This window comes from Triticum aestivum, chromosome 5D (genome assembly GCF_018294505.1).
Source record: "Triticum aestivum cultivar Chinese Spring chromosome 5D, IWGSC CS RefSeq v2.1, whole genome shotgun sequence".
Lineage (NCBI taxonomy): Eukaryota > Viridiplantae > Streptophyta > Magnoliopsida > Poales > Poaceae > Triticum > Triticum aestivum.
In genome coordinates this window covers 443,382,477-443,454,565 of record NC_057808.1, presented here as the reverse complement: position 1 = coordinate 443,454,565, position 72,089 = coordinate 443,382,477, and the positions used below count along the sequence as shown (strand labels likewise).

Below are 72,089 nucleotides of genomic sequence, written 5' to 3'. Positions count from 1 at the left end.
ATCAAAACACCACATACTGATATGTAAGGTCTGACAGAATCCACCTCCACTGATAGGATGGACAAGCTCTTCATTGAGCATAGAACATAATATTAGTACCAAAAGTGTACTCCAAGATGATACTTATTTATGCGCACAAATGAAAAAGGCAGATTACAAAAGTTTACGTGAATAATATACAGTACCTCAATAGGTGTGGAGACAAACACCATTTTGAACCATCTAAAAGGATCACGAATTGCACCCAAGGTCTCCAGTTTAGGCGCAGAGACTATAGTTATTTGCGAAGGTACTATACTAGAATCAAGGAGCAACCTTTGAAGTGAAGGGGCATCTTCGATGATGAGGTCATGTCCAAAAAAACAAATTCCCATGATTACAAGGTGGGGCGACTTTATTTTGAGACAACGGGTATGAATTTCCATTGCAAAAACAAGCAGCAAGCGCTCCAGGGCAGGGCAGCTGGAGTGGATGATGTTGTGCAGTGCGGCCTCCGACAGATCAACCACCACAAGCGCAAGTTTTTTTAGCAGTGGGAGTCGAAGCATTTGTACCAGATTGTCTGCTAGATGGCACCGGGTAAAGGTGGCGGTGTGGAGAGAGAGGAGGAAAACCACGTGATGGACATCGGTGGTGAGGGCACAGATACATCGGTTCGTGGTATGTTACATACATAGTCATGGTAGAACTCAAGCTGCTGGAGTTTATCGAACTGACGGGATGTCAGCCAGGCGGCCACCATGCAGGGTATGTCCAGCAGGTAGCATGTCGGGATGCAGATGCGTTGAATGGAGCCCCCGTGGGAGGAGATGATGGCTCCGGGGAGTTCGGAATCATCATCGACAGATAGCTGACGACAGTCGAGATTAAGAGGCGTGGTGCGCCACAGAGTGCGCCACCGAGATGCGAGGACTTGTGTGCGGCAGCCATCCTTGGTGGGGAGAAGGGACATGATCGCCCCAAGGATTCCATCCGGGAGATCGCTGATGCGGTCCGCCGGAGATTCTGCTGGTTCCTCAGGTCCAGGGGGCGCTTCTGGCCGCATAGCCGGGTCCAAGATCTACATCCGGCAACGGCGCTGGTTGGAGCCTCATCTGTGTACATACCAATCTGAAAGAAAAAATGGCATAACATGTAGGACATTTGAAATCAATTCTCAAGATCTGGCCACGAATTACTAGCACGCAAGATAACCCTAGTCGGATTATTAGCAACAATCATTTGTACAGAACAAACAATTAATCACTAACTCTATACGGATAACATTCAAACAATCAATACACTACATGCATCTAACGGATCTTAATTACTCTGATTTCATGTACTGAGAGAACACAACCATAGGATTTGTATTCCAGAAAAATTATAGAGGGGCGGGGTGGGGGGGATTAACCAGAGAAAACACTTGATATGTTTGCCGCACAAATGGGTATATAGATGACTAACCGATTTTCCGTCGGAGTCGCAGTTGTTGCCGGAGTTGCTGTTGACCTCCGGCTCCGGCTGGGGGGTCACGACGGTGCCGATGAATTCAAGGTCGTGCTGCTGCCCGCGTGAGACCTCGTCGGCGGCAACGAAAACCTCTGTGGCCAGCTTCACGCGTTGTGCGGGTGCTTCACCAGCCCCGGTGTCGCCACTCCCTCCGATGGTGCGCTTCGGCGGCATCGTCATACACTCCAGAGTCCAGACGTCGGTGATCACTGTGGACCGGGGGTGCGGCCGCCTATTATGGCCGGAGCCACGGGCGCGCAATTAATACGGACCAGTGGGAGCGAGGCAGGCTGCGGTCAAAAGTTGTCTCGCCTCTCGGTGAGCCTGCGCGCTGGACGTCTGCCATTCTTACCATCATTTCACACAGCTACTCGCACGCCTCCCCGTCAATTCACACACCTACACGCACGCCTCCCCGTCTTCCTGCGCGGCGAACTACTCGCATGCGTCGCGTCAACTCACGCCTGCTCGCACGGCACACGGGGCGTGTGGCAGCACGTATATTTTTTGGTTTATTTTCTGCCGCTTTACTGCTTCACTAAACTGTTTGCGTTGAAGAGATGCACAAATCCTGCGTTGAACATCTCGCACGCTTCCCGGTGAACCTGTGCACCGAACAAGTTTTGGATTTACTAGAATTTTAAAACCAGACATCTCAATGTTTTTCCGGCAATCAACAGTGCCCTAGTGTCTGAAACTCATTCCCATTTCTTGCATGGGACCTAAGAATGCACCCAAGGACACAGATTTGATTTTTCAACCAATTTATATGCACTGGAGCATGTGCATGTAGTTCAAATTAATTATGCACATAAATGCATTGAAAACTCAGTTAATGCATAAAAATGTCCAAACGAACCCCGAAAAATCACAAAAATTGACACAACACTCCTGTTGTTCTATGTTGACATGAGAAAAAAAATTGGAAGCAATAAGAGGCAATGGATATCGTTTCGGCCCAAAGGTGGGACGTTCCCTACCGAAACCATCATGCTTGTTGTGAGAAGCTCTGGTTTGTGAAAAGCATATACCCAAACCTGCCCCAAATGGGACAAAAAATTTACCACGGCATGTTGATGCCGCTCCATGATAGCATGCCAAGTTTCATGAATTTCAGACGAGTTTTGGATTTAATAGAATTTAAAAACCAGGCATCTCAATGTTTTGCCGGCAATCAACGGTGCCCTGGTGTTTGAAATTCATTCCCATTTCTTGTATGGGACCTAAGCCTGCACCCAAGGACACAGATTTGATTTTCAACCAATTTATATGCACTGGAGCATGTGCATGTAGTTCAAATTTGAATTATGCACATAAATGCATTGAAAACTCAGTTAATGCATAAAAATGTCCAAACGAACCCCAAAAAATAACACAACACTCCTGTTGTTCTATGTTGACACGAGAAAATTTTTGAAAGCAATAAGAGGCAATGGATATCGTTTCGTCCCCAAAGGTGGGGCATTCCCTACCGAAACCATTATGCTTGTTGTGAGAAGCTCTGGTTTGTGAGAAGCATATACCCAAACCTGCTCCAAATGGGACAAAAAATTTACCACAGCATGTTGATGCCGCTCCATGATAGCATACCAAGTTTCATGAATTTCAGACGAGTTTTGGATTACTAGAATTTAAAAACCAGGCATCTCAATGTTTTGCCGGCAATCAACGGTGCCCTGGTGTTTGAAATCCATTCCCATTTCTTGCATGGGACCTAAGCATGCACCCAAGGACACAGATTTGTTTTTTCAACCAATTTATATGCACTCGAGCATGTGCATATAGTTCAAATTTGAATTATGCACATAAATGCATTGAAAACTCAGTTAATGCATAAAAATTTCCAAACGAACCCTGAAAAATCACAAAAAATAAAACAACACTCATGTTGTTCTATGTTGACACAAGAAAAATTTTGAAAGCAATAAGAGGCAATGGATATCGTTTCGTCCCCAAAGGTGGGGCGTTCCCTACCGAAACCATCATGCTTGTTGTGAGAAGCTCTGGTTTGTGAGAAGCATATACCCAAACCTGCCTCAAATGGGACAAAAAATTTACCACGACATGTTGATGCCGCTCCATGATAGCATGCCAAGTTTCATGAATTTCAGACGAGTTTTGGATTTACTAGAATTTAAAAACCAGGTATCTCAATGTTTGCGGCCGAGTGACGGTGGTAGGGTGTTTGACATTCATTCCCTTACTTGCATGGGACCTAAGCATGCACCCAAGGACAAAGATTTGATTTTTCAACCAATTTATATGCACTAGAGCATGTGCATGTAGTTCAAATTTGAATTATGCACATAAATGCATTGAAAACTCACTTAATGCATAAAAATGTCCAAACGAACCTTGAATAATTCCAATTATTTTATGACACATATATAGTTGCATGATCACTGCAGATAAAAGCTCTAGCAATTCAAACACCGTCCATGGTCGCTGTGACCCCATTATGTAATTCAAATCAAGACGAAAAATCAAGTAGATCCCACACAGTTTATTATAACCAACCGTGTGAGATGCAGCACAAAATATCTTGGAGCACCGTTGGAGTATAGTACGCATACGGCTTACGCGAGAAGGTGCGACGGCTACAATCCACATCCCGCTCTGAATAAGGGACCGTGTCTGATGACACTTTGCGCGCCAGTTTTTTGGCTGAAGCGATTCCAAATTTTCGGCTTCCGCGGAAATATCTACCTCCCCGCCCCCTCACCCTTACCAAAAGCCACATTTCCCCTGTTTCCGCCTTCCTTTCCAAGTTGAAACCTTCACTCCCTTCTTGCAGCACCGCCGCCTCCTCGCCGGCGACCCTCCTTCACGCTGCTCGGCCTCGCCTATCCAGGCAGGTAGTCCACTGTAACGCCCCGGATCCGATGCGCCAGGTGTCTTCCAGTTTTTCGTCGTTGTTGCCATGTCATTTGCTTGCGTGTTGCATTTTGCCATGTCATCATCTGCATTTCATCTGCATATTTTTCGAAACTTGCATCCGGCCTTTTTTCCCCGTTGTCCGTTTCGCGATCCGACACTCACACGCGCCCATCGCCCCTATCAGACCTTGTTTCGTGAGCGGGAGAAAACGTTCTTAGAATGGGCCGAGATGTGTTGAGTGGCCTTGGTATAGCACCGGTAGACCGGCCGTCAAATTTCGTTCCATTTGGAGGTCGTTTGATGCCCCAACGGTTAACCGCGTAGCCCGAAACCCCTCTCTCTTTGCAGCCCAACACCCCTTCACCACAGCCCACTAGCCCATCCTAACCCCCTCTGTCGGGGATATACCCCGCAGTATGACCCGGCTGGAGATATAACCCGGCTGGGATTGGGTGTTTCATTGATGACCCGGTAGACTATCAGCCGGCAGGAATAGTTAAGTAGGTTAAGCTCGCGGGAACAGTTGAGCATTGTAACCCGGCAGACATAGTCATGTAACCCGGCAGACACAGCCATGTAACCCGGCACATGTTAAGCCAGACGGTAAGCCAGGTGGTAAGCCAAATCGTAAGCCAGACGGTAAGCCAGATGGTAAGCCAGATGGTAAGTCGGATCGTAAGCTAGATTGTAAGAAGCCCAAGACGTTAAGAAGCCCATGGTGAGACGTCAAAATTGTTGGGGAACGTAGCAATAATTCAAAATTTTCCTACGTGTCACCAAGATCAATCTAGGAGATGCTAGAAACGAGAGAGAGGGAGTGCATCTTCATACCCTTGAAGACCGCTAAGCGGAAGCGTTACAAGAACGCGGTTGATGGAGTCGTACTCGCGGCGATTCAAATCGCGGAAGATCCGATCTAGCGCCGAACGGACGGCGCCTCCGCGTTCAACACACGTACAGCCCGGGGATGTCTCCTCCTTCTTGATCCAGCAAGGGGAGAGGAGAAGTTGAGGGAGAAGTCCAGCAGCACGACGGCGTGGTGGCAATGGAGCTCGTGGTTCTCCGGCAGAGCTTCGCTAAGCACTACGGAGGAGGAGGAGGAGGAGGAGGTGTATGAGGAGGGAGGGCCGCGCCAGGGAAGAGGTGCCGCTGCCCTCCCACCCCTCCACTATATATAGGGGCAAGGGGAGAGGGGGAGGCGCCCTAGGGTTTCCCCTAGGGGGCGGCGGCCAAGCAGATTGGATCTCCCTAGGGAAAATCCTAGGGAGACTTGCCCCCCAAGCCAAGCAGGTGGAGGCTTGCCTCCCAAGACAGCTGGAGGCACCCCACCTTCCCAAGTAACGTGGGAAAGGGTGTGGGGGGCGCACCACCCCTTAGTGGGCTGGTTTGCCCCTTCCCCTTTGGCCCATGAGGCCCTCCAACACTTGTCGGGGCTCCCGAAACACCTTTCGGTCATGCTGGCCATAGCCTGGTACCCCGGAACACTTCCGCACTCCAATACCCTTCGTCCAACATATCGATCTTCACCGCCGGACCATTCTGGAACTCCTCGTGACGTCCGGGATCCTATCCGGGACTCCGAACAACCTTCGGTAACCACATATAATTTCTCATAACAACTCTAGCGTCACCGAACCTTAAGTGTGTAGACCCTACGGGTTCGGGAACCATGCAGACATGACCGAGACATCTCTCCGGCCAATAACCAACAGCGGGATCTGGATACCCATGTTGGCTCCCACATGTTCCATGATGATCTCATCGGATGAACCACGATGTCGAGGATTCAATCAATCCCGTATGCAATTCCCTTTGTCAATCGGTATGTTACTTGCCCGAGATTCGATCATCGGTATCCCAATACCTCGTTCAATCTCGTTACCGGAAAGTCACTTTACTCGTTCTGTAATGCATGATCCCGTGACTAACTACTTAGTCACATTGAGCTCATTATGATGATACATTACCGAGTGGGCCCAGAGATACCTCTCCGTCATACGGAGTGACAAATCCCAGTCTCGAGTCGTGCCAACCCAACAGACACTTTCGGAGATACCTGTAGTGCACCTTTATAGCCACCCAGTTACGTTGTGACGTTTTGTACACCCAAAGCATTCCTACGGTATCCAGGAGTTGCACAGTCTCATGGTCTAAGGAAACGATACTTGACATTAGAAAAGCTCTTAGCAAACGAACTACACGATCTTGTGCTATGCTTAGGATTGGGTCTTGTCCATCACATCATTCTCCTAATGATGTGATCCTGTTATCAATGACATCCAATGTCCATGGTCAGGAAACCATAACCATCTATTGATCAACGAGCTAGTCAACTAGAGGCTTACTAGGGACTGTTGTGGTCTATGTATTCACACATGTATTACGGTTTCCAGTTAATACAATTATAGCATGAACAATAGACAATTATCATGAACAAGGAAATACAATAATAACCATTTTATCATTGCCTCTAGGGCATATTTCCAACAGTCTCCCACTTGCACTAGAGTCAATAATCTAGTTCACATCACTATGTGATTGTAATGAATCCAACACCCATGGGGTTTGTTCATATCTCGCTTGTGAGAGAGGTTATTAGTCAATGGGTCTGAACCTTTCAGATCCGTGTGTGCATTACAAATCTCTATGTCATCTTGTAGATGCAGCTACCACGCGCTACTTGGAGCTATTCCAAATAACTGCTCTACTATACGAATCCGGTTTACTACTCAGAGTCATCCGGATTAGTGTCAAAGTTTGCATCGACGTAACCCTTTACGACGAACTCTTTTACCACCTCCATAATCGAGAAAATTCCTTAGTCCACTAGTTACTAAGGATAAGTTCGACCGCTGTCATGTGATCCATTCCTGGATCACTATTGTACCCCTTGACTAACTCATGGCAAGGCACACTTCAGGTGCGGTACACGGCATAGCATACTGTAGAGTCTACATCTAAAGCATAGGGGACGACCTTTGTCCTTTCTCTCTCTTCTGCCGTGGTCAGGTCTTGAGTCTTACTCAATACTCACACCTTGTAACACAGCCAAGAACTCCTTCTTTGCTGATCTATTTTGAACTCCTTCAAAATCTTGTCACGGTACGTATTCATTTGAAAGTACTATTAAGCGTTTTTATCTATCCTTATAGATCTTGATGCTCATGTTCAAGTAGCTTAATCTAGGTTTTCCATTAAAAAACACTTTTCAAATATCCCTATATGCTTTCCAGAAATTCTACATCATTTCTGATCAACAATATGTCAACAACATATACTCATCAGTAATTCTATAGTGCTTCCACTCACTTCTTTGGAAATACAAGTTTCTCATAAACTTTGTATAAACCCAAAATCTTTGATCATCTCATCAAAGCGTACATTCCAACTCCAAGATGCTTACTCCAGTCCTTAGAAGGATTGCTGGAGCTTTGCATACTTGTTAGCATCTTTCAGGATTGACAAAACCTCCTGGTTGTATCATATACAACCTTTCCTCAAGAAAATCGTCGAGGAAACAATGTTTTGACATCCCATCTGCAAGATTTCATAAATAATGCAGTAGCTGCTAATATAATTCCAACAGACTCTTAGCATCGCTACGAGTGAGAAAGTCTCATCGTAGTCAACTCCTTGAACTTGTCGGAAAACATCTTAACGACAAGTCGAGCTTTCTTAATGGTGACACTTACCATTATTGTCCGTCTTCCTTTTAAAATCCATCTGTACCCAACAGCCTTACGACTATCAAGTAGTTCTTTCAAAGTCTACCTTTGTTTTCATACATGGATCCTCTCGGATTTTATGGCCTCGAGCCATTCGTCGGAATCCGGGCTCACCATCGCTTCTCCATAGCTCGTAGGTTCATTGTTGTCTAGCAACATGACTTCCAAGACAGGATTACGTACCACTCTGAAGTAGTACGCATCCTTGTCGACCTACGAGGTTTGGTAGTGACTTGATCCGAAGTTTCATGATCACTATCATAAGCTTCCACTTCAATTGGTGTAGGTGCCACAGGAACAACTTCCTGTGCCCTGCTACACACTAGTTGAAGTGATGGTTCAATAACCTCATCAAGTCTCCACCATCCTCCCACTCAATTCTTTCGAGAGAAACTTTTCCTCGAGAAAGGACCTATTTCTAGAAACAATCACTTTGCTTCCGGATCTGAAATAGGAGGTATACCCAACTGTTTTGAGTGTTCTATGAAGATGCATTTATCCGCTTTGGGTTCGAGCTTATCAGCCTGAAACCTTTTTCACATAAGCGTCGTAGCCCCAAACTTTTAAGAAACGACAGCTTAGGTTTCTCTAAACCATAGTTCATACGGTGTCGTCTCAACAGAATTGCGTGGTGCCCTATTTAAAGTGAATGCGGTTGTCTCTAATGCCTAACCCATAAACGATAGTGGTAATTCGATAAGACACATCGTGGTATGCACCATATCCAATAGGGTGCAGTTATGATGTTCGGACACACCATCACACTATGGTGTTTCAGGCGGTATTAGTTGTGAAACAATTTCCACAATGTCTTAATTGTGTGCCAAACTCGTAACTCAGATATCATCTCTATGATCATATCATAGACATTTTATCCTCTTGTCACGACGATCTTCAACTTCACTCTGAAATTACTTGAACCTTTCAATAATTCAGACTTGTGTTTCATCAAGTAAATATACTTAGCATCTACTCAAATCATCTGTGAAGTAAGAACATAACGATATCCACTGCGTGCCTCAGCACTCATTGGACTGCACACATCAAATGTATTACTTCCAACAAGTTGCTCTCTTGTTCCATCTTACTGAAAACGAGGCCTTTCAGTCATCTTGCCCATGTGGTATGATTTGCATGTCTCAAGTGATTCAAAATCAAGTGAGTCCAAACGATCCATCTGTATGGAGTTTCTTCATGCATATCTACCAATAGACATGGTTCGCATGTCTCAATCTTTTCAAAAACGAGTGAGTCCAAAGATCCATCAACATGGAGCTTCTTCATGCGTTTTATACCAGTATGACTCAAATGGCAGTGCCACAAGTATGTGGTACTATCATTACTATTTATATCTTTTGGCATGAACATGTGTATCACTAGATCGAGATTCAATGAACCATTCATTTTAGGTGCAAGACCATTGAAGGTATTACTCAAATAAACAGAGTAACCATTATTCTCCTTAAATGAATTACCGTATTGCGATAAACATAATCCAATCATGTCTATGCTCAACACAAACACCAAATAACGATTATTTAGGTTTAACACCAATCTCGATGGTAGAGGGAGTGTGCGATGTTTGATCACATCAACCTTGGAAACACTTCCAACACATATCGTCATCTCACCTTTAGCTAGTCTCCGTTTACTCCATAGCCTTTTATTTCGAGTCTCCAACACTTAGCAACCGAACCGGTATCTAATACCCTGGTGCTACTAGGAGTACTAGTAAAATACACATTAATATAACGTATATCCAATATACTTCTGTCAACCTTGCCTGCCTTCTCATCTACCAAGTATCTAGGGTAGTTCTGCTTCAGTGACCGTTCCCCTCATTACAGAAGCACTTAGTCTCGGGTTTGGGTTCAACCTTGGGTTTCTTCACTAGAGCAGCAACTGATTTGCCATTTCATGAAGTATCCCTTCTTTCCCTTTCCCTTCTTGAAACTAGTGGTTTTACTAACCATCAACAATTGATGCTCCTACTTGATTTCTACTTTCGCGGTGTCAAACATCGCGAGTTGCTCAAGGATCATCATGTCTATCCCTGATATGTTATAGTTCATCACGAAGCTCTAATAGCTTGGTGGCAGTGACTATGGAGAACCATCACTATCTCATCTGGAAGATTAACTCCCACTCGATTCAAGCGATTGTAGTACTCAGACAATCTGAGCACATGCTCAACGATTGAGCTTTTCTCCCTTAGTTTGCAGGCTTAAGAAACTTGTCGGAGGTCTCACACCTCTTGACGTGGGCACGAGCTTAAAATCCCAATTTCAGCTCTTGGAACATCTCATATGTTCCGCGACGTTTCAAAATGTCTTCGGTGCCTCAATTCTAAACCGTTTAACATTACGCACTGAACTATCACGTAGTCATCAAAACATGTATGTCAGATGTTCGCAACATCCACAAACGACGCTCGAGGTTCAGCACACCGAGCGGTGCATTAAGGACATAAGCCTTCTGTGCAGGAATGAGGACAATCCTCAGTTTACGGACCCAGTCCGCATAATTGCTACTATCAACTTTCAACTAAATTTTCTCTAGGAACATATCTTAGTAGAACTAAAGCGTAAGCTACGACATAATTTGCAAAGACCTTTTGACTATGTTCATGATAATTAAGTTCATCTAATCAAATTATTTAATGAACTCCCACTCAGATAGACATCCCTCTAGTCATCTAAGTGATATATGATCCGAGTCAACTAGGTCGTGTCCGATCATCACGTGAGACGGACTAGTCATCGTCGGTGAACATCTTCATGTTGATCATATCTTCTATACGACTCATGTTCGACCTTTCGGTCTCTTGTGTTCCGAGGCCATGTCTGTACATGCTAGGCTCGTCAAGTCAACCTAAGTGTTTCGCATGTGTAAATCTGGCTTACACCCGTTGTATGCGAACGTTAGAATCTATCACACCCGATCATCACGTGGTGCTTCGAAACAACGAACCTTCGCAACGGTGCACAGTTAGGGGGAACACATCTCTTGAAATTTTAGTGAGGGATCATCTTATTTATGCTACCGTCGTTCTAAGCAAATAAGATGTAAACATGACAAACATCACATGCAAATCATAAAGTGACATGATATGGCCAATATCATCTTGCGCCTTTTGATCTCCATCTTCGAGGTGCGGCATGATCACCTTCGTCACCGGCATGACACCATGATCTCCATCATCGTGTCTTCATGAAGTTGTCTCGCCAACTATTACTTCTACTACTATGGCTAACGGTTAGCAATAAAGTAAAGTAATTACATGGCGTTTTTCATTGACACGCAGGTCATACAATAAATTAAGACAACTCCTATGGCTCCTGCCGGTTGTCATACTCATCGACATGCAAGTCGTGATTCCTATTACAAGAACATGGTCAATCTCATACATCACATATATATAATTCATCACATCCTTTTGGCCATATCACATCACATAGCATACCCTGCAAAAACAAGTTAGACGTCCTCTAATTGTTGTTGCATGTTTTACGTGGCTGCTATGGGTTTCTAGCAAGAACGTTTCTTACCTACGCAAAAGCCACAACGGTGATATGCCAATTGCTATTTACCCTTCATAAGGACCCTCTTCATCGAATCCGATCCGACTAAAGTGGGAGAGACAGACACCCGCTAGCCACCTTATGCATCAAGTGTATGTCAGTCGGTGGAACCTGTCTCACGTAAGAGTACGTGTAAGGTCGGTCCGGGCCGCTTCATCCCACAATGCCGCCGAATCAAGATAAGACTAGTAACGGCAAGCAAGTTGAACAAATCATCGCCCACAACTACTTTGTGTTCTACTCGTGCATAGAATCTACGCATAGACCTAGCTCATGATGCCACTGTTGGGGAACGTAGCAATAATTCAAAATTTTCCTACGTGTCACCAAGATCAATCTAGGAGATGCTAGCAACGAGAGAGAGGGAGTGCATCTTCATACCCTTGAAGATCGCTAAGCGGAAGCGTTACAAGAACACGGTTGATGGAGTCGTACTCGCGGCGATTCAAATCGCGGAAGATCCGATCTAGCGCCGAACGGACGGCGCCTCCGCGTTCAACACACGTACAGCCCGGGGACGTCTCCTCCTTATTGATCCAGCAAGGGGAGAGGAGAAGTTGAGGGAGAACTCCAGCAGCACGACGGCGTGGTGGCAATGGAGCTCGTGGTTCTCCGGCAGAGCTTCGCTAAGCACTACGGAGGAGGAGGAGGAGGTGTATGAGGAGGGAGGGCTGCGCCAGGGAAGAGGTGCGGCTGCCCTCCCACCCCTCCACTATATATAGGGGCAAGGGGAGAGGGGGAGGCGCCCTAGGGTTTCCCCTAGGGGGCGGCGGCCAAGCAGATTGGATCTCCCTAGGGAAAATCCTAGGGAGACTTGCCCCCCAAGCCAAGATGGTGGAGGCTTGCCTCCCAAGCCAGGTGGAGGCGCCCCACCTTCCCAAGTAACGTGGGAAAGGGTGTGGGGGGCGCACCACCCCTTAGTGGGCTGGTTTGCCCCTTCCCCTTTGGCCCATGAGGCCCTCCAACACTTGTCGGGGCTCCCGAAACACCTTTCGGTCATGCTGGCCATAGCCTGGTACCTCCGGAACACTTACGGACTCCAATACCCTTCGTCCAATATATCGATCTTCACCGCCAGACCATTCCGGAACTCCTCGTGACGTCCGGGATCCTATCCGGGACTCCGAACAACCTTCGGTAACCACATATAATTTCTCATAACAACTCTAGCGTCACCGAACCTTAAGTGTGTAGACCCTACGGGTTCGGGAACCATGCAGACATGACCGAGACATCTCTCCGGCCAATAACCAACAGCGGGATCTGGATACCCATGTTGGCTCCCACATGTTCCACGATGATCTCATCGGATGAACCACGATGTCGAGGATTCAATCAATCCCGTATGCAATTCCCTTTGTCAATCGGTATGTTACTTGCCCGAGATTTGATCATCGGTATCCCAATACCTCGTTCAATCTCGTTACCGGCAAGTCACTTTACTCGTTCTGTAATGCATGATCCCGTGACTAACTACTTAGTCACATTGATCTCATTATGATGATACATTACCGAGTGGGCCCAGAGATACCTCTCCGTCATACGGAGTGACAAATCCCAGTCTCGATTCGTGCCAACCCAACAGACACTTTCGGAGATACCTGTAGTGCACCTTTATAGCCACCCCGTTACGTTGTGACATTTTGTACACCCAAAGCATTCCTACGGTATCCGGGAGTTGCACAATCTGGAAACAATACTTGACATTAGAAAAGCTCTTAGCAAACGAACTACACGATCTTGTGCTATGCTTAGGATTGGGTCTTGTCCATCACATCATTCTCCTAATGATGTGATCCCTTTATCAATGACATCCAATGTCCATGGTCAGGAAACCATAACCATCTATTGATCAACGAGCTAGTCAACTAGAGGCTTACTAGGGACATGTTGTGGTCTATGTATTCACACATGTATTACGGTTTCTAGTTAATACAATTATAGCATGAACAATAGACAATTATTATGAACAAGGAAATACAATAATAACCATTTTATCATTGCCTCTAGGGCATATTTCCAACAAAAATAAGGTTAAATCTTAAGTCCGAGTTGGACTCTACATGTAACCCGCCCCTTCAGCTTATATAAGGAGGGGCGGGGCACCCCAAAAGGGACAAGAAACAATCTCTAGGGCTAGACACCGAGAGCCGTTCCCGGCGACTCTCCCGTGATCATAATGAGACCTAGCCTCAAACGGCATGTAGGGTTGTTACCGGATGATGTTTCCCGGGGCCCGAAGCTGTCTAAATCCTTGTCTTGTGTTGCGTCTATCGATTCTGCTCAACCTCTCTCAAGCTACTACAAAGATGCGTTGGCCTCACGACTAAGTCCTCATACTAGGACATCTGCCGTGAGAATTCTACGACAAGTGGCGCCCACCGTGGGGCTCGCGCACGGTGGTGTTGAGTTCTTGGAGGGATCTCTCCGAGGGATCGAGAAGCTTGCAATTTTCCGGAGGAAGAATATCCAGATCGAACGGATCTACATCAGCTTGAGGATCGTCAGTCCAAGTTTATAATCTGTGATTTCTAAAAGTTTAAGAGGTTTTAGGGTTACACGGCGGATTACAAATCGAGCTGCCATCGTCGCCGAGAGCGACTTAAAATTCTTCTTTACATAACTACCATGGCAAGGAAAATAGATGAGATTCCAAATTGAGCCGGACTCGGACTCGCTGGTCGCGCCTCTGCCTTTGAGCCGCCAAGGATACTGCCGTCCTTCGACCCGGAAGAAGATTCTCCCGAGCTCAGACTCCTCTGTTGACCGCTCTATTGACCTGAACAGCAGCGATGGGTTATCCGCTACCATGACGGCCGGGTCAAACCTGTCTGGGCCGACCTGCCAATCCTCCACCGCTACGGCTCTGCCACGGCCGATGCGCCGTTCCGCCGCCGCGGTCTCAAACCTCCGCCTCGGCCACGACCGCGCTAAGGTGCCTTGGCCTCTGCCACCGAGCTGGTCCGTTTCGAGCTGCCGCCTACCTCTTTCGCCATGGAGAGCCGCCTCTGCTGCTGGCCTTCTGCCGCCGTGTTTTTGCCTCGACACGGCTATTTACTGTCGCCGCTGCAAGCCGTCCTTGTTGAATCGCCTGGGTCCTCCGCCTCTGAGCGCCTCCTCCGGCGCGCCTCACTGGAGAGCCTCGACAGCGCTCTCTCGGCCGGCCTCGATCCGCCCAGCAGATTCGTTTCAATTTCTGAGGAGTTTGGTGATCCAAATGTTATATCAGCCGCCCGTTGACTTACCATGATCCGCCGCTTGTGGCCTCGATCGAATCGCCAGCAAGCTGCTGCTCCGGCACCATCGTAAATCGCCGCCTCCGAGGCCGTTTCCATTGAGTTGCGCTGCTGCCCCGATGTATTGCGCCCGCCGGCTCTGCCGTGAACCGCCCACGCCGGCCGCCCGCAGATTTCTCGCGCCGCGGCGACTTTGCCCCCGCGAGCCCTCATTGGCTTGAGCAGCCGTCGCCTCCGTGGTTTGCCTTGCCTCGCCCTGCACGGATTCGTTCCGACTTGCGGTCTGCCTGCGTCAAGACGCCGCTCACTTCTGCCCGCGCGTGGCCTCTCAGCCGCCGGCCGCTACGGCCGTCGTTGCAAGCCGGTGTCACTTCGGCGCTGCTTCCAAGTTGTCGCTCCAAGGACCGTTTCTACCGCTCCGTCTCAACCCGCCGACTTTCGTCGTTGCCGGTTCGCGCCCATCTCCGCACCGGGTCTCTGGGCGCTGGGTTTCATCATCCGCCCAGCTTGCCTGCGCCGCGGCCGTCCCTCGAGCCAGCCACTGTCGGTTTACCTCGCTGCCGCATCACATCTCTGCCGAGTCACCTTACTGCCCCCGCGGCCTGCTGAGTCGCCGGCCCTGCTGAGTCGCCGCTCCTGAGCCGGCCTACCGCTCCTCCTTTTGTTGCGCCATAGCTCGTCTCCGCTCCATCTCCGCCTCCCGCAGTTTCCGAGCGCTCCACAGCTCCATAGGCCTCGGCCTCGAGCCGCCGTCGCAGGGTCGTCCTTGTTTCCGGGTCGCCACTCTGCCAGAGGATATCCAAATCGACGCCGCCGCCTTGCTCCGTCTCCGCAGAGCCGCCGGTCGCCGTCATCACTTTCGTGGCCAGTTCTGCCCTCCGCCTCTGCCGCGCGTGGCCGTAGCCTCGTGCTGAGCCGCCTTCGAGGTCCGGTTGCTCTGTTCCTCCACACCAAGGCCGCTGCTGGCTTGCCTCACGCTGGAGTTGCCGGAGAGCCGGCCTGATGCCATCTCCGTGTGACTCGCCACTGCGAGCCGCCGCTGGAGAGCCGCCTCGCGCCTCCGCCAATTGCCGTCCCCACGGCCGAATGCCAAGTCATGGTCGAGCCACCCCATGGGTCCAGCACCTCGCCGGTGGTCTCGCCTCGCCTTGTCAAGTTGCCACGGTTCTTCCTCTCCGCCTTGCCATCTTGAAATCGCCTTGACCAGCGCCTTTAAGCCACCGCCGCCTTGGGCTGACTCTCCCGCCTTGGAGCTGCTTCGCCTCCCGAGACGCCGGTCCGCACCACCAACGAGCCGTACTGAGCCGCCTCCGAGGAACGCTGCTGGTGTCTGAGTCGTTGCCTCCATCTCGACAAGACGTGGGGATTCGGTTGAGAGTAGTAGCAAACCAGGAAGTTTACTGTGTCGTGGAACCAGCACAGTAGTATATTGAGGGCCATAACAAGGTCAAAGCAATGGAGGGAGAGTGCCAACGTGATCTCTATTACATCTCCTGGGGTTAATGCTACAGTTTTCTGAACCCAAAAAATGCAACGACTGTGATCAGCAGTATGATTCCTATCTATACTGTCCAAGTTGCTAATTTACACAAAATATGACCGATCCATGCCAGTACTATCGACAATGGAGCAGATGATAGCCATCCGGTTCCAATAAATATTGATGGAAAATCATATGAAGATCCGGACCTCAATGGTATTTCTGGTACGGCTATTAAAGGAGAGAAGGAAAGAACAGAGGACCGGCTGTCCATGTAAAGTTGGACTAAAGTCAAAGAAGCCAGCTGATCAAAGGAGCTACATCACACATTTGATATACTTTGGATCCACAGTATCCATGGTCAAAAAACATCAAGTTACAACAGAGGGTCACGTGGATGTTATGCTACATCACATCAGCAGAGCTCAACGTGCATATACTATTCAGTATTATATGGCACCAACATCCGCGTTCATCTGACAAAAACAAAATCAGGTGTTTTTTTCTTCCTATATATTTTATCAGTACATTTTAATTCCTATGAGCACCATTACACTGCCCTATTGGTGTTTTTATATACAGGTAGACTGCGGGTATAGAGCACGCACTGGCAACGTTCTACAACGACGTTTTCCTCCGTGTCATATTACCCGATGAACGGACGGCCGGTTCATGCGTCCGCACCGGTTTACACAGCGGAGGACAGGTTGTTCGTCCGCACCGGTTTACAACGTCGCGGCCGATTCATTTATCTGTTCCCACGGCCGACCCGGCCGTGATTGATTTGAGCTTCACCATGGTGATCATCAACTCTGCGGTGGATAATCACTAGCCTGGCATATCAGGTGGAATCCATCCAGTATATTTTATATTGCATATTATTTTCTTTAAAAGAGCAATTACTTTGGCTTGCAAGTTCTCCCATGCAGGACTCAAACCGGTCTATATCACGGTCAACTACGGAGAATCTTAAGCCAACTCCTTGAGTCGTCTTAAGACTCGAGGGCTACAATGGCAGGACTCGGGAATTCCGGGTCATTGGAGGGAATGATAACCCGGTTCCGGAGGACACCGCCATATTGATGAAAATTTAAAGGCCGTCAGAAGATTGTCGGTTCAAAATAAAGATTCCGGCTTAAAATCTGCTTCAAGAGACATCTCTCTCCCGCAAAGCTTTGAAGCTCTCAAATCCGGTTCAAACATCCGGCTCAAGGAAAATTAAAGGTTGCCAAAAAGAACTTGATGCCATGATGCGCGGTTCAAACATGGGTATCCTGCTTTACGTCTTATCTTATTATGGTCACTTGGGGGCTTCTTGCTCATCGAGCATAGCTGTCGGTACCCTTTTGATCGGCGCGATGGAAAAAATTTATATGATCACTGGGGGGCTTCCTGTTCAAACATAGGTCGTATTCGAACCAAAGAGAACATAGTTGTCGGTACCCTTTTGATCGGCACACTGCCGAGCTCACTGAGGGGTTTCTTGATCATATTCGAATCATAGTTCAACCCCCTTTGGGAACCGACGTGGATCGTATTCGAATCAGCATCGTTAAACAACTCTCAAGGTCATTTGGGGGCTTCCTGTTCAAACATAGGTCGTATTCGAACCAAAGAGAACATAGCTGTCGGTACCCTCTTGATCGGCAACGCCAAAGCCACTGGGGGCTATATCATCGTATTCGAATCTTAGCTTAACCCCTTTGGGACGGTTTTCTGATCGTATTCGAATCAAAAGCCTCGATTTTTCTTTCTTTTTGGCTTAAGTTTTTTTAAAACAATCTTTGGTTTTATCTTGAGACCTTTTTGTTCATATTTGAAGCATATATGTGGTTTCGATTAACCCGGCTTGACTTTGGATGATAAGTCGCCATATATGACAATCATAAACATTTGGAAGTTTTTGGCTTCTAAAAATTGGGTTATCACCCTTACTGCATAGGTATCTTAAACCGGTAGTATGATTCAATATCACAGGAACTGGTTTTCCAAACCGGATTATACTATTATTCAAATCTTTAATAGCCAACATGGCTGGATTTCTATTATGGTTATCAATAGCCAATATTTTGATGGAGGTCTTCAAAGTCGCTTTAGCGCAATGATTATTATTTTATTAATGGACATGATTTATTTTCACAATGGAGGGAATAGTCCCGAGTCGCTGCAGGCTTACGACCTGGCACTTGGGGGCTACGTTATTCAAATTGAGATCACATCAAATATGCAAGTCCCATGTCACTGCCAGCATGCACCATGGCACTTGGGGGCTAATGTAAAGTCATTTTTGACCAACTTATTGAAGACCCGACTCATCCCATTGTAATGAGACGGCCCTTGGGGGGCTACCAAGCTCATGTCAAAAATTCAAGGTACACAAGCCTCAGTTTATTATATTGAAAGGTCCACTACTCAGTTGGTAGAGTACAAAGCTCTTAACCTTATGGACGTGGGTTCAAGCCCCATGGTGGAGATTACATCATATGATGTTATCATTAATGAATTATATACAAAGTCCCAGCTCAGTATTATCTTACTGAGCCGGCCCTTGGGGGCTACACGTTGCTGCTCAAGTTTACATGATCATATTTACAAAGTCCCTGCTCATTATATCATAATGACCCGGCACTTGGGGGCTACAAGTGATATGAATATAATGGAGTTCTACATCTTTAAGCCGGTTGAAGGTCACATGAGTATTTCAAGACCTATATTTTTAAAACATTGGGAGCTGAGTCAAATGAATTATTCTTCAGTCTTTCTCTGTGAGAAACCAACGTCAACAAATTGATTATGAAGTTGGCTTATTAACCCGGATTTTCTAGAAGAAGGGAATACCAAGGAATTAAGGATGATCAGGTGCCGGCTTACAAGAGCTTTTTAACCCGGAGCATAATCTATCAAAATTGTTCTTGTGTTATTTTACAGGATCAGTTTAACATGGATGAATCCAAATTAAACTGGGGGCTAATGTCGGGGATATACCCTGCAGTATGACCCGGCTGGAGATATAACCCGGCTGGGATTGGGTGTTTCATTGATGACCCGGCAGACTATAAGCCGGCAGGAATAGTTAAGTAGGTTAAGCTCGCAGGAACAGTTGAGCATTGTAACCCGGCAGACATAGTCATGTAACCCGGCAGACACAGTCATGTAACCTGGCACATGTTAAGCCAGACGGTAAGCCAGGTGGTAAGCCAGATCGTAAGCCAGACGGTAAGCTAGATGGTAAGCCAGATGGTAAGTTGGATCGTAAGCTAGATTGTATGAAGCCCAAGACGTTAAGAAGCCCATGGTGAGACGTCAAAATAAGGTTAAATCTTAAGTCCGAGTTGGACTCTACATGTAACCCACCCCTTCAGCTTATATAAGGAGGGGCGGGGCACCCCAAAAGGGACAAGAAACAATCTCTAGGGCTAGACACCGAGAGCCGGTTCCCAGCGACTCTCCCGTGATCATAATGAGACCTAGCCTCAAACAACATGTAGGGTTGTTACCGGATGATGTTTCCCGGGGCCCGAAGCTGTCTAAATCCTTGTCTTGTGTTGCGTCTATCGATTCCGCTCAACCCCTCTCAAGCTACTACAAAGATGCGTTGGCCTCACGACTAAGTCCTCATACTAGGACATCTGCCGTCACAATTCCACGACACCCTCCATGCTCTCGGTCGTTCGATCACGATCGTGTGGGCGAAAACCGCACCCCATTTGGACTCTCCTAGCTCCCTCTACCTATAAATATGTGCATCCCTCCGAAATTCGTGGTCTAACCCTAGTCATCTTCCTCCTCGCGCCGCCGGACATGTCCATCCGCGCCGGACATGTCCGCCGGCCACGTCGCTCCGACCAACAGAGTCGCGCCACGTCACCTCCGCCAGATCCCTCCTCCACTCGCGGGTGCCACGTCACCGACACCGCCGCCGGTCAATGCCCTCCACCGCGCCGGCCTGCTCGGGCCCGAGGCCGGCCCCTGCGGCCCGGTCGCCGCGCGCCGTCGCCCGTCTCCTCCCGCCGCGGGCCCGCGCCCGCTCCTCCGCCCGGCGCGCCCCGCCGCCCTTCGCCGGCGCCGCCCCTCGTCGTCCCGCTCCAGCGCCGCCCCGTCCCCGCCTCTACCTCGCCGCCTGGCTGCCGCGCCGGCGGGCGCCGCCGCCGCGCTGGTGAGGAGCGCCGCCGCCTCCGCCCTTCGTCGCCCCACGCCTCCTCGCGGCCGTATCCAGTCGGGGAGAGGCCCCGCCGCCGGCCCCCGTCGCTGGAGCAACCTCGTCGGTGCCCCGCGTCCTCTCCGGCCACCTTCTTCCCCGGCTCCGGCGGGATCCACCGCCCCCGTTGACTTTTCCCCCTCGAGGTCGATTTCTTCGAAGTCCCGAAAATATTTACATTCTGGTGCCCTGTTTAACATGCCATAACTCTCTGACCGTAGATTCGTTTTGCATGCATAATATGTCAAAATGTTCATCATGAGATACTCTTCATTTCATTCCATTGTGCTATGCTTGTTTGAGTCCAGCTTGATGTCCTTATCATCGTTGCAAGACTGCTACATGATGTTGTTCTGCTGTAGTTTAACAGAACTTGCTCATTTGTCATTTTTGTATCTTTTTGTGTGATTTTCTTTTGAGCATGATGTCTACATATGTTATGAGCTACAACATGCCGTCTTTGCTGTGGTGCAATCCACTCTTCATGATATGCCATGTGTAGGTTGTTACAAGCTTGCAAAGTAGCCTCCGTGATGTTGCTGATTTCTGTGACTTAAGTCATTTCTGCTAAGTCTGTAGCTGTAAAATTGTGATGCCATGTAAACCTGCTGTCACCATGAGTTCTATGCATAATCTGGAGATGTTCACTAAGGATGTTGTGTTATACATGTTATGCTCTATCCATCCAGACCCTTGTTTGTATTTATAGCCTGCTGTAGCTTGCCGTTATCATGCTCTCAAATTGTTAAATAATGTTGTTGTCAGCCTGTTAACATGAAGTTTGTTATTGCCATGTGTTTTGCTAGTGATCTATGCACCCTATGACTATGATATTGCTATGCTTAGCTTCATAATTATGTCTTCTTACTGTTGATTGACTTCACATGCCATGAAATGCTCTGTGGTGAGTGGTTCAAGCTCTCCAACATGCCATGCTTTCATGGACGCTACCATGTTTTCATAATTATGTCTGAATCTGTCATATCATTTGTCATGTTTTCATGGACGCTACCATGTTTTCTATTGATCTTTGGAATTAGTTCAGTAAGGGAGTTTTGTTGTTTGTCTTTAGTATTAGCATGCCATGCTTAACTTTACCATGATAGCTTGCTGTAACTTGCTGTTTGATAGCTCTTAACATTGCAACCTGATGTTATTTCTGTCAAGTCTGTAAAACTGTTATTATTTGCAATCTTGCCATGTCCTTTGGAGAATGGTCTAGTGGTTTCTAGAGATAGCTCAGTGTTCATGTTTTGTCATGCTTTACCTGTACATCACGTCTATGCCTTTTGTTTTCATGTTTGGGTGCTGTAGCATATTGTTTTGATGCTTGCAAGATGCCTAGTTGCTGTTTTGGACAGATTGTTGTTATATCTTGTTTTGAGTGTATGTGTTGCACCGTTGCTCCGTTTTGAGCTTGCTTTATATTGAACTTGCTTAGAATTGCATGTAGTTTCACATTATCATGTTGAATCAATGTTTTGAGAGTGTTTGCTTGATGTTTGAATGCATTTTTCATCAATGCCATGTTTATCTTGTTTTGATCATATCTTCTAGGGCGTAGCTCCGAACTAAATGAACTTTATATGTAACCTAACTAGAATTTCGCGTAGATCATCTTGGTGCATATTAACTTTCTGTTTAACAACTTGAACATAAGGTTTATTCAGATCTGGACCAAATTTCGAAACTTGCATATGAGGACTTACCGGATTTGTTATATGTTGTTTCCGGCCTTATTTAAACTTGCTTTGATGTGTTGTTCTTGTATGCATCATCTCTTGCCATGAGTAGCTTCATGTAGCCTTGTCATGCATCATACTTGGTTGAGCATCATGTCTTGTTTATGTGTTGGGTGTTTACCGTGTTGTTTGCTTCTTTCCGGTTGTGCTCCTTCTCGTTAGTTCCTGTTTCGTTGCGATCGTGAGGATTCGTTCGTCTTCGTGGCTTCATCTTCTTCATGGATTCGTTCTTCTTCCTAGCGGGATTTCAGGCAAGATGACCGTCACCTTGGATCTCATTATATCATTGCTATGCTAGTTGCTTCGTTCTATCGCTATGCGGCGCTACCTATCACCTGTTTATCAAGCCTCCCAAATTGCCATGTCAGCCTCTAACCTTTGTCACCCTTCCTAGCAAACCGTTGTTTGGCTATGTTACCGCTTTGCTCAGCCCCTCTTATAGCGTTGCTAGTTGCAGGTGAAGATGAAGTTTGTTCCATGTTGAGACATGGATTTTGTTGGGATATCACAATATCTCTTATACTTAATTAATGCATCTATATACTTGGTAAAGGGTGGAAGGCTCGGCCTTATGCCTGGTGTTTTGTTCCACTCTTGCCGCCCTAGTTTCCGTCATACCGGTGTTATGTTCCTTGATTTTGCGTTCCTTACGCGGTTGGGTGTTATGGGGACCCCTTGACGGTTCGCTTTGAATAAAACTCCTCCAGCAAGGCCCAACCTTGGTTTTACCATTTGCCTATCACCTATTTCTTTTCCCTAGGGAGTCGCTCTCCCGAGGGTCATCTTTATTTAACCCCCCCGGGCCAGTGCTTCTCTAAGTGTTGGTCCGAACCGAGCAGCCTGCGGGGCCACCTCGGGGAAACTCGAGGCATGGTTTTACTCGTAGCTTGACTTATTCGGTGTGCCCTGAGAACGAGATATGTGCAGCTCCTATCGGGATTTGTCGGCACATTCGGGCGGCTTTGCTGGTCTTGTTTTACCACTGTCGAAATGTCTTGTAAACCGGGATTCCGAGACTGGTCGGGTCTTCCCGGGAGAAGGAATATCCTTCGTTGACCGTGAGAGCTTATAATGGGCTAAGTTGGGACACCCCTGCAGGGTATTATCTTTCGAAAGCCGTGCCCGCGGTTATGTGGCAGATGGGAATTTGTTAATATCCGGTTGTAGAGAACTTGACACTTGACTTAACTAAAACGCATCAACCGCGTGTGTAGCCGTGATGGTCTCTTCTCGGCGGAGTCCGGGAAGTGAACACGGTTTCTGGGTTATGTTTGACGTAAGTAGGAGTTCAGGATCACTTCTTGATCATTGCTAGTTTCACGACCGTTCCATTGCTTCTCTTTTCGCTCTTATTTGCGTATGTTAGCCACCATACTTGCTTAGTCGCTGGTGCAACCTCACCACCTTACCCCTTTCCTACCCATTAAGCTTTGCTAGTCTTGATACCCATGGTAATGGGATTGCTGAGTCCTCGTGGCTCACAGATTACTACAACAACAGTTGCAGGTATAGGTTTTGCGATGATCTTGACGCGAGAGCGATGTTACTTGTTTTGGAGTTCTTCTTCTGCTTCTTCTTCGATCAGGGGATAGGTTCCAGGTCGGTAGCCTGGGCTAGCAGGGTGGATGTCGTTTGAGCTTCTGTTTGTGTTTCATCCATAGTCGGATGTTGATATTATGGTTGATGTATTGATGTATTCTTGCGGCATTTGTATGCCTTGTATGTATCCCCATATATTATGTAATGTTGATGTAATGATATCCACCTTGCAAAAGCGTGTCAATATGCGGTTCTATCCTTGGTGGGACCTTCGAGTCTCTTTAGGATAGTATCGCATATTGGGCATGACATCCACACCCGACCCCCATCCTCCTCCTCCTTCCACATCCCACATGCCCTGACCGCCGGTGCGAGCGCGACACCTTCCACTCAAATCACTGACCCCCTCCACCAAATAAGCGCCGGCCTAAGCCATGGTGCATGCAGTATAGCCAGGACCTCAAGGAGCATTTGGCAGCGGAGAAGCAAATCGTGGCCGCACGCGCGGATGAGGTCACGATGGCTGCCATTCGTGTCGACCCCCAGATCTTGGAGGAGCACCTTGCCGTCAAGGCCACCGTTGACACCTCACGCACCGACACCGCTACGCGGTTGGCTGCTTTAAACGACAGTTCGTGGCGTTTTCTCGAGGCCACCGTCGGTGCCTTCGACGAAGACTACGAGGTGTTTTCTCAGCGTGCACATGCTTACCTCATCTCGAGAGCCAGCGGGTTGGTGCCCGGAGCGGCTCGGGCAACTCACCACTACAACGAGGGCACCCACGATGCGGAGGCCTCGCCCTCTTCCATGTCCAAGGAGCCAATCGTCATCGATATCTCTGACAATGAGGAGTAGCTTGTCTTATTAGCTCACTATAAGGACCCATGTTCAGTTTGCTAGCTACTGCCTTTCCTTAACAAATTCTAGTGAATTGTGCTATCTAATTTTACCATGCAATCTTCTGCTATAGTGTATATGTTCTATATGTCGTACAATGTGGTGTTCAATTAACTGCTTGGTTCAATTCTGCAAATGTGATGTTCAATTCTTCAGGGTGCAATATTTCCAAGTTGTTAAGCATGCTTGGTTTGGTTAACTGTCTCATCTTCTATAGGAGTATGTTATATTGTTCAATTGGTGTTTAGTTAATTGCTTGGTTCATTTGTTGTGGCTTGGTTCACTTGTTGTGGTGTTTAGTTAACTGTTTGGTTCAATTCTGCAATGCAATGTTCAATTGTTGTGGCTGCATTCTGTTATTGTATACCATGTGAGGAATAAATCAAATTTGGTTGTACTAAATACATGAGAAACAAATACAATTGCTATATTTCCAAGTTGTTAAGCATGCTTTGTTTGGTTAACTGTTTGATCTTCTATTAGGAGTATGTTATATTGTGCAATGTGGTGCTCAGTTAACGTTTGGTTCATTTGTTGCGGTGTTTAGTTAACTTCTTGGTTCAGTTCTGCAATGCGATGTTCAATTGATGTGGCTGCATTCTCTTATTGTATACCATGTGAGGAATAAATCGAATTTGGCTGCACTTAATACATGAGAAACATATACAAGTGCTATATTTCCTAGTTCTTAATCATGCTTGGTTTGGATAAATGGGTTTTCCATGTGGCTTGAATTAATCTCATGAATCTGCAATGTGCTTATTTTTCATCAACATATTTTACTGATAGCATGCGAACCCTTACTTAACCTGATGACTAACTACCTTATATGTGTTGCAGGGAAACAATGGGAAGCACTGAGGTTTACAAGATGGTACTAACTATTATACCTTGTCTTTTTGTATTCCTTTGCCCCATTTCCAATATAGAGAAGATATTTATGCACATCCTTCTTTTCAGGCTTCACTGATGATTACCTCTCAAACCACCTCTGTGGTCAGGTGGCGAGGAAAATTTTCATACAACACCCACGGTTCAATATTGAAGTGTTCCTGAAGAGGTCGAAGGATGGACGGTCAATCATCCACAGGCACTGGCCTAAAGTTGCAAAGACCTTCAACATGAATGAAGGCTCAATATTCGCCTTCCGCTTCAGCAGTTTTCCAGATGAGATGCATCTCTCTATGTACCGTCTATGATGCTAATTTCGAAAGGTTCTAGATGTTGCATGTGAAACTTGCTGCTGGTGCGGTTGTGTAATGGGGTGGCTGAGTGCTGAAGCTATATCATGTTGTACTACGATGTATTTCAATTATGAAATCATGCTTCCTTAATATGGAAATGGAGTATATTATGTGCTTAATATGAATGTCAATTAGATTAGTACATGGGTTTTTAATAATAGGGCAATTAGCCTGCTAATTGGCCAATTAGCTTGCTAATTGGGTTTCCCTATTGCAAACGATTAATGAGAAAACACTGTGGGCGATGACCTCAAGCAACGCACACAGTTTCTACGAATAAACCGTGTCGGATCAATGAACAATCACACACGACATTCTCTTGAAAACTGTTTGTGTTACGCCACCTTGCGCAAACGTTTTCCTTGGAGTTACTGTGTGGGATGTATATACGAACGGAAACGTTTAGCGGTGACTGACTGTGTGGGATGTACTTACGACCGGAAATGATTTCGCCTGTATAACTGTATTTTTTCAGCACTACTGTACGTATTTCTGTATTTGAGTGCTCGCCGGTCGCACACGACCTCATTTTGCCGAGCGTGTGTGCTAGGACGGCATATCCCCGACGGTTTCTCGGTCCTGTGGGAATGACCCCCTATCACCCACACTCACTTGGCGACGGTTCCGAATGCCGTCGCGGAAAGGGGTTAAAAACCGTTTGTTTAGGACCGACGTGTACCAGTGTGTATGGCAATAGCATATATTCAATTATTGATGCATTGCTAACTTTATCCTCACACACGGTCTTTTCCATATCGTTTGTTTTTGTAATAGGTTGCTGATGACATGACCTTGGGGACCTATCAAGTTCGGTCAGCATACGAGTTAAAGCATAGGAAGGGAATCAATAAATACACACCTGAAGACTTCACCCAAAGAGGCAAGAGGACGGTCAGCACCTCGCGGATGGCGACTCTGGATGACTATGTGGATGACATGGAGGAACCGGAGCCGGAGCCGGAGCGGGTTGCTCTTCCTAGGAAGGCGAAGAAGATAGCCAGCAGGAGGGGGAGGAGCCAAAAAGCGCACAAGGAACTAGTCGTCGTGCTCTATTGTTATGTAACTCGCCTACTGGGCGTTTTGCTTTTGTCGAATTTGTTATGTCGTTGAACTTGAAGTGGTGTAGCTCTTAGTAATGTTGAACTTGAAGTGATTGTATGTCTTAGTTATGTTGAACTTGAAGTGATGGTCACTCTAAGAAATGTTGTCTTTGTTGAAGTTGAAGAGGTGTTAAAAATGTCATAATGATGATCATTACTGTTTATTCTGTGATGCAAGTATATGTGCCTGAAAATGTGCCTTCAAATGTGCCTGAAATGACCCAGTTTGAGGGACAAAAAAACACTAAGTGTTGGTCTGGCGCCTAGCAGGGAGGCGCCACACTGTATAGTGCAACGCCTAGCGCGGAGGCGTTGCAGCTTACAGTGTGGCGCCTCCAGGCTAGGCGCCACACCAACACTTAGCGATTTTTTGGCCCCAAACTGAGTGCAAACGTTCTGTTACTCTCTGGATAGCTCTAACCCAGGCGTGCAACGCCTCAGAGCTCGGAGCCACACGGTGCAGTGCAACGCCTAGCTCTAAGGCATTGCACGCCTGTATAGAGCTATCCAGAGAGCAACAGAAATTTTGCCAGTTACAGGCTGGTGTGGCGCCTAGCCTGGAGGCGCCACTCCAAGCAGTGCAACGCCTCTGAGCTAGGCGTTGCACTGCTTGGTGTGGTGCCTCCAGGCTAGGCGTCACACCAACACTTAGCGATTTTTTGCCCCCAAAGTGGGTGCAAACTTTCTGTTGCTCCCTTGTGTAGCTCCTTGTTGGCTTGTGCTTGCATCATTTTTCTTGGACCTTTTCCTTGGTTTCGTACATTTTCTTTTGTTGTGGCCATGACCTTTGCATTCCCCACAATGGGAGCTCTCACGAGGCTCTTAGAATTGGTCGTTGCCCGCTTCGCGGCGGCCACCATGGCCCCATCCGTCCATGTCGCCTCTAAGACGCTTTGTCTTACGTCTACCCCGTTTAACAACCTTCAACTCCGGATCCGGCCATAGTTGAACTCCATGGTACTCCGGCCATTGTGATTGGTCAAAGTATGGGTGAAAGCGGGGGGCCCATGTTTTCTTGACCGTCATGATTGAGAACTCCGATTCCCTCACGGTGAGGGGGTGATTGATGTCCACATTCCTAACGCGACCGGCGGTATACAAGTGTGAGCATGGGAGATGAAGCAACAATGGCCTCCCGCAAGAGCAATCACAACGTGTTAACGACACCTTGAAAGCCCGACCTCCATGTTGGCGGCCATCGTTTGTGGTTCGTCCTGGCTCTTTCACTTCGTACTTCCACTCTTCGTTGTCATATAGTATAGCTTCTTGTGAGTCCGTCTTCCATGATTAAAATTCCAACCATTCATCTACCTTGGGTGGGAACTTGTACTTGTACTTGCACTTGTTCTCACCCGCTATCTGTGCATCCGTTTCCATTGAGTACTTTAGAAAGTACGCATTCATCTTGTCAAATGTGTATTGAACTATTGCTGTCACGGGTAATCCACGTGCACCTTTGAGCACCTTATTGAAGCATTCGGCCATATTGCTTGTCATTTGACCGTATCTTCGGCCATCTTCATCAAAAGCATGTGCCCACTTGTTCCGGTATTCAATGTGCATATTGAGAAAGTCTTGAATCCCGGGATCAATTTTTTGTGTGCGAGCAATTTGTTGTACAAAGTGGCGAACCGCTTGTCGGAGAAAGCGAGACAACAATCTTGAAGATCATCGGCCAACTCCTTAAGGCCACATGCCCTATAGAAGTTTGAACAAAAGTGCTTCATGCACCATCGATGGTGCAACGGAGCATGCCTGGGAATGTCGATCTCGACCGCGTTAAGAATTCCTTGATGTCGATCTGATATGACACAAATTTCCCTCTGAGCGGGTAACACCTTCGTCCTCAAAAGACGCAAAACCACTCCCAGTTGTCATTGTTCTCCACCTCAAGCAAAGCAAATGCCAATGGCAACACCCAGTTATTGGCATCACTTGCTATCACAACCAACAAGGTGCCCTTGTATTGTCTGGTCAAGAACGTGCCATCAATGGCGATGACCGGCCTACAGTGTTCGAAAGCCCTCACGCATTGCTCGAACCCCAAAATGCACGGCCAAATACTCGGACTTTCCTTCCTTCATGAACCGTTATTTTTTCCCCATGAGGCTCGACCACATGAACCATGCCCGGTTTGTGGCGACCATGGCTAACAACAACCTAGGGATTCGGTTGTATGCTTCCTCCCAAGTACCATATACAACATCTTAAATGCGACTTGCTTCGCCTTCCATGCCTTGCCGTACTTCACCTTGTAATGAAAGATGGCCTTCACAAGGTCAATGACATGTTGGATGCTCATTGTTGGAAGTGTGGATATTGAGTTGGAGAGCCTGTAAGCGATGAACTCGGAAGTGAGTTATCTGTGGTCTTGGGACACAACCTTGCCATCCACCCTTTTGCCTCGGCAAATGTGAGTTGGCACACAACTCACTACGTGCCAAGTGGGACCTCCTTTCCATGGTCTTGCACGCACAATCCACGGACATATTTCATCTTAACATGCACATGCAACCGTGTAGCGCACATTGACGTCCGAGTTCACCACCTTGTGTGGATGATAATGCGTAACCGAGTAGTTGTCGAGCCACATCTTCAATTCCAAGAAGGTTTCGAACTTAGACCCTTTAGCAATACCGTTCTTGTCATCTTCCAAATCACGGTGAGAGCTTGGCCTAACCCCCAGAGATATACCTTGGCCACCATCTACCACGGCTTCATCCGCGAGACTAACATCCTTGAACAATGTAGTCCGATGATCCCGACCGAATACCTTATCGAAAGCTTCGGCCTCCTTCATCGTGAAACCCTCCTCATCAACTTGTTCATCGGGACCTTCGTCATCCGAATCCGATGCATAGCCACGGGAATAAGGGATGGAATGGTCCATTGTCTCTTGCAAATGATATTTGTCGAGATCACCCACATTGTTGTCATGGAGATCAACTTCATTGTCATCGCCCGCATACTCATCATTCTCCTCTTGCAAAGCTTCATTTTGGTTCTTTGGAAACGTGCTCAATGTTGGCCTCACTTCTTGGGTCAAAAAGAGGTTCAACAATTTCATCTCGGTTCAAGGGTGGGGGGATACTAGGAACCAAAGGGGAGGGGTTCCAGTTCAAGTCCAAATGCAAACTTGAATCAACCTTCTTCGTTGCAAATAACTCAAGAGCCTTGTCTAGTGATTCGGCCACCGTCTCCTTGTATGCAACCCAACGTTGCTCCGAGTTGACACGCAATGTCTTCCAACGGACGTGCATTCCAAAACCAACATTATGCCTTCCCTCCAACTCAACGATATCACTAGGGTCCATCCAATTCAAATCTTTCCTCACTCATTGCAAGAGCTCCGCATAGCTAGGACTACTATTAAACACCATGTCAAGCTCATCCGGGTCCGGTTCAATATTGCCTTTCAAGAAGGTGTCTTTGTCCCCATGATAAACAAACACACATGTTCTTCCCATCCCTATAAGCATTGAAACAACACAACGTAACATTGCTTCCATGAGTACTAATCCAAGGATTAACACGGAATACAAACCCTAAAATATATATGAAACAACAACCCTAACCCTAACCCTAACCCTAACCCTAGCACCAACATAAGAACACCCATAAGAATAACCCTAACATACTAACAAGCCTAATCGTAGGAAATTGGCAAACAAACATCTCACATCTCCATGCAAATCTCTAGATCCATACAAAACTAGGGTTTCCCCAAACTAGCAACAAATGAGCAATTTGTTAACATTACTTGGATCAAAACAAGGGGATCGGAGAAGATTACCTTGAGGGAGGGTTTGAGTTCGAAATCCACAGACAAAATCTTCAAATTTGGAAGATTTGGGGAAGGATTTGAGAGGGGGAGAGGGGGCAAATCTCGGGTGGGATGCTATGGGGGGTTGGGGTGTGTGTGGGGGAGTGGGGGAAAGGGGGTCCAGCCAACTAGTAACAGACAGTGCAGCGCCTAAGGGCTAGGCGCTGCACATTACATGTGTGGCGCCTAGCTCGGAGGCGCTGCACTGCTGGGTGCGGGCCCAGGGGCTGCCACGGTGGACAGAGGTGCAACGCCCTAGAGCTAGGCGTTGCACCGTAGGGTGTGGCGCCAGCGTGTCGGGCGCCACTCAAAAAGGTCAGCCATGTGAATTAGTTTTGTGTGCAGTTCATTTCATGAATTGATTGCGTCCACGGGTCAAAATTGTCAAATTTGCCGAGAAAATGGGGATTTGGGGTCAGTTTCGTTGGGTGTTTCCGCCTGGCATCAGGTGACTCATGAGCCGTCGTGTCTCCGGTTCTAGTCTAAGAAATATTGGAACAATGTCTAAAAAAATATTGGAACATAATCGGCTGAATGTTGCGTACAAGAAGAATAGTTTGGCATGGTGAGCATTCATATTCATTATATAGGGCAAGCATATTTTTAATACACGATGAACCTTTATTGAAAAACATGATGAATAGTTGTTTATACACGGCTGGCATGATTTAATACAAGACAAACATTTTTGTATTACACGAAGAACACTTCTAAAATACACAATGAATGATTTTTTTACTAATACAAGAAGAACATTTTTTTCAATACAACACATTTTTGTAAATTACATGGTAAAGATTTTTAAATACAGGGTGCACTTTTTTGAAAATACACAATTGAAATTTTCAATACACAGTGAAAATTTGTTAAATACATGATTAACATTTGTGAATACACAATTAACATTTTTTACACGTGATCAACATTATTAAATACACAATGAATATTTTCTAAAACATGATGAACATTTTTAATACATGATAAAAAATACGATCAAAACTATAGAAATATACGATGAACTATTTTCTAAGTGGACGATGAACATTCTTTTATACATGATGAACATTCTTTTATACACGATAAATATTTTTAAATATGAAGTAAACATTTTGAACACACGGTCAACATTTTTAAAAATACATGATTCAAAAATTCAATACACAATGAACGCGTTTTAAATACACCGTTAACATTTGTTAATACACAATGAATATTTTGTGTACACGATCAACATTATTATAATACATGATGACTATTTTCTAGAATGGGGGGGTACATTTTAGATACATGGTAAACATTTTTAAAATACATGACGATCTATTTTCTAAATAGACGATGACATTCTTTTATAGATGATAAGCATTTTTAATACACTATGAATATTTCTGAATTGCACGATGAACAGAAGTATAAAATAAAAATAAAGAAGCAAAAATAGGAAAAAATGAAATAAAAAACAAAAAGAAAAAAAAAGGTGAAAAAAAGGAAAAGGAAAAATAAAATCAAAATATAAAACTAAACTAAAAAAGGCACATGAACTACCAACACCCCTTAGAAAACCGAGAAAAGAACAAAATTCAAAAAACCTAGGAGACAATACTGACAAGAAAAACAAAGTTTGTCCAGTAGGGAGTATGAACCGCAAGAGAAAAATCGCTTGCTCGGCTACTGGACTATGGCTGATATCAATTGTGCTCGAGGCGAGCCCGTAATAGGACTCTACTACTCCCGCGAGAGTCTTTAGGTTTCCCAAAAAGGAAAGGTGATGTAGATAGCAGCAAAGCTTTCCCTTGGTTAAGAATAAGGTTTATCAAACTAGTAGGAGCTTCAAAACTACCAAGATAAACAGCACCTGCACACAAACAAAATAAAAAGTTGCACCCAGCGCGGAAAAAGGGTTGTCAATCCCCTTCTCCTTGCTAGTTAGACAAATATATATAGATAATTTTAGTAAAGTAAAACGCAAATTAAAAGAGTAAGAGCAAATAGATAATAAATTTTAGTAAAGTAAACCGGCAAAATAAAAGAGTAAATAATGGAAAAGAAATTTTTGTGGTAAGAAAATTGATGGAGAATGGACCCGGGAGTCATAGGCTCACTAGTGGTATGTCTCTCAAAAGTAGGCAAATGGAATGGTAGACAAATTATTGATGGACAATTGACAGAAAAGCATCATTCATAACTATGATCATTCATGGCATAATCTCATATAGGCGTTACGCCCGTGATAAGTAGACCATTATCCAACTGCAGCTACTACTGTTACTCCACCCCGAAACCTCTATCCAACATGCATCTTAAGGTATTAAGTTTACTAGAAAAAGAGCAACGCAATAAGCAAGATGCCATAGTGTAGATAGAAATAAATCTAGCAATAAGATATATATATATATATATATATATATATATATATATATATATATATATATATATATATATATATATATAGATCCCCGTCGTTTTACCCTTAGTGACAACAATACAAATACGTGTCTTGTCCCCATTCTGTCACTGGGATATAAAACACCGCAATATTGAACTCACTACTGTGCACCACTCCCTCTGAAGAACTACTCATCAATCTTGGCTAGAGAAAGACAAATAGATCGGAAAGCATAAGCAGCTACCTAATTATACAGCAAAGAAACTTTGAAAGATTCAATAATATTCAATGAACAATCTAATCATCAATCCATAATTCATCGGATCCCAACGAACACACCAAAGAATTACATCGGACTGATTCCAATCGTACAAGGGAGAAGGGGACACATGGTATTGAAGATTCAAAAAGAGAGAGAGAACCATCTAGCTACTACTATGGACCCCTAGGTCCTCAAGGAACTACTCACATATCATCATGGAGGCAACAAAGGTTGATGAAGATGACCCCTCCAATGGCTTCCCCCTCCGGTAGAGCTCCGGAACAGGGCTCCAGATGGGATCTCTTCGGAACAGAGGCTCGTGGCAACGAAAGCACTTTTGTAGGTACGATGGAAGGTTTCTCTATTTACAGGAATTTATGGCAGCGGGAATAGGTCAAGACGGTTCCCGTGGGCCCCACAAGTTCAGGTGGCACGGCCACCCCCTGGCCGCGCCACCTATCCTTGTGGCTAGCTTGTGGCCCCTCTCGACGTCTTCTGAAGCATACATTATTTCTTGTTGCTTTGTAGATATTGTTTTCCTGCGAAACAAAAAACAAGTAGAAAACAGGAATGACACTCGGAACTAAATTAATAGGTTAGTCCAAAAAATAATAGAAAATGATGTAAAATGATAATAAAATTATATAGAAATGGTAATATAGCAACATGAAATGAGTAAAAGTTATAGATATGTTTGAGACGTATCAGCATCCCAAGCTTAATTCCTACTCGTCCTTGAGTAGGTAAATGATAAACAAAGATAATTTTTGATGTTGAATGCTACCTAGCCTGATCTTGATCAAATGATGTAACAATGGTGTGAACTCAAGACAAAAGTGATTCAAAGAAATAATACATAATTGATAATAAGAAAGTAACATCAAAATGTGTAAAAAAAATACTATTGCTTTTCATGGATTAATGCTTTCATGTAATACCAATTAATACTCATGATGTCATATACATGTTCCCAATCACTCAAGGCTTTATCATATTAAAACAACTTCTCATAACACAACCAAGAGTTTCAGTCAAGCAACCGAATACATGACGGGCCCTTTTCAATTACTTGGCACTTCACTTAATGCCCAATTCACAAGCCTTGGTCCTAGCACTTAGGATGGCAAAGAGAATAATGATGGGGATTTAATTGAGAAGACAAAAATTATAAGGATGTCTCACATCAATGCAACTTGATCCTTAGGCGCGAGGAAGTCGTACAACCGATATCAATATGATGAGTAGGGATTGCTATGCAACAGATGCACTAGAGTTATAAGTGTACAAAATCTCTCTAAATGCAACTAAGTGGGTGTGCATCCAACTTGCTCGCTCACATCCTAGAGAATTTTGAGGAAGCTCATCACAGGAATATGCAAAGTCAAGTTCTCATAATGTGAGAATCCCACTAGAATAAGAAATGAATAACATGAAGACTCTTTATATGAAGAACATGGTGTTACTTTGAACCACAAGTGTGATAAAAGATAGTACAGTGCATCCCCTCTCTCTTTTTCTCTCAATTTTTATGGGCTCTTTTGGCCTCTCTTTTTATATATATTCTCATTGGTAGGGGCACACTCTAGAATGCGTCACACTTTTATTCACTTACAATTCTGACAAATGAAAAAAATGACTACAAATGACTGCCTCTAGCAGTGTACCAGGATGTGCAATGACTAGCGTAACATGTATCAATGATGAACGGTGGTCTAGCCACAAATATCATGTCAGCTCTATGATCATGCAAATCAAAATGATAGTGAATGCTCAAGTCATATGATGAATAATAACAATGGAAGTTGCATGGCAATATATCTCGGAATGGCTATGGAAATGCCATAATAGGTAGGTATGGTGTCTGTTTTGAAAACATATAACGAGGCTTATGTTTGAGAGAGTGTATCATCCCACTAGGTTGGATGCACCGGCGAAGTATGCACCATGTCTTAATATGAGAGTTGGCAATGCACAGTATCGAAGAGGCTATCAAAATATGGATAGGTGGAAATGCATAAAGACCGCAACTCGTAAACCAAAACATCTCACTAATACTTCATAATCTACACCGGGTAACCACAAGACCGATCACTCCAAGGGATGAGTTTGATGATATGAAGTCCGCTAGGCTTCCCGGCCCATTCAACAAGGCGGTTACTTACAATGTTCTTCAACTTAGACCCCTCATAGTCAGTTTCACTTAAACGACCACAAGTATTAACAAGTATGACCTTATGACACCTTTCCACTACTTCACGCAAGTCCTTAAGGCTACACAAAAATAATTACCAATTCACTATCTCAAAATCATTGAAAGGAATACAATTATCAAGTTCAATTGATCTACAAGTTCATGCAAGTTTTTATTATACCACTCATATATACCTATTATTTTTAAACCAACCATACATTTCATGCAAATTGTCAATTCCTATTCAACTATCTAAAAAGATTTAAGTGAGGCAAGAGAATTCTAATATTTTCTATAAAAACATAATTTATCACCGTTCTCTAACAAGTATATGTGAAGTACTAGAGCAAATTCTATAAACGTCTCCACTCAAATAGATATAAGTGAAGATCAAATGAGCATTCTACAAATATGAGATGAATATGTGTCTCTCATAATAGGTGTGATCATAACACAATGATTGTCGAACCAGAAAAAACAAATGACGATCCAAGCAAAACACATATCATGTGAACAAATAAAAAAGTAGGTCCAACCGAGTAATACCTGTAATTTTTGAAGACGAAAAAGGGGCGCCTACCGGGGCATCCCCAAGCTTAGACGCTTGAATATTACCTTAGGGTGCCTTGGGCATCCCCAAGCTTAGGCTATTTGCGGCTCCTTGTTCTCTTCATATCGTTGTCTCACCTCGGTCTTAAAAACTTCATCGACATAAAACTTAACAGAACTCGGGAGATATGTTAGTTCATATAAAGTAAATCATTCACTCATGTATTGTCAATACAAGATGCATATTTATTTCCGAACAATGTCTATTGTATCCTATCGTTTTCACAATTTGTATCCCCCAATATAGGTCATGGAAACTTTAAAACAAGCAGATAAAGAAAACATAACAACAATCTGTCAAAAATAGAACACTACGTAAAGATCTAATTTTTACACATACTTCTGTAGGTCCATAAATTCTGAAAAATTAGGACATCACAAAGAATTTGTATTATAGTACTGTGTACATTTTTTAGAAATTGATCACTTTCTAGTACATAATGAAAATTCAGAAGTGGATGCAAAAGTTTATGTTTCACATAACCTAATAAACAAGCATTTGCAACATCCCAATGTCTTAGATTGACACAAAAAAAGATACAAACATGATTACTACAATAGCAATAATTATGTAGGCTCAACAAAACAAAAGAAAAAAATTAAAGATAAATATTGAGTTGCCTCCTAACAAGCACTATTGTTTAATGCCATCTAGCTAGGCATAATGCATGCATCAAGTTTTATCATCATTCAATCCTTTAGCAACTCTTTTTAGTGAAGATTTCTTTCAATTCCACATGGCTCCTTACGCTTCCCATTAATATCTTTATCAATATTACGATCTACAGAAAAAGAGCTTCTAGAATTCTCAAAATGAACAAAGAAAATATCAAGAGTTTCAAGCTTTCTATTACAAGTCGTTAAATGATAACTCATACGCTGCAAACTAGAAATAATAATTTTACATAGTTCTCCATTTTTACTCAAATCGGTTAAATTCTTTTGGATAACACTCAATTTCTCAAGAATTTGAATCCCTTCTTGGGTAAACGGGGATCCTATCATAGTAGGAGGTACCCCAACTATTCCTTCTAACATCTCATAAGCTTTTATAACATCATTTTCAATGAAATTCCCTTTTGCAGTATAATCCAACATATTCCTATTTGGTATAAATAAACCAACGTAGAAATTTCTAAGAAGAATTTTCATGTCATTTTAATAGTGGAATCGTTGTGAGATTTAATTATTCTAAACCAAGCATCTTTTAGACTCTCTCCTTATCTTTGTTTAAAATGAAGAACCTCTAATTCAGGTGACATAGGAGGGTAAGGAGGACAAGCCATAATAACTAGAAAAACAAGAATAGCAACACAAGTATTTATTGTGTTTTGGAAGTTTTTGGCAAGCAAAGCAAAAGGTAAAAACAGCTAGGCAAGAAATAATACAAGCAAATAAAGAGTTTGTGTGAAGACACTTGATTTGGTAAAAGAAGACTCCCGGCAACGACGCTAAAAATTTCTTTACTACTCCCGCAGGAGTCTTTGGTTTCCCCAAAGAGAAAGGGTGATGTAGATAGTAACAAAATTTTCCCTTAATTAAGAAATATAAGGTATATTGAATCAGTCGGGGCTTCTAAACTACTCCCTCCGTCCCATAGTATAAGAGCGTATTTGACACTAGTGTCAAAAGCGCTCTTATATTATGGGACAAAGGGAGTACAAGGTAAACAACACATGCACACAAACAAACAAAAAATACTTGCACCCAACACGGCAACTTAGGGGGTGTTTGGATTGTGGCCAAAGTACACCCTACTAAAATTTTGGTCATGACCCAAAGATTGTCCTTTGTTTGAATTGTTGCTAATTTTTTGGCATGCCATGAACTCTAGCCAACTCTTATTCATTTTTACTGTCAATTTTGGCCAAATCATAGGCAACCAAAACCTCAACCAAAATTTTGGCTGGCCCAATGCTATTGTACACCCCCGTCGAACGTATTGTCTCGCTTCCTTTCCTTTTCACTCTGTACATGAACTTCGCAGTTGCGGAAAGTAAGTAATGGGAAAATGAGGCGATCCGGTTGGAACAAGAAAAGAAGAAAGGCATCCATCCCCCTTGAAAAATGTCTTTCACGAGGACAAAAGTCACCGAGGAAGGATAAACCCGCCACGCCATCTTCCCAATTGTTTATCCAGCGCGCCGGCCCCGTCACCGGTGGCGACCCACCCCGTCCCGCCGCGTCGCCCAATAGCCACCGGCCACCCAGCCAAATCGCCACCGCCCGCCGACCGAGCCGACGTGTTCCGCGGCCGACCTCACCGCGCAGCCTCCCCTTCCTCCTCCTCCCCCACGCCGCCCGCCTCCTCGCCCGCCGCGCGCCGCCCCTGCCCCGCGCCGCCGCCCGGCTCCGCCCGCTCCGGATGTCGGCCTCCAATCACTCCAGCGCCGGCGCCAGCTCCCCCTCCGCCCCCTCGGCGCCCCCGCCCCCCGCGGTGAGTCTGATGCGGCTTCCTCCTCCTCACGCGTCCGTCCGTATGATATCTGGCCCTGCCGCCGTTAGGCGCCCGGCTGCCGGCGTCGCTGGTGTCGGAGCTGAGATTCTGGGGCCGTACAATAATCGCCGTCGATGGATGGAACCATCTAGCGCGTTGACTTAGCAACTGGTGGATGGGAAGGGATGCCTGCCTTAGCAACTGTGAGCCACGAGGCATCCTCTACTGGTTTGCAACCATGGTGCTCTGTCTCCCTAGCACAATTATCTACCGTGCGTGTGGCGGATGTGGCGTCGATTCAGGATCGAAATTAGTGGATGATAGCTTTGGTTTCATGAGATAATAATACTCGTTGCTCCAGCCCTCTAGCTGGTTTAAACGCATGTTGCTGGCCGAATACACGCCTAACCACCGCTAACCGTCCCTTATGCAGGTGCCCAAGTCGAGGATCCCTTTCTGCCCAGCTTGTGGAAGTCCGACGAAATTGGCCGTACCAGACGGGGATGAGAAGATGAGGGCTGTCTGTTCTTCTTGTGGGAGAGTGCACTACGAGAACCCCAAAATGGTATGAACTGAAGAACAAAGTATGAATCATCTTCAGAGTTCAGACAATATGTGCATATGCATTTTGAACCGAGATAGTGTGATTTGCTTGCTTCTAATGCCAACTGCTTCTGAACTCCACTGCACAGACCTGATATCTTTTTATATCTTTGTTATGTCACTGTTCAACGACGCAAAATTATATGGCGAATAACATTTGTAGGTGTGTGTTAGCTTTTACCCATTCGTTTTTCACTAATCTGTGTCATCTTTGTAGGTTGTGGGTTGCCTTGTGGAGCACGATAACAAGGTCCTCCTTTGCAGAAGAAAGATTGAACCGGCTTATGGCCTTTGGTAAGCTGCTTTTGACAAGTCCATTTTATTGGCTATAATCAGGCTTTCTGGTGTTCTGTTTACCGTACTGGCGAGCTGCATGGGTGTACTATGTTTTAGAGTAACACCTTGCCTGTAGATGTAGTATCAAAATCAATTTTCATCCGTAGGAAGTATGTAAAGAATTGTTTGCTTGTACTATTTGTGCTGTGAAACTGCATAGATCTTTATAGGGGAGTACCTAGAACTCATCTATATGAGATATAATTTGGTCTCATTCACCTAGAAAACAAGAACAGATACAACCCACATCAGCACACACGCATCTTATAGCATCACATCCAAATGGCTATAAAAGGTGAATGAGACCAAATTATGTCTCATCTAGATGAGTTCTAGCAAAACTGATCTTTATATGTTTCAACAATGGTGTTTATTTTGTTGTTACTTCTCCTCAGTTCAGGATTGCTCCTTTCCTGTTTAACAGACCTCTTATTTCTCTCTCTCTCTCTCTCTCTCTCTCTCTCTCTCTCTCTCTAATGCACTACTTTTTATTTCCAATTGCTTTCTGCCACATTCTTTGATCTGCATTTGCAAAGCATGGACGGATTTTCCTTTTTTTGTAAGAACATAGTCATTTGGGGGCTGGTCTGTCATTCTAATCAAGGTTACATCAACAGGACTCTTCCTGCTGGTTATTTGGAAGTCGGAGAGTCTGCGGCGGAAGGAGCCTCAAGGGAAACGTTGGAAGAAGCTTGTGCAGATGTAGAGATAGTCTCACCTTTTGCTCAGTTGGATATTCCGCTAATTGGCCAAGTGAGTGAAAAGTAGCCTAATCGGACAACTCGTGCTTAACTTCATACACTACTAAGTGGATTCTTCTTGTGTATTGTGATGACATGCAGTAGAGTTACATTATTTTCCGAGCAAGAATGAAGACCCCCAGTTTCTCACCTGGATCCGAGTCGCTAGAATGTGAACTTTTTGCTCTGGATGATATACCATTTGATTCTCTAGCATTTTCTTCAATCATCGTCACTTTGAGAATGGTACGCCCCCTCCTCCAGTTCAAGCATTGTGTTTTCTAGCAAGTTATAGTTTTCAGTCTTTTGACATCATAAGCTTCTTACATCTGTACATGCTGTTGCAGTATATTGAAGATGTCAAGGCTGGAAACATCAAATTCCATTATTGCACAATAAACAAGAGGTACAACTCGCTTCATCGTGGCCTGTGTTTGTTGTCAAGATCAATAGCCCTCGACCTGTTAATTCTCATTGTCATGATCTATGAACTCGAACATTTGCTAGTTTGCTATTTGCTCTACGCATAATCCACCTTCCAGCTTTCCACGATATCACGCGTGCAGCACTTTTAGTTGTAGTTGTTCCACAATCAACTGCTAATAGATTATTGCAGTTATTGTACTTAGTTACTTATGACATGCCATCTTTTTTTTTCTCTGTCTCAAAAATATGTTGTAGCATAAGTGCATAACTTGTCCTACCTCAATTTGCAGGATCGGGGCCGGCCCTTCGGATCTCCGTAGCTTTGATATCGACAACCATTTAGCCGTGTGAGCTTGGGAAGGTTCGAGACCCGTCGTGGTACATAATGTGATTGCTCTTGTTAAACACCAGCCGCGAGACATCGGCACAGCAATCACATTGGTCGTCGATAGAGCTGGTCATGGGTGAGGGGGCCTTTGGTCATCGCATGGCATCTGGCCACATTTGTGGTAGATTGTTTAAGCTGCTGCTGGAATTGTAAATGTGTGCGTTTCTCGAAGTCCCTTTTCAGCCCTTTTTCCTTTTCCTTTTCAAAGGATGTCTTGGGTGATTCAATAGATGGTGCATTTAGATTTTTGTCAGCTTACCCAAAAGATTTGTGTCGTGAGTGTCATGGCAATTTGAAACAAAATTCTGTAATTGTTTTTCCGACTGTTCCTGCGAACTCTTCAGTTACTACGTGTGGGAAATATACTGTGATGCCATGTAACATTGTACCATGCCCCCGAAAAAATATGTTTGGATGTTTCAAAAAATTCTCAATGTTCACAGGACAATATGTCTACTATCTTTCAGATCATCTATGTGTTTCAAATTTGTATTTGTACTTTTTTACTAAGGATTGTAGACACATGCCTTGTGAACATTCACCATTTTTTTGGACACTTCAATTTGATTTTTGAATCATGATATCATGTGATATCTCCACACAATGCAAGTGTTAGATTGCCATCCAGGCTTATTCATGCCCATGTTCTTTTGCCACCATGATCGACACCTATACCAACCACCCATCAGGTATAAGGCAACTGGGAAAAGGAATAAGCACACGACAAAGTTGCCAAGCACGATCCCTTCCCAGTTCATGACAAAGTTGCAACTAAAAGGAATAAGCACACGACAAAGTTGCCAAGCACGATCCCTTCCCAGTTCATGACAAAGTTGCAACTATGATTTTTTTTTGCTTGCACAATGGGAGCATGGAAGCAAACAATTCAGGTTCCGTGAAAAAGATTGTCAATAGACTGTATCTTTGTGATCTAAAATATCCACAACCAAGTGTGGATTACGCATGGCACAACTGGCAAAGGAGACACAAAATACTCCAGCAAAAAGCAACTCTTATAGCCCAGCAGGGTGAAAGAAACAAATTTAGGCATGTGAGAACTATGGGCATCATCATATAACCAAAAGAAATTTTACGTCCCTGGCACGGCCAGGAAGAACAAGTGTAGATGAACAGCACATAGGGGATTACAATTATTATGTAAAGGGGCTATCCCAGGACAACACCCCAGCAGAATGCACACGAAAATTACAGGACGGTTAACTCAGCGAAGGAGGACCGGAAGGTTTCTGGGAATGCGACTGGCGATGGCGGTGGGCGTCACTCAAAGATCCTCCGGGCCGTTGATGTCCTGGAGACACCAGAGAAGGCCATGTGTCAGTCAGACCATGCATAACAATCATGACATAGCCCACACAGTTTCAGATTGGGTAGGTGTTGGGATGTGAAATGAAGGCTTACCTTGTTCTCGAGCACAGCTCCGTCTGGGATCTCCAACTTGACTCCAGCCTTGGCTGCGATGGTCACGTTGCCCTGCAGATGGGATGAGCAGATTTGATTAGCATTAGGTCCATTTGTACACAGTAACTAACCGCAGCAAAGGGAGAATGATGACTACGAAGTTCACCTTGAGCACGACTCCAGAGCCAAACGAGACATCACCAGAGACCTTCAAGCTGTCGAGCTCAACGATGCTGGGGATCGACTTGAAACGGGCAAGGAAGTTGGCAACCTACAATTTGTCAAAAAAAAAAAAAAGCGAGTCACAACCACATTCCAGCTTCTTTCACGATTCACGTGTTTCTTCAATGCAATTTCTTTATCGACTAATTGACAAAATTCTTATGATTAAGATGGCTTACCTTTTTGAACTCAGGACCAAGCTCAATTGAAGGGTTTGATGGCTTCACTCTGGCTGGGTTGCGGATGACGTAGCCATCGACCAAGGTATAGAGATCAGACTGTGGGACAGAAAAATGAGGTCAGCTGTTGTCTCATCATGGTACCAAACCAGAAAACACCAAGGGGATTTCAGATATACCTGCACAAGCAACAAATCAGATGTAGCCTTCACGGGCAGAAACCTTGAGCGGGGAACGTTGATGCCGATTGCTTTCTCAAAGAACTAGAAGGAAGGATAAGCATTAGAGCACATCACGAACAAAAAGTGGGCAGCCCAACACAACATTTTGAGATAAGTTTGCCTATACCCTGATCGCTGCTCCAGCTGCGGTTTCTAGCTGCAGGACTTTCACGCCATCAACTTCCTGCAAGAACTAGCTGCTTAGATAAAAGCAAATGAACAGAATGGAACTGAGATTCACGCCAAGGATGACGGATGTACCTTAGGGTTGGGAATGATTTCCATCTTAAGTGCTTCAGCATCTACAAGCCTCTTGATCGCCTTCAAGTTCACCCACCTGATGCCAGAAGCTGTTAGGAAGGAACAGAGAGTTCTTAATCAAAGGAAGGCATGGCTTAGATTCTTACAGGTTGTTGGTGTTAAATATCTTGAACTTCTCAATCGACTTGAATTCATTCACCTGAACAAATACACAAAGGAAGAGTATTCATCAGCTATTTAGCCTCATAATACTCTCATGACTTAGAACAACACAGTTCAGGGAGAGGGTACTTACATGCTCATCAGGGACTTGGGCAATCTCCAAGAGCTGCATGTAACAGAGATAAATTATGAGTGATTCATTCATGTCATGTAGGTTCAAAATTAACGTTGCAACTTACAAATTACACTACATCCATTACTTTCGATGTATGCTTATCAGCAAAGATAATTAAAAGCTACAGTAATATGCAAGCAAGGAGGAAATTACTAGTGTACCTGGACCCTTCCTTCGTATGAGATGAGGGTACCACCTTTAACATCAGCCAATGTTTTTGGAGTAACTTCCATGCAGTACTCATTCTGGTTAGTGATCAGGTGGTTTAATATCTCTGTGATGGTTAAGAATCCCATTTATGGCACAAAGTAACACTAAAAAGGTGAAAAGGATCAAATTGGAAATTAATAAATCAGGTCATATTTGGATACTGATGTCAACAATAGCACCCAAGTTGTCTGAGTTCGCCACGAAGACATACTCCTTTCCCTGAGAGAAGATTGGCAAAATAGTAAGCACAATAATATGAAGGTGTTTGGATTCTGTAAGCAAAGTTAAGAGTCCCTACAGATGATGTGCAAGTTGTAACTGGTTTGATTTATTTAAATCACAAGAAGCATACACTACATAGATTTTTTGTAAACTTCAAAAGAAAACATGCTATGAAGATGTGGATCGCAAGGGCAAACTAATCCATGTCAAAAAAACAAATCTGGATAAGATTGTAGTATGCAACCAATCAACCTGTCAAACTAATCCGTTCGCCTAGATAGAAGGTTAAGCCATTTGTGCTCACCTGTGACAGCAAGGTATCGAGTTTTCCACTGTTGTTCAAAGAGGGGAACACATCACCGTGGCCTGGGGGGTACCTTCACATTCAAAAACCACAATATTGGACTTCAAAAAATTATTTGGATGGTCAAGTCTGACAAAGTTGAATCAATAAAGCATAAAGGCAAAGCTAGTATTTGAAATATCATATAATGAAATGATCATCCATTGGTATTCCAAGAATAAGACAAGAATAGTTAGAGAAAACTAACCAGCCATCCTTCCCTGTCTGCCCTTTGCTTGGAAGTGGCAAGAAGTCTTCAGTAACAATGCGAGGGTATTGGCTCTGAGAGAAACATGTGTCAGTTAATTGAAGCCGCAAGTAGTGGGGTAAAATGTGATACAATTGAATATAACAGATGAGGTACTACTAATTTCATACCTGGTTGAAAGTGTGAATTTCAATGTTGGAGTTGGAGTACTTCTCAACAATCTACAAAACAGAGGTCATTATGCAAGTATGTTAGTCCAAATTTAGAAAGTTGTCTTTTCAATAGAAAATAAACAGGGGAGGTGGGATATCAACCTTCTGTGTGTCATCATGAGTGTTGAAAGAGTTCATTAGAAGCAAAGGAACACTGCATCCATACTTCTTGTTCAGGGACTGCATACAGGTGAAACTTGTCAGACACAAACCATTACACACTACATCAAGTCAGTGCACAGAAGATATTAGTAGAAACTAAGAATACCTCAATCTGAATCACAATAAGGTCAAGAAATGTAAACCCATTGCGAACTTCAATGACGGACCTGCATGCAGTGAGCTATGTTATTACGTGCTGAAGGTGGTAGAACTTTAAAATGAAGCGGCAAAATACAGGTCCCTATATTTCCAATATTGGCATGCTGCATCAAACATACACCTAAATAAATACCTAAGTAAATCATGTTCTGTACATAGTCTACCACAACGCCACGTTCAAATGATCAATGTTTCACTGGCCAACAGAGTCTAGAAAATAAGTGGATGGTCATATTCAGCAGTGCAGGCTGGCAGCAGTCACTTATGTCAAATTGCAGCAAGTATACGTAAATGGAAAGATAAAGAGAACTGATAGCCTTAATGTTTGATAACATTGATCAGAGAACCAGATTAATCAAACTATTTTTTTGGATCAAAGGAGCTACCACTCACAATTTCATTTCTCCATGAAACTGGTACTAGTTTAACTGGACTACGTCAGAGTAATAAAGATGTCACAACAGGAATGAACAATGAGTACAGTCAATAGCAATTTTATGACTAATTTCACTGATATGCTTGGAAGCAGCCGAGTTCACATATAAGTACTGGAGCCAGAGCTAATCAAGAGAAAGAATAGAACATACAGAGTATAGAAGGTGACATGAAGAATATTAATAGGTATTAATAGGGAGTATAGAAAGTTGCCCACATTAATATTGTTCATGTCCTTCCAGATCATGAACTTTGGAGGATTCCACAGACAGAACTATAATAAGCATAATAGCAGGTGGATCTAAAAGTGACAGGTGCAAATAAACTTAACAGAAATACAGGCAACCATACTATGCCACAAGCCCATAGTAATAAAAATGTCACAACAAGAATGAACATGAGTAGGCAATAGCAATTGTATGACTAATTCATTAATGCACTTGGAAGCAGACAGGTCGACCTATATGTATTAGAGCCACAGCAAATCAAGAGAAGGGACATAAACGTACGGAGCCTTGAAAGTGACAAGAAGAATATTATATATTTCATGCCCTTCCAGATCATGAAGTTTGGAGGATTCCACAAACATAAGTACAATAAGTATAATAGCAGGTGGATCTAAGTGACAAGTGGAAATAAAATTAACAGAAATACGGGTGACCATACTACGCCACGAGCCCATAGTAACTGATGATAAAGTTATAGCATTGCATTTGACCAAACATTTGGAGGCCCAGAAAAAGGTATGCTAAAACCACTGCCCAACCAGAAAACTAACGAACAATAGTGACTCATTACCACCATAATCAGGATTGCACACATGAAGAAACCAATGACAACGCAATTGAGCAAACATTTGAATGTGAGAAACTATGTGCTAAAACCACGGCCCAAGCGGGACACTAACGAACAACAGTAACTCGTGACCATCATAAGCAGCAGGATCACATGAAGAAACCAGCATATCCAAGCGCGATCCACACATATGCATGCTGCGAGACTACAGTGTTGGGGCGAATCTAACTGAAAGTAGCACGATCCACACATATGCAAGGTGAATCAAGTGATCGGGAGCAGTGAAGAGGATGGGTGGGGTGGGGTGCTCACTTGGGGCCGGTGCAGCCCATGGTGGTGCCGAGGCCTCCGTTGAGCTTGAGCACCACGAGCTTGTCGAGCAGGGCCTTCATGGCGTCGAGATCTGCAGCACACACAGGATCCAGCGTTGAGCGTCCACACACACTGACTGAACATTCGAATCGACCAGAGGAAGAAGCATCTGAGACGAGATGGTACCTTCGGGAGGGGGCGCGAGGGTGTCGTAGGGCACCACCACCTCATCGGTGGGGGTCTGGATCTTGCTCCACTCGATCTGCTCCGCCTCGCCGCTGCAGGACACACCACCCAGCACAGCCGTCAGAAACCACCCGTGAGCAAGTAGCAGATCGTCGGAGACAAGCGTAACCATGGAGGCGGGGCAGATTCGCATTATTACCTGAGGTAACGCGAGACGAGGCTGATGAACCCGGCCTTCTCGTTCTCGCTGCGTCGTCACCGACAAAACAAACCAGAAAAAAACAGTTGAGCGGAAGCGGACTCGGCGCCTACTGGCCGCTAGATCCGGCGGAGGGAAGGGGTCGGGCGGGGCACCTGATCTCGCCGAGCTTGGCGACGGCGTCGCGGAGGTTGTCGATCTTGGAGTCGGCGGCGACGGCGGCGGCGGCCATCGCGATCCGGGCGGAGAGGAGGGACGCTGCTGCCTCGGGGGAAGAGGAGAGGAGAGGACGGGAGCAGATGTCAGATGACTGGAAGGGAGAGGTGGCGCTGTGGTGAGATGCGTGTGAGGCGACGCGGCTCCGTTTTCTTATAGGGGTCGCGCCGCGGTCTCCGTCACGGCATGGACGGAATGCGCAACGGAATGTGCCTGCGGAGTGACGGCGCCGGGGCACGTGGCGGGCGCGGAGGGGGCCGGCCGTCGGCTAACGGAAGAGGGTGGAGGGCGTGCGGCGTCGAGATCGGGGAATGTGACGGCGCGCGCGGGCGAGGTTTGTTACGGGCGACAGCCTGGCATTTCTTGCGGGGGCGGGCGGCCGTGCTCTCATTACTGCTCGCTTTCGGCAACTAACCGGTGTGGTTTTCCTAAAAAAAAAAAAAAAACTAATCGGTGTGGTTAGGCTCAGCTCTTTCAAATTCGAATAATACCATTGGCACCGCCATAACTTTTGAAAAACAACCAACCAAACAAAAGTTTTCGCTCCATACATATGCATTTGATTATCATTATTTTGGTATTTTTAAGAAAACTTGAGAATATTATATTCGAAAAACTTGTTTTAAAGGGCTCCCAGCTTATCCATGTGTTTGAAAATATTCTCTCGTCGAGTTAAGCCGTTGGCACCAATGCTGTAGCCAGGATCTGCCTACACCCCAGGCCACCCTTAAAGCTACAACGGCTAATGTAGCTACATGCAACGAAGCATTTGCTCGCTACTCCCCCAAGGGCCACGCCCCGGCAGCTTGGTGCATGCCTACCCCTATCCTATGACATGTGCATTTCGCGGTGTAGATTCATGTTTAAAGCACTGACGGGTTTCAACCATGTATGCGATGGGAGAGAACACAACTTGAATTGCCTTTTGGACCTTGTGCCATATGCGTATCTGACAATTTAAATTCATGATTTGGCTGAGAAAATGAAATTTGTTGAATCAATATGTATTATTGCTGGTGTGTCCTCACGATTGAGCATTTTCTTTGACTAGTAAAATATGTTTTCTTTGGAAACCTTGTAGTAGAGTATCGCACAATCCTTTAACTTCCATAAGTATACTTATTTAAACTGCTACGTTTGCACGTCTAGTGTTTCACTAAGACACTGAGGTAAGGGAGTCCCCTGCACCTTCCCCATTTGTCCGCCCGAACCGGACACGATCTAGACAAAAAAAGCCACACAACAAGGGTTCTACAGAACTTCCCCGCATGTACCGGCCCGGCTTTTCGGTCTCCCCCATTTTCATTCGAATCTATACTACTTAATTTTCCGATTTGTTAATCACTAAAATTCTTTTATTTGTTATATGAGGTCAAACATTGTTAGAAACAAAATAATGTGATTTTCTAATCCTACATGAATATGTTAGACATTTCTAATCCGTTCCAAAATACATGAGGTTCTATGTTACGTCTCTAAGCTTGACCATTTTATAAAGAAAGCCGCCAATATCTACAACATCGTGGATGTAAATGGAGCTAATTTGGTGTTGCAGATGTTGGTATATTTTGTACGAACTTGGTCAAACTTTTAAAAGTCTGACTTTAAGTATTTTACAGAAGGAGTACCAAAAAAGTTTAAATTCTAAAAAAGAAGTTTGGTTCTGGTTATACTTCTTTTGAGGGTAGGTTCTGGTTATACTTAAAACGTGCGTCGCAAGAAATGTTTGTACTACCTCATCGACTACTTCTTCCACCCTCCAAATGTGAATCCTTGGTAGTTAGGCCCAACGCGCACTTCTTTATATTAATTCAAGATTTTCTCATGGTGGTTGCGCACAACACATGTGCATGCATGTGTTCACCAACCTATGTATGCCCCGCGCGCGCAATTCTTTATGCCCATCGGGTTGTCGGTGCATTTGCAACGAGTTATTAAAAGGCCTTGCAAATCGCTTAAACGCCGGAGTACTTTTTGATGTTCTCTGTTGTGTGATCAAACGATCGCCGTGACGGAGCGCGAGTGTCACCTCAAACAGCCCCACACACGCCCTCCGACGGCAGAAAGGGAATGTTCTGCTCTCTAGTCGGCAGAGCACACGGTCACATCGCAAAGGTCCGGTTCGAATTCGACGGTGAGAGGAGAGCTCCTGTGCGTCGAGCAGGCAGCAGATTAAGCATGCATGTACACTCACCTGCATCCTCCTCTGCTGTCACCGGCAGCAGAAGGGCTCCGCTCGTCTGGCTGCACACACCGCGCCGGAGCACTCTCCTCCTCGGCCGCCGGCGTCCCCCTATGCAATGCCCACCTCCGGCGCCGACGCCGACGCCGACGCCGACGCCTGGCCGGACCACGGCCGAAGCCGGCCCGTCACTGGGAGCAGCAGTCCAGCAGCTCATCCTGCTCATGTGCCCACGGAATGTCTTCTAGTACTAGTTTCCTTTTTCCTCACCGACATTTATATACGTGTGACAAGTGTAACGTGTCGTGTGTGCGTCAACATGGACAAGTAACTGCAGCTGCTTTCTGATGCGTCCATGCGCGGCACACGTGAGCCCGTCGGCACGGCGGCACAGCTGAACGGGAGTGCGTACGAGTAGCGTGTCCGTCGCGAAAAAGAAAAAGGAAAAGCACGAGTGGCTTGTTTCGGAAGCGGAAGGAAGCGACCGTGCGTTTCTCTGCTCACCGGGCTATGCGCGCGCTAATGGCCGGCGGAAAGTGTGCTTTCTGCTGGCCGAACCTGCCGATGTGGTTGAGTGGACGGCATCTTATCACTTGTACGTACTTCCGAGAAAGATTAGATTCCCGTTGTATGTTTGGGGAAAACAATGGACAAAAGGTGCCTGGTGCTACATCTTACGTGTCGATCGTGTTTCTACTTTCTCTGGGTGCTGTCAAGTTGGCGTCGTTCTGGTTCCAAGATTCAATTCACCATGGCTTCTAGCGCCTTCGTCCTGCGTGCCCAAACGACATGTAGCTTGGAGCTCATGCATACGTGTATATGGACGGTGTTTGAGCACCGTGCCCTTATCGAAGGCGTTGATGTTTAAAAACTCTTTCGTTGTTCTTGTGCTATCGAGAGATGATTGATGCGGATATGGTCGTTGGTGTAGTTTGTCAGTCGTTGTCTTGATCATAGGGTTTTCTTTTACTCGTTTAGTCATAGCTTTTGTCTTGTATGACTTTGCTTTTGTCATCGTGTTTTTAATATATGCGTTGGCGTTGGTGTTGGTTTGTATTTGTATCTTCTTAATACTTCATTTTGTGTCAATTAAATCCATCCTTTATCGGAAAAAAATGTGTATATAGATGTTGTGAAAAATGTATAAAACAACCACAATAGTGTCCGGAAATGCAAAAAACCACCACAGTAAAAATGGTAACAAAACGCAGCGCATCTTACCGCCTTTTTTTCACATGGTACAAACGAAGATGCTCACGTACACTCAATCATATGAACACACGCGCGCGCACACACACCCTACCCCATAAGCACCTTTGGAATACTGGGCCGGCACAACATCTTGAGTTTAACAAAATCGTCATAAACACCTTTATGGTCAACAGGAATGTCTCCTCACATTGAACGCATATCATCAAAAGGTCAAAAATAAATCTAAGAAAATGTTACCACATGTGCCAAGTCTAAGACCGCAAGGAACCTAACCATCTGAGCGACACTTAGTTCGCACCACACGCTATCGCTGACAATGGCAAAAAAAAAACACCGACTAAAATTTGAACCACGCTTGCACGTGGCAAAGTGGACATGTGGCGAGAGAGGTGACAAAGTGCGGCTAATGGCCGTTAACAACTCCGTCGAAGGCGCACGTTCGACTAGATTCCGATAGGTGTGGTCTCACTCTTGTTCTCTCGTGATTCCTCTCATCTCTCCCATGGTAGCGGCAGTACCCGGAGACGGCGGCGGAGGGGGCACCACATCTCGCGACGTCGACGGCGAGGGAGGGCAACTAGGACGATTGTTGCGGCAACAACATGTTCCATTCATTATCGCCACTGCCAGAGCATGCGGCGGCACTCACCCGCAGGGTGGTCGACACCTCGACGGGCAACCATCATTGCACCACTGGAATCAGAGGCGCTGAGTGAGTTATCTTTCCCTACGTCTCTGTCAATTTTGGAATTAGGTTTAGACCTAGGATTTGGGGATTAGGGTCTGTGTTGATTTGGGATTTAGGCTTAGAGCACTGTTGATGCAGTGTTCATTTAGTGGAGTGGATTTAGTACACTATTTTAGTTCATATATTAGTTTAAATTTGTCTAAACTAGCGGGCAGAAGGCGCAGCGGCACCCCACGCCCATCAAAAAGTCTGTGTGTATATACATAAACACAATACTTTAATTTAAAAGTTGAATTTAGAAATTGTTTGGGCTAGCTGGGGCCTTTGGACCTTTTTATACAAACAATGTTGTTGAATTGAAGCATGTTTGCAATATGGATTGCTAATATCAGTTGCAAAATTAACAAATACAATTAAGTTAAGAGTGGAAGCTCGGAAAATCTAGTGCTGGAAAACCCATCGGGAAGCCTGTGCGTGTGCTTTTCAGTAAAGTTCTTAACATTTTTTTTTGGCATTGCTTTTTATAGAGCTTCTTAGAGCAACTCTAGCAGACCCTGCATCCCGCCCCGACCCGTAAAATAACCGCCAAAATACGGTTCGGGGCGGAAAAACCTGCCCGATCAGATCCCGTATCTCGCCCTGCCCGCAAAAAAATTTGAGGGGCGTGGCAAAATCCCAACCCCAACCCGGGAAAACGCGGGTTTCCCCCTGGCGGCTGCGGTGCCCTGCATATAAGCGGAAGCGGTTGGTGGGGGGACATTTCATCCCGCGCTTTCCCCACCAACCACCTCTCCTCTCCCCCTCGCGCCGCCGGCGGCCGCCGCCCAAGATTCCGGCGAAAGCAGACGGCAGGAGCACGCCGAAAGGCCGCCACGCGCACGAGGCCTCCCCCCTTCCCTCCTGCGTCGGCGGGCCGCCGGATTTGCGGATCTGCGGCACTTCATTGCGAGCCGCCGGATTTGGCTTTTTCGGCCGCCGGTTGCTGCCCCAAGCGATGGAGTGGTCGGGGAGCCTCTCCCGCAACCCAGGCAAGGGCGCATCGCCGCATGCAGGTACGGGCAACGTCTTTGTGGCTTGCCGATGCCGCTCATACAGTGCGACGACTGCACGCGGAAAGTGATGTGGCTCACTTCGGGCACGCCGAAGCACCCCGGATGGGTGTTCTTCAAATGCGAAAACGACGGGGTACGTGCACTTGCGGTAGCTCATTTGATAGCTCATTCTTTAGTTCAATCGCGGTAGCTCACTTCGAGCTTGCTCATTCTTTTGTGTAGGACGATGAATGCTCATTTTGGTTTTGGGAGGCCAATACACTGATTTATTGATAGAAAGAAACTTAATAGATGTTGGTGCAATCCTTAGTACAATCGAAGGCAATGATGCGGCTGTATGTGCAACTAGAGGGGAAGCAACGTCTACTTTTTTCGAACCAAAGATGAAGAAAAAAGAATGCAAAATCAAAAATCTGCAGATAAACAATGAATGCATGGAGAAGATATTAGTCCAACTTGTGGGAGCAGTTATGGAAGTTGGGAATCTTCTGAAATGCATACTTGTGGTTCTTGTTTTCTTTGGTTTTGCTATTCTAGCAAAGATTTGATGATGTCTTTTGTATCTAATGTTGTTGCAAAAGCAAATAAATGCATTATGATAGATCAAATTAAGTTGCAAATTTAAGTTTTGCGGGCCTGGAGGAGCTGCGCCAGATCAGACGCCGCAAAGCCGACCTATAGAAAAGCATATTCTAGGAATATCCTTTTTTACGGGTCCATTATGCGGGGTCTGCAACTGCGGCCGTCCGCGCCGGCCCGCAAAAGCGGTTTTGCGCGAACTGCAAACACGTTTTGCGGGCCGGGAGGATGCGGGGTCTGCTAGAGTTGCTCTTAGCAGGATGCTGGAACGGCAAATGGACGTATGAAGCATCTAATGATGGATGTGGGCTTGTTGACAGAAAAGCCTCTTGATTCTATGTTGCGAGCAAGACAAATTAGTATGGATGCTATTGTTGGTAAACTCATAAGATGAGAAGAACAGGGTCGATCCTTTTGCCTCGCCCATGGAAACACACATGAGTTTCACCTGATCACTCGTGAAAACGCCACGCTTCACCTGATCAGCAAGTGGCAGGCAACAACTTTGACATTCATTTGTTGATACGGTAATTTGAAATTCAGAAGTAGAAACAGAGGCTTATGCAGTTGCCGATCAACCATAGCTAATAGACTATAGAATTCACTGTCCTTCGCTTGTGATAAATTAGTCAGACTAAAAGTGCATGATGCACACAATGCAAAATTGCAAGTTCAATTTTGCATCAAAAAAACTTAAGAGAATGAAGTTACCAACCATTGATAAAATTATAGCTCATGTTTACACGTTTCCATTTCATCTTTCATGTAATACAAAGCATATTATAAGACGGTAATAACCATATTGCCACAACAAATCATTAACTCTATTACTTGGACAACCAAAATTCAAAATTGAAGGACATACAACAGGGCATTCCTTTCATCCTAACTCATCGAGATGCTAATCTAGCTGTACCAAGAAGAAGCAAGAAACTTATGAAGGAGAGCTGGCGAAAAAGAAAAGCATGGCATACAAATTGGAGGTGGCGCGTCAGTGTACTTCCTTGGCGATGGTGACCTTTCCTTTGCCCCGCCCACAACTCTGGGGCTGTCAGCGGACATGATTCCCGCGTCTTGAGATTTGATACGTCTTCAACATATCTATAATTTTTAATTGTTCCATGCTATCGTAGTATCGATCTTGGATGTTTTATATGCAATTATATATCATTTTTGGGACTAACCTTTTAACCTAGTACCCGGTGTCAGTTGCTGTTTTTTGCTTGTTTTTGGCTTTCCAGAAATCAATATCAAACAGAGTCCAAATGAAGAAAAAAAAATTGAATTAATTTTTTCTGGACCAAAAGAGACTCTAGAAGTTTCGGGACAAGACCTGATGAATCACGAGGGAGCGACAAGCTCTGGAGGCGCGCTCCATGGGGGGGCGCCCTCCAGGCTTGTGGGCCCTCGTGGCACCTCTTGACCTAATTCCGCCTCTATAAATTCTCAAATATTCCCCTGACATCAGAGAGCCACCCGAAATACTTTTTTCGCCACCACAAGTTTCTGTTCTCGCGAGATCCCATCTGGAGGCCTTCTCCGGTACTCTGCCGGAGGGGAAATCGACCACAGAGGGGCTCTACATCAACCTTGATGTCCTTCCAATGATGTGTGAGTAGTTTACCACAGACCTACGTGTCCATAGCTAGTAGCTGTTGGAAATATGCCCTAGAGGCAATAATAAAATAGTTATTATTGTATTTCCTTGTTCATGATAATTGTCTATTGTTCATGCTATAATTGTATTAACTCGAAACCGTAATACATGTGTGAATACATAGACCACAACATGTCCTCGTTGATCAATAGATGGTTATGGTTTCCTGACCATGGACATTGGATGTCATTGATAACAGGATCACATCATTAGGAGAATGATGTGATGGACAATACCCAATCCTAAGCACAAGATGGTGTAGTTCGTTTGCTAAGAGCTTTTCTAATGTCAAGTATCGTTTCCTTAGACCATGAGATTGTGCAACTCCCGGATACCGTAGGAATGCTTTGGGTGTACCAAACGTCACAACGTAACTGGGTGGCTATAAAGGTGCACTACAGGTATCTCCGAAAGTGTCTATTGGGTTGGCACGAATCGAGACTGGGATTTGTCACTCCGTATGACGGAGAGGTATCTCTGGGCCCACTCGGTAATGCATCATCATAATGAGCTCAATGTGACTAATGAGTTAGCCACGGCATCATGCGTTACGGAACGAGTAAAGAGACTTGCCGGTAACAAGATTGAACGAGGTATGGGGATACCGACGATCGAATCTCAGGCAAGTAACATACCGATAGACAAAGGGAATTGAATACGGGATTGATTGAATCCCCGACATTGTGGTTCATCCGATGAGATCATTGTGGAACATGTGGGAGCCAATATGGGTATCCAGATCCCGCTATTGGTTATTGGCCGGAGAGGTGTCTCGGTCATGTCTGCATGGTTCCCGAACCCGTAGGGTCTACACACTTAAGGTTCGGTGATGCTAGAGTTGTTATGGGAAATTGTATGTGGTTACCAAAGGTTGTTCGGAGCCCCGGATGAGATCCTGGATATGACGAGGAGCTCCGGAATGGTCCGGAGGTGAAGATCGGTATATTGAACGAAGGGTATTGGAGTCCGGAATTGTTTCGGGGGTACCAGGCTATGGCCAGCATGTCCGAAAGGGGTTTCGGAGGCCCCGGCAAGCGTTGGGGGGCCTTATGGGCTAAGGGGAAGGGGCAAACCAGCCCACTAAGGGGCTGTGCGCCCCTCCCAACCCCTCTCACGTAACCAGGAAAGGTGGGGGCGCCACCCCTAGGGCAGCCGCCCCTCCCGGCTTGGGGGGCAAGTTTCCTAGGGGGTGGGGGCGCCCAAACCCATCTAGGGTTTCCCCTGGCCGCCGCCTCCTCCTCTAGATCCATCTAGAGGGACCGACCCCCTCTCCCCTCCCCCCTATATATAGTGAGGGGGTGGGAGGGCAGCCACACCCTTCCCTTGGCGCAGCCCTCTCCTCGTCCAACTCCTCCTCCTCCTCCTCCGTAGTGCTTAGCGAAGCTCTGCCGGAGAACCACGAGCTCCATTGCCACCACGCCGTCGTGCTGCTGGAGTTCTCCCTCAATTTCTCCTCTCCCCTTGCTGGATCAAGAAGGAGGAGACGTCCCCGGGCTGTACGTGTGTTGAACGCGGAGGCGCCGTCCGTTCGGCGCTAGATCGGATCCTCCGCGATTTGAATCGCCGCGAGTACGACTCCATCAACCGCGTTCTTGTAACGCTTCCGCTTAGCGATCTTCAAGGGTATGAAGATGCACTCCCTCTCTCTCGTTGCTAGCATCTCCTAGATTGATCTTGATGACATGTAGGAAAATTTTGAATTATTACTACGTTCCCCAACAGTGGCATCATGAGCTAGGTCTATGCGTAGATTCTATGCACGAGTAGAACACAAAGTAGTTGTGGGCGATGATTTGTTCAATTTGCTTACCGTTACTAGTCTTATCTTGATTCGGCGGCATTGTGGGATGAAGCGGCCCGGACCGACCTTACACGTACGCTTACGTGAGACAGGTTCCACCGACTGACATGCACTAGTTGCATAAGGTGGCTAGCGGGTGTCTGTCTCTCCCACTTTAGTCGGATCGGATTCGATGAAAAGGGTCCTTATGAAGGGTAAATAGCAATTGGCATATCACGTTGTGGTTTTGGCGTAGGTAAGAAACGTTCTTGCTAGAAACCTATAGCAGCCACGTAAAAAACTTGCAACAACAATTAGAGGACGTCTAACTTGTTCTTGCAGCATATGCCGTGTGATGTGATATGGCCAAAAGGATGTGATGAATGATATATATATGTGATGTATGAGATTGATCATGTTATTGTAATAGGAATCACGACTTGCATGTCGATGAGTATGACAACTGGCAGGAGCCATAGGAGTTGTCTTAATTTATTGTATGACCTGCGTGTCATTGAATAACGCCATGTAATTACTTTACTTTATTGCTAAACCGTTAGCCATAGTAGTAGAAGTAATAGTTGGCGAGACAACTTCATGAAGACACGATGATGGAGATCATGGTGTCATGCCGGTGACGATGATGATCATGGCGCCCCGAAGATGGAGATCAAAAGGAGCAAACAATGATATTGGGCATATCATGTCATTATTTGATTGCATGTGATGTTTATCATGTTTTTACATCTTATTTGCTTAGAACGACGGTAGCATAAATAAGATGATCCCTCGCTAAAATTTCAAGAAAGTGTTCCCCCTAACTGTGCACCGTTGCGAAAGTTCGTTGTTTCGAAGCACCACGTGATGATCGGGTGTGATAGATTCTAACGTTCACATACAACGGGTGTAAGCCAGATTTACACATGCAAAACACTTAGGTTGACTTGACAAGCCTAGCATGTACAGACATGGCCTCGGAACACAAGAGACCGAAAGGTCGAACATGAGTCGTATAGTAGATACGATCAACATGAAGATGTTCACCGATGATGACTAGTCCGTCTCACGTGATGATCGGACACGGCCTAGTTGACTCGGATCATGTATCACTTAGATGACTAGAGGGATGTCTATCTAAGTGGGAGTTCATTAAATAATCAGATGAACTTAATTATCATGAACATAGTCAAAAGGTCTTTGCAAATTATGTCGTAGCTTACGCTTTAGTTCTACTATTTAAGATATGTTCCTAGAGAAATTTTAGTTGAAAGTTGATAGTAGCAATTATGCGGACTGGGTTCGTAAACTGAGGATTATCCTCATTGCTGCGCAGAAGGCTTATGTCCTTAATGCACCGCTCGGTGTGTTGAACCTTGAGCGTCGTCTGTGGATGTTGCGAACATCTGACATACACGTTTTGATGACTACGTGATAGTTCAGTGCGTAATGCTAACGGTTTAGAATTGAGGCGCCGAAGACGTTTTTGAAACATCGCAGAACATATGAGATGTTCCAACGACTGAAATTGGGATTTCAGACTAGTGCCCACGTCAAGAGGTATGAGACCTCTGACAAGTTTCTTAAGCCTGCAAACTAAGGGAGAAAAGCTCAATCATTGAGCATGTGCTGAGATTGTCTGAGTACTACAATCACTTGAATCGAGTGGGAGTTAATCTTCCATATGAGATAGTGATGGTTCTCGAAAGTCACTGCCACCAAGCTACTAGAGCTTCGTGATGAAATATAACAGATCAGGGATAGATATGACGATCCTTGAGCTATTCGCGATGTTTGACACCGCGAAAGTAGAAATCAAGTAGGAGCATCAATTGTTGATGGTTAGTAAAACCACTAGTTTCAAGAAGGGCAAGGGCAAGAAGGGATACTTCATGAAACGACAAATCAGTTGCTGCTCTAGTGAAGAAACCCAAGGTTGAACCCAAACCCGAGACTAAGTGCTTCTAAAATGAGGGGAACGGTCACTGAAGCAGAACTACCCTAGATACTTCATAGATGAGAAGGCTGGCAAGGTCGACAGAAGTATATTGGATATACATTATATTAATGTGTACTTTACTAGTACTCCTAGTAGCACCAGGGTATTAGATACCGGTTCGGTTGCTAAGTGTTAGTAACTCGAAATAAAAGCCGCGGAATAAATGGAGACTAGCTAAAGGTGAGATGACGATATGTGTTGAAAGTGTTTCCAAGGTTGATGTGATCAAGCATCGCATGCTCCCTCTACCATCGAGATTGGTGTTAAACCTAAATAATTGTTATTTGGTGTTTGCATTGAGCATAGACATGATTGGATTATGTTTATCGCAATACGTTTATTCATTTAAGGAGAATAATGGTTACTCTATTTATTTGAATAATACCTTCAATGGTCTTGCACCTAAAATGAATGGTTTATTGAATCTCGATCGTAGTGATACACATGTTCATGCCAAAAGATATAAGATAGTAATGATAGTACAACATACTTGTGGCATTGCCATTTGAGTCATATTGGTATAAAATGCATGAAGAAGCTCCATGTTGATGGATCTTTGGACTCACTTGTTTTTGAAAAGATTGAGACATGCGAACCATGTCTATTGGTATATATGCATGAAGAAACTCCATACAGATGGATCGTTTGGACTCACTTGATTTTGAATCACTTGAGACATGCAAATCATACCACATGGGCAAGATGACTGAAAGGCCTCGTTTTCAGTGAGATGGAACAAGAGAGCAACTTGTTGGAAGTAATACATTTTGATGTGTGCAATCCAATGAGTGCTGAGGCACGCAGTGAATATCGTTATGCTCTTACTTCACAGATGATTTGAGTAGATTCTAAGTATATTTACTTGATGAAACACAAGTCTGAAATATTGAAAGGTTCAAGTAATTTCAGAGTGAAGTTGAAGATCATCGTGACAAGAGGATAAAATGTCTATGATATGATCATAGAGATAAATATCTGAGTTACGAGTTTGGTACACAATTAAGACATTGTGGAAATTGTTTCACAACTAATACCTCCTGGAACACCATAGTGTGATGGTGTGTCCGAACATCATAACTGCACCCTATTGGATATAGTGCATACCATGATGTCTCTTATCGAATTACCACTATCGTTTATGGGTTAGGCATTAGAGACAACCGCATTCACTTTAAATAGGGCACCACGCAATTCCGTTGAGACGACACCGTATGAACTATGGTTTAGAGAAACCTAAGCTGTCATTTCTTAAAAGTTTGGGGCTGCGACGCTTATGTGAAAAAGTTTCAGGCTGATAAGCTCGAACCCAGAGCGGATAAATGCATCTTCATAGAATACCCAAAACAGTTGGGTATACCTCCTATTTCAGTTCTGGAAGCAAAAGTGATTGTTTCTAGAAACGGGTCCTTTCTCGAGGAAAAGTTTCTCTCGAAAGAATTGAGTGGGAGGAGGTGGAGACTTGATGAGGTTATTGAACCGTCACTTCAACTAGTGTGTAGCATGGCACAAGAAGTTGTTCCTGTGGCACCTACACCAATTGAAGTGGAAGCTTATGATAGTGATCATGAAACTTCGAATCAAGTCACTACCAAACCTCGTAGGACGACAAGGATGCGTACTACTTCAGAGTGGTACGTAATCCTGTCTTGGAAGTCATGTTGCTAGACAACAATGAACCTACGAGCTATGGAGAAGCGATGGTGGGCCCAGATTCCGACGAATGGCTCGAGGCCATAAAATCCGAGAGAGGATCCATGTATAAAAACAAAGTATAGACTTTGGAAGAACTACTTGATGGTCATAAGGCTGTTGGGTGCAGATGGATTTTAAAAGGAAGACGAACAATGATGGTAAGTGTCACCATTAAGAAAGCTCGACTTGTCGTTAAGATGTTTTCTGACAAGTTCAAGGAGTTGACTACGATGAGATTTTCTCACTCGTAGCGATGCTAAGAGTCTGTTGGAATTATATTAGCAGTTACTGCATTATTTATGAAATCTTGCAGATAGGATGTCAAAAACATTGTTTCCTCGACGATTTTCTTGAGGAAAGGTTGTATGTGATACAACCAGAAGGTTTTGTCAATCCTGAAAGATGCTAACAAGTATGCAAAGCTCCAGCAATCCTTCTAAGGACTGGAGTAAGCATCTCGGAGTTGGAATGTACGCTTTGATGAGATGATCAAAGATTTTGGGTTTTTACAAAGTTTATGAGAAACTTGTATTTCCAAAGAAGTGAGTGGGAGCACTATAGAATTTTTGATGAATATATGTTGTTAACATATTGTTGATCAGAAATGATGTAGAATTTCTGGAAAGCATACAGGGTTATTTGAAAAGTGTTTTTCAATGGAAAACCTGGATTAAGCTACTTGAACATTGAGCATCAAGATCTATAAGGATAGATCAAAAACGCTTAATAGTACTTTCAAATGAATACATACCGTGACAAGATTTTGAAGGAGTTCAAAATAGATCAGCAAAGAAGGAGTTCTTGGCTGTGTTACAAGGTGTGAGTATTGAGTAAGACTCAAGACCTGACCACGGCAGAAGAGAGAGAAAGGACGGAGGTCGTCCCCTATGCTTTAGATGTAGGCTCTACAATATGCTATGCTGTGTACCACACCTGAAGTGTGCCTTGCCATGAGTTAGTCAAGGGGTACAATAGTGATCCAGGAATGGATCACATGACAGCGGTCGAACTTATCCTTAGTAACTAGTGGACTAAGGAATTTTCTCGATTATGGAGGTGGTAAAAGAGTTCGTCGTAAAGGGTTACGTCAATGCAAACTTTGACACTAATCCGGATGACTCTGAGTAGTAAACCGGATTCGTATAGTAGATCAGTTATTTGGAATAGCTCCAAGTAGCACGTGGTAGCTGCATCTACAAGATGACATAGAGATTTGTAAAGCACACACGGATCTGAAAGGTTCAGACCCGTTGACTAATAACCTCTCTCACAAGCGAGATATGAACAAACCCCATGGGTGTTGGATTCATTACAATCACATAGTGATGTGAACTAGATTATTGACTCTAGTGCAAGTGGGAGACTGTTGGAAATATGCCCTAGAGGCAATAATAAAATGGTTATTATTGTATTTCCTTGTTCATGATAATTGTCTATTGTTCATGCTATAATTGTATTAACTGGAAACCGTAATACATGTGTGAATACATAGACCACAACATGTCCCTAGTAAGCCTCTAGTTGACTAGCTCATTGATCAATAGATGGTTATGGTTTCCTGACCATGGACATTGGATGTCATTGATAACGGGATCACATCATTGGGAGAATGATGTGATGGACAAGACCCAATCCTAAGCATAGCACAAGATCGTGTAGTTCGTTTGCTAAGAGCTTTTCTAATGTCAAGTATCGTTTCCTTAGACCATGAGATTGTGCAACTCCCGGATACCGCAGGAATGCTTTGGGTGTACCAAACGTCACAACGTAACTGGGTGGCTATAAAGGTGCACTACAGGTATCTCCTAAAGTGTGTGTTGGGTTGGCACGAATCGAGATTGGGATTTGTCACTCCGTATGACGGAGAGGTATCTCTGGGCCCACTCGGTAATGCATCATCATAATGAGCTCAGTGTGACTAATGAGTTAGCCACGGGATCATGCGTTACGGAACGAGTAAAGAGACTTGCCGGTAACAAGATTGAACGAGGTATGGGGATACCGACGATCGAATCTCAGGCAAGTAACATACCGATAGACAAAGGGAATTGAATACAGGATTGATTGAATCCCCGACATCGTGGTTCATCCGATGAGATCATCGTGGAACATGTGGGAGCCAATATGGGTATCCAGATCTCGCTATTGGTTATTGGCCAGAGAGGTGTCTCGGTCATGTCTACATGGTTCCCGAACCCGTAGGGTCTACACACTTAAGGTTCGGTGACGCTAGAGTTGTTATGGGAAATAGTATGTGGTTACCGAAGGTTGTTCGGAGTCCCGGATGAGATCCCGGACATGACGAGGAGCTCCAGAATGGTCCAGAGGTGAAGATCGGTATATCGGACGAAGGGTATTGGAGTCCGGAATTGTTCCGGGGGTACCAGGCTATGGCCAGCATGTCCGAAAGGGGTTTCGGAGGCCCCGGCAAGCATTGGGGTGCCTTATGGGCCAAGGGGAAGGGGCAAACCAGCCCACTAAGGGGCTCTGCGCCCCTCCCAACCCCTCTCACGTAACCAGGAGAGGTGGGGGCGCCACCCCTAGGGCAGCCGCCCCTCCCGGCTTGGGGGGCAAGTTTCCTAGGGGGTGGGGGCGCCCAAACCCATCTAGGGTTTCCCCTGGCCGCCGCCTCCTCCTCTAGATCCATCTAGAGGGGCCGCCCCCCTCTACCCTTCCCCCTATATATAGTGAGGGGGTGGGAGGGCAGCCACACCCTTCCCTTGGCGCAGCCCTCTCCTCCTCCAACTCCTCCTCCTCCGTAGTGCTTAGCGAAGCTCTGCCGGAGAACCACGAGCTCCATTGCCACCACGCCGTCGTGCTGCTGGAGTTATCCCTCAACTTCTCCTCTCCCCTTGCTGGATCAAGAAGGAGAAAACGTCCCCGGGCTGTACGTGTGTTGAACGCGGAGGCGCCGTCCGTTCGACGCTAGATCGGATCCTCCGCGATTTGAATCGCCGCGAGTACGACTCCATCAACCGCGTTCTTGTAACGCTTCCGCTTAGCGATCTTCAAGGGTATGTAGATCCACTCCCTCTCTCTCGTTGCTAGCATCTCCTAGATTAATCTTGGTGACACGTAGGAAAATTTTGAATTATTACTACGTTCCCCAACAGTAGCTAGATGGCTTATTCTCTCTCTTTGATCTTCAATACAATGTTCTCCTCGATGTTCTTGAATATCTATTTGATGTAGTGACTTTTTGCAGTGTGTTTGTTGAGATCCGATGAATTGTGAGTTTATGATCAGATTATCCATGAATATTATTTGAGTTTTCTTCGAACTCTTTTATGCATGATTATTGTGGCTTTTTAATTCTCTTCGGCCTATTGATTTGCTTTGGCCAACTAGATTGATTTTTCTTGCAATGGGAGAGGTGCTTTGTGATGGGTTTGATCTTGCGGTGCTCAATCCCAGTGAAAGAAAGGGACATGGCACGTATTTGTATCGTTGCCATTAAGGATAAAAAGATGGGGTTTATTCATGTGTGGGTTTACTTTTCTACATCATGTCATCTTGCTTAAGGCGTTACTCCATTCTTTATGAACTTAATACTCTAGAGCATGTTGGATAACAATCGATGTGTGGATTAATAGTAGTAGATGCAGGCAGAAGTCGGTCTACTTGTCTCTGACGTGATGCCTATATACATGATCATTGCCTTGGATATCGTCATGATTATTTGCTTTTCTATCAATTGCCCAACAGTAATTTGTTTACCCACCGTATGCTATTTTCAAGAGAGAAGCCTCTAGTGAAAACTCACCGGGTCTACTTTTTATCATATATTAAAATCAAAAATACCTTACTACAATTTTTTTATTTATTCTATTTTGTGTTTTAATTATCTATCTATCACTATGAGATTTGATCCTTCCAATTAACCATCGAGGGATTGGCAACCCCTTGTTCGCGTTGGGTGCAAGTATTTTTTATTTTTTGTGTAGGTACTGCTAACGAGGTGTTGCGTGATTCTCCTACTGGATTGATAACCTTGGTTCTTAACTGAGGGAAATACTTATTTCAACTGTACTGCATCATCATCTCCTCTTCGAGGAAATCCCAACGCAACTCACAAGTAGCAGGAAGAATGTTTGGCGCCGTTGCCGGGGAGACATCATCAACATCTATCAAGTAGCATCACATAAACTTTCATATCCTTGCATTTACTTTATTTGCCATTTGTCTCTCATTTTTTATCACCCCCACTTCTAGAATGTTTTCACAAAAACACAAAATATCTCCTGTTTGCCTTTTTGCTTGTGTGCTTGTTTGCTCGCTTTATCGTTATGGCTAGTTCTTCCCTTATTACGTGCACCCCTGAAAATGAAGTTCTCAATTTTAAGCAAAGGGGGGATTTAAAAGATGCTTGGTATAGGATTTGCGATGCTCAAAATAGATCATTTCGTAAGCAATCCACTACCTTTTTCTTCGCAATTTTTATGTGGGTGTTACTACTTGGTATAGATTTGTGCTAGACACTATTATCGGAGGGAATTTCTTGAGTAGTCACCATATGGATGCTTTCAATGGTATGCGAAATTTAGTGCGATCACCACCTATCACTATTAATGAAACAATTTTAACTTTGGAACATTTATGCAAAGACTAGATGCTATTGAAAATAAAATGCCTACCGTAGAGCTTATTGAAAATTTGGATAAAAAGATTCATAACCATGTTACTCAGTTTGGATCAAAGGTAAGGATTACCCTTAAGATACTAAAAGAGAAAGAACCAATAATTAATGAAAGGGTGGAGCAAAGTCCCGCTAGGATTGATAAGTTGGAAGAAATTATTAACAATTTGGGTTCTGCTTTTTCTTCCATTAAAACTATTGAAAAGACTCCTCCCAGCAAGAATTGCAAGTTTATATATGTTCCTAATTAAAAACAAGGGTGCTACTTCTAGCAACAATAGCGAGGATCTTAAAATGATTAGTGTTCACCCCAATTTTGTTAATTTGATAAAGAACCTATATATGAAAATAGATCCCTCAATTTTGTTCCTAGGAGTGTGATCGTTAAAAATATGCATGCTAGAACTCCTAGAAAATATGGATGTGTGATCGAGGAGTTACAAACTAAAGATGACAATACTTGAAACTATGCATTACGCCTAGCTTGGGGCGTAAAACAATAACGTAGTTAGGAGGCAACCCAATAGTTATCTTAATTTTCTTGTTTCTTTTTCTAGTTTTCTATGTGCACACAATTATGCTACTGTTATGGTTGTGTTTTTGTGTTTTAATTTGTGTTTGTGCCAAGTAAAGCCTTTGGGATGATTTGGATGATAGTTGCTTTGATTCTGTGCAAAAATAGAAACTTTTGTGTCCAGTATCAGAATTGTTAAATTTGTTGGAGAGTGATAAAATTCTGATTTTTTTACACATGATTGATATACAAATTGCCCACGTTGTCCTAATTTTTCAGAATTTTTGGAATTACAGAAGTATGGTCATTGTTTGAATTATTACAGACTATTCTGACAGATTCTGTTTTTGTTGCGTTGTTTGCTTATTTTGATGAATCTATGGATTGTATCAGGGGGTATAAGCCATGGTGAAGTTAGAATACAGTAGGTATAATGCAATAATAAAATATGAGTGAGTTTACAACAATACCTAAAGTAGTGATTTGCTTTGTTATACTAACGGATCTCACAAAAGTTTTTGTTGAGTTTTGTGTGCTGAAGATAGCAATGTAGTTTACTTAAGAAGAATGTATGCAATGAAGTTACCATCATTAACAAAATCTTACCAACTTTTTGGCAATGAAGTTACCATCAAGCAATTTATGGACTAGTGGCACGTATCCAATAAAATTTGGGAGGATAGAGTGATTGGTTTTAAAGGCCTCAACATCATCTATGAATGAGACAAGATAACATTTCTCCTCACAATGAAGCTCGGGGTCATAGCCGTAGTATGTCCTGTTTACAGCCTTCCGAGTATTTTTTGAAGATAAGAAATAAGATGACAATTATAAATAAATAAGTTTAGTACCGATGAACACCAAATATTTTTAATTAAAAAAATAAATTACTTAACAAATTAGTTTGACAAACTCACATTTAGGCAAAATTGGAGGCATATGCACATTGATGCGGCTTGAAGCTACGTCGGTATTTCCCCAAAGAGGAAGGGATGATGCAGCACAGCGGGGTAGGTATTTCCCTCAGTTATGAGACCAAGGTTATCGAACTAGTAGGAGAACCAAGCAACACAACATAAACAACACCTGCACACAAATAACAACTACTCGCAACCCGACGTGTAAAAGGGGTTGTCAATCCCTTTCGGGTAACGGTGCCAGAAATTGGCAAAACGGACGTGAATAAATTGTAGTAGATTGATAGATCGAATGGCAAATAAAATAAATAAGAATAAAACACAGCAAGGTATTTTTGTATTTTTAGTTTAATAGATCTGAAAATAAAAGGCAAATAAAAAGTAGATCGCAAAGGCAAATAATATGAGAAAGAGACCCGGGGGCCGTAGGTTTCACTAGTGGCTTCTCTCGAGAAAAATAGAAAACGGTGGGTAAAAAAATTACTGTTGGGCAATTTATAGAACTTCAAATAATCATGACGATATCCAGGCAATGATCATTATATAGGCATCACGTCCAAGATTAGTAGACCGACTCCAGCCTGCATCTACTACTATTACTCCACACATCGACCGCTATCCAGCATGCATCTAGTGTATTAAGTTCTTGGGGAAACGGAGTAATGCAATAAGAACGATGACATGATGTAGACAAGATCTATCTATGTAGAGATAGACCCCATCATTTTATCCTTAGTAGCAATGATACATACGTGTCGGTTCCCCTTCTATCACTCGGATCAAGCACCGTAAGATCGAACCCACTACAAAGCACCTCTTCCCATTGCAAGATAAATAGATCAAGTTGGCCAAACAAAACCCAAATATCAGAGAAGAAATACGAGGCTATAAGCAATCATGCTTATAAGAGATCAAAGAAACTCAAATAACTTTCATGGATATAAAAAGATAGATCTGATCATAAACTCAAAGTTCATCCGATCCCAACAAACACGCCGCAAAAAGAGTTACATCATATGGATCTCCAAGAGACCATTGTATTGAGAATCAAACGATAGAGAGGAAGCCATCTAGCTACTAACTACGGACCCGAAGGTCTTCAAAGAACTACTCACGCATCATCGGAGAGGCACCAATGGAAGTGGTGAACCCCTACGTGATGGTGTCTAGATTGGATCCGGTGGTTCTGAACTCTGCGACGGCTGGAATTGATTTTCGTCGACTCCCCCTAGGGTTTCTGGAATATTGCGGTATTTATAGAGCAAAGAGGCGGTCCGGGGGGCACCCGAGGTGGGCACAACCCACCAGGGCGCGCCTGGGCCTCCTGGCGCGCCCTAGTGGGTTGTGCTCCCCTCGGAGCACCCCCCAGGCGAAGCCTTGGCCCATTGGGTGTCTTCTTGTCCAAAAAAATCTTCGTAAAGTTTTGTTGCATTTGGACTCCGTTTGGTATTGATTTCCTGCGATGTAAAAAACATGCAGAAAACAGCAACTGGCACTTGGCACTATGTCAATAGGTTAGTACCAAAAAATGACTATAAAATGATTATAAAACATGCAAGATTGATAATATAACAACATGGAACCATAAAAAATTATAGATACGTTGGAGACGTATCAGCATCCCCAAGCTTAACTCCTACTCGTCTGCGAGTAGGTAAGTGATAAAAACAGAATTTTTGATGTGGAATGCTGCCTAACATATCATATCATATTCTTTTCTTTATAGCATGGACATTTGGACTTTTATATTATTCAAAGCGATAGTCTAGTTTTGACATGACAACTTAAATAGTCAAGCATCTCAACAAGCAACCATGTCTTTCATAATATGAATGCTAAAATAAGCTATCCCTAGCCCATCATGCTCAATCATTGATCCATTCATGAAACACACTCGAATATTAACTACACCCAATACTTGAGCACGATCATATTGCCTCCTAGTTGGTGCTTTTTATGTGAGAAGATGGAGACTCAAATTTCAAAATAAAAATTGCATAAAGTAAGAGAAAGGCCCTTCGTAGAGGGAAGTAGGGATTTGTAGAGGTGCCAAAGCTCAAAGCAAAAAATTAGAGATAAAAACATTTTGGGAGGTGTATCCATCCCACCAACGAAAACGACTTAGAGCTACGAACACTTTCCATGCTAGATATGCCATAGGCGGTTCCCAAACAGAAAATAAAGTTTATTCCTTTTTCCACCATACTTTCACTTTCCATGGCTAGCCGAATCCACGATTGCGTTCCATACCAAGACTTTCCAAGGAATTTATTATTTGACAACATAAAGTAAATTCATTTTTCATTTCGGGACTGGGCATTCCTAATACCTTTGCCTTACTCTCGTGCAATGACAAGTGAATAAACACTCATCGTGAGAATAACACATCTAGCATGGAAAATATTAGCCACCCCTCACCGCTCTGCGAGCGGTACGAACACACAAAAGAGAAGTTTATTTTGAAAATTAGAACGGCAAAAGAATACCGCATATAGGTAGATATAGTGGACTCATGTGGCAAAACTGGTTTAAAGGTTTTTGGATGCACAAGTAGTGATCATACTTAGTTTAAAATGAAGGCTAGCAAAAGATTGAGAAGCGACCAACCAAGAAACGAATAATCTCATAAGCGAGCATTAAGCATAATTAACACCGAACAATGCACCACAAGTAGGATATAATTTCATTGCATAATTATTGACTTTCATGCTTGCATAGGGAATCACAAACCTTGACACCAATATTCTTACTAAAGCATAATTACTCATCAAGATGACTCACATATCACATCATCATATCTCAAAACTATTACTAAGAATCAAGTTTATTTTGTCCAATCATCTTCATGAAAGTTTTTATTATATCCTTCTTGGATATCTATCACTTTGGAACTAATTTTCACATGTTGCTTTTGATAAGCTCAAACAAATATAAGTGAAGATCACGAGAATAATTATTTCTTTCTCTCAAATTAATTTAAGTGAAGCAAGAGAGAATTTCTTGAAAATTTCACTAACTCTCAAATAAATCTAAGTAAACCAAGAGAGCATTTCTTCAAAAATACTAAAGCACACCGTGCTCAAAAAGATATAAGTGAAGCACTAGAGCAAGTTGATACGTCTCCAACGTATCTATAATTTTTGCTTGTTCCATGCTGTTATGTTATCAATCTTTGATGTTTTATAATCATTTTATATAGTTTTTTGGTACTAACCTATTGACATAGTGCCAAGTGCCAGTTGCCCTTTTCTGCATGTTTTTTACATCGCAGGAAATCAATATCAGACGGAGTCCAAACGCAACGAAACTTTATAGAGATTTTTTTTGGACAAGAAGGAACGTAATGGGCCCTGGCTGCGCCTAGGGGGTGCCTCGAGGGAGGCACAACCCACCAGGGTGCGCCAGGAGGCCCAGGCGCGCCCTGGTGGGTTGTGCCCACCTCGGGTGCCCCCCGGACCGCCTCTTTGCTCTATAAATACCCCAATATTCCAGAAACCCTAAAGGCATCGACAAAATATTCATCCAGCCGCCGTAGAGTCCAGAACCACCAGATCCAATCTAGACACCATCTTGGATGGGGTTCACCACCTCCATTGGTGCCTCTCCGATGATGCGTGAGTAGTTCTTTGTAGACCTTCGGGTCCGTAGTTAGTAGCTAGATGGCTTCATCTCTCTCTCTCTGAATTCTCAATACAATGGTCTCTTGGAGATCCATATGATGTAACTCTTTTGCGGTGTGTTTGTTGGGATCGATAAACTTTGAGTTTATGATCAGATCTATCTTTTTATATCCATGAAAGTATTTGAGTTTCTTTGATCTCTTTTATGCATGATCTCTTATAGCCTCGTATTTCTTCTCCGATATTTGGGTTTTGTTTGGCCAACTTGATCTATTTATCTTGCAATGGGAAGAGGTGCTTTGTAGTGGGTTCGATCTTACGGTGCTTGATCCCAGTGACAGAAAGGGAACCGACACGTATGAATTGTTGCTACTAAGGATAAAACGACGGGGTCTATCTCTACATAGATAGATCTTGTCTACATCATGTCATCGTTCTTATTGCAGTACTCCATTTTTCCATGAACTTAATACACTAGATGCATGCTGGATAGCGGTCGATGTGTGGAGTAATAGTAGTAGATGCAGGCAGGAGTCGGTCTACTAATCTTGGACGTGATGCCTATATAAGGATCATTGCCTGGATATCGTCATGAGTATTTGAAGTTCTATCAATTGCCCAACAGTAATTTTTTCACCCACCGTTTTGCTATTTTTCTCAAGAGAAGCCACTAGTGAAACCTACGGCCCCGGGTCTCTTTCTCATATATTTGCCTTTGCGATCTACTTTTTCCTTGCATTATTTTCAGATCTATCAAACCAAAAATACCTTGCTGCAATTTATTCTTATTTATTTTATTTGGCGTTCGATCTATCAATCTACTACAAAATTGTCTCATGTCCGTTTGCCTACTTGAGGCGCCGTACCCCGGAAGGGATTGACAACCCCTTTAACACGTCGGGTTGCGAGGATTTGTTATCTATGTGCAGGGGCTGTTTACGTTGTGTTGCTTGGTTCTCCTACTCGTTTGATAACCTTGGTTTCATATCTGAGGGAAATACCTACCGCTGTTGTGCTGCATCATCCCTTCCTCTTTGGGGAAATACCGACATAGCTTCAAGCGACATCAAAAGGAATCTGGCGCCGTTTCCGGGGAGGATCTTCAACATATATCAGGTTCCTAATCACAAATCTCATCTCCTTGCAATTACATTATTTTCCATTTTCCTCTCCCCGACTTCACAAAAATTTGCCATTTTATTCGCCTCTCTTTTTCTTTCGCCATTTTCTTGACGGATCTGTTTTTGAGAGCAATCTTGTTGTGTAGTCATCATGACTCAAGAGAACACCAAGTTATGTGATTTCTCAAATACCAACAACAATGATTTTATTGGCACTACGATTGCTCCTCCCACCACTAGTGCGGAGTCTTTTGATATTAATACTGCTTTGCTGAATCTTGTTATGAAAAATCAATTTTCCGGTACTCCTAATGAGGATGCTGCGTCCCATCTTAATACCTTTGTGGAATTATGCAATATGCAAAAGAAAAAAGATGTGGACAATGATGTGGTGAAGATGAAATTATTTCCATTTTCTTTGCGTGATTCTGCAAAAATTTGGTTCTCTTCTTTGCGTCGCAATAGTATCAATTCTTGGAATAAGTGCAAAGATGCTTTTATCACTAAGTATTTTCCTCCAGCAAAAATTATTTCCCTTAGAACCTAGATCATGAATTTCAAGCAACTTGAACATGAGCATGTTGCGCAATCTTGGGAAAGGATGAAAATGATGCTAAGGAATTGCCCAACTCATGGGTTAAATCTTTGGATGATCATACAAATTTTTTATGCGGGATTGAATTTTGTTTCTCGTAATCTTTTAGATTCCGCCACGGGTGGGACTTTTATGGAAATTACTTTGGGTGAAGCCACCAAATTGCTTGATAATATTATGGCAAATTATTAACGATGGCATACCGAAAGAGGTCCTACTAGTAAAAAAGTTAATTCGGTTGA

General features: G+C 44.3%; 2 protein-coding genes across 2 annotated transcripts; one reads left to right on the top strand and one right to left on the bottom strand.

The window, feature by feature from the left end:
• The first annotated feature begins 38,652 nt into the window (after positions 1–38,652).
• LOC123122545 (nudix hydrolase 23, chloroplastic) lies at positions 38,653–41,779 on the top strand. The gene is made up of 7 exons (XM_044542745.1): positions 38,653–38,818; positions 39,252–39,380; positions 39,636–39,712; positions 40,372–40,507; positions 40,600–40,740; positions 40,842–40,900; positions 41,211–41,779. The coding sequence occupies exons 1-7, from the start codon at positions 38,744–38,746 to the stop codon at positions 41,269–41,271; spliced, it is 678 nt and encodes a 225-aa protein (XP_044398680.1). The 5' UTR covers positions 38,653–38,743; the 3' UTR covers positions 41,272–41,779.
• Positions 41,780–42,358: 579 nt separating this feature from the next.
• LOC123122544 (UTP--glucose-1-phosphate uridylyltransferase) lies at positions 42,359–47,768 on the bottom strand. Its single transcript, XM_044542744.1, has 20 exons — positions 47,546–47,768; positions 47,391–47,438; positions 47,192–47,283; positions 47,006–47,096; positions 45,411–45,471; positions 45,245–45,322; positions 45,101–45,151; positions 44,931–45,004; positions 44,684–44,756; positions 44,319–44,376; positions 44,109–44,221; positions 43,906–43,938; positions 43,757–43,809; positions 43,611–43,686; positions 43,477–43,533; positions 43,308–43,391; positions 43,129–43,227; positions 42,894–42,998; positions 42,728–42,799; positions 42,359–42,617 (listed from the first exon to the last, which is right to left on the bottom strand). Exons 1-20 carry the CDS (start codon positions 47,620–47,622, stop codon positions 42,591–42,593), a joined length of 1,422 nt encoding a protein of 473 aa, XP_044398679.1. The 5' UTR covers positions 47,623–47,768; the 3' UTR covers positions 42,359–42,590.
• Between the last annotated feature and the right edge of the window lie 24,321 nt (positions 47,769–72,089).

Bases quoted from the DNA above. Each gene is read 5' to 3' on its own strand.
- LOC123122544 (XM_044542744.1), bottom strand. From the start codon at position 47,622: ATGGCCGCCGCCGCCGTCGCCGCCGACTCCAAGATCGACAACCTCCGC. The intron at 44,222-44,318 runs GTATCCAAATAT...TAACCATCACAG, and splicing joins GGGTGCTATTGTTGACATCA to AGATATTAAACCACCTGATC. The intron at 42,999-43,128 runs GTAAGCCATCTT...GACAAATTGTAG, and splicing joins TTGGTCCTGAGTTCAAAAAG to GTTGCCAACTTCCTTGCCCG.
- LOC123122545 (XM_044542745.1), top strand. From the start codon at position 38,744: ATGTCGGCCTCCAATCACTCCAGCGCCGGCGCCAGCTCCCCCTCCGCC. The intron at 38,819-39,251 runs AGTCTGATGCGG...CTTATGCAGGTG, and splicing joins CGCCCCCGCCCCCCGCGGTG to CCCAAGTCGAGGATCCCTTT. The intron at 39,381-39,635 runs GTATGAACTGAA...TCATCTTTGTAG, and splicing joins ACTACGAGAACCCCAAAATG to GTTGTGGGTTGCCTTGTGGA.